The sequence below is a fragment of the Labeo rohita genome, chromosome 9 (assembly GCF_022985175.1).
Source record: "Labeo rohita strain BAU-BD-2019 chromosome 9, IGBB_LRoh.1.0, whole genome shotgun sequence".
In the NCBI taxonomy this organism is placed as follows: domain Eukaryota; kingdom Metazoa; phylum Chordata; class Actinopteri; order Cypriniformes; family Cyprinidae; genus Labeo; species Labeo rohita.
This window is the reverse complement of record NC_066877.1, coordinates 9,193,888-9,265,976: the sequence shown is the minus strand read 5'-3', so window position 1 is coordinate 9,265,976 and position 72,089 is coordinate 9,193,888. Positions and strand designations below refer to the sequence as shown.

General features: G+C 36.0%; 3 protein-coding genes across 4 annotated transcripts in view; 2 read left to right on the top strand and 1 right to left on the bottom strand.

Moving 5' to 3' along the window:
* Nucleotides 1–4,510, top strand: part of si:ch73-390b10.2 (Golgi pH regulator) — a 14,175-nt gene extending 9,665 nt beyond the window's left edge. Inside the window, exons 11-14 of the mRNA XM_051118893.1 lie at nucleotides 1–5; nucleotides 1,479–1,568; nucleotides 1,806–1,871; nucleotides 3,768–4,510. The exon at nucleotides 1–5 is cut by the window's left edge and continues 91 nt beyond it. Of these exons, the coding sequence (XP_050974850.1) occupies nucleotides 1–5; nucleotides 1,479–1,568; nucleotides 1,806–1,871; nucleotides 3,768–3,974 (368 nt within the window). The 3' untranslated portion in view covers nucleotides 3,975–4,510. The remainder of the gene's footprint in view (nucleotides 6–1,478; nucleotides 1,569–1,805; nucleotides 1,872–3,767) is intronic.
* An 8,876-nt stretch (nucleotides 4,511–13,386) lies between these two features.
* On the bottom strand, nucleotides 13,387–23,089 carry pdzk1 (PDZ domain containing 1). Its single transcript, XM_051118892.1, has 9 exons — nucleotides 22,946–23,089; nucleotides 20,982–21,193; nucleotides 20,667–20,889; nucleotides 19,078–19,214; nucleotides 18,570–18,765; nucleotides 17,017–17,213; nucleotides 15,936–16,148; nucleotides 14,501–14,827; nucleotides 13,387–14,131 (listed from the first exon to the last, which is right to left on the bottom strand). The coding sequence occupies exons 2-9, from the start codon at nucleotides 21,186–21,188 to the stop codon at nucleotides 14,063–14,065; spliced, it is 1,569 nt and encodes a 522-aa protein (XP_050974849.1). The 5' UTR covers nucleotides 21,189–21,193; nucleotides 22,946–23,089; the 3' UTR covers nucleotides 13,387–14,062.
* Nucleotides 23,090–27,755: 4,666 nt separating this feature from the next.
* Nucleotides 27,756–63,790, top strand: LOC127170709 (cholecystokinin receptor). 2 transcript variants are annotated; one of them, XM_051118894.1, is made up of 5 exons: nucleotides 27,756–28,230; nucleotides 45,473–45,721; nucleotides 51,508–51,769; nucleotides 54,308–54,435; nucleotides 57,069–63,790. In XM_051118894.1, the coding sequence occupies exons 1-5, from the start codon at nucleotides 28,068–28,070 to the stop codon at nucleotides 57,596–57,598; spliced, it is 1,332 nt and encodes a 443-aa protein (XP_050974851.1). In that variant the 5' UTR covers nucleotides 27,756–28,067; the 3' UTR covers nucleotides 57,599–63,790. The 2 variants fall into 2 exon arrangements, with proteins under 2 accessions (XP_050974851.1, XP_050974852.1); XM_051118895.1 differs by having other exon boundaries at nucleotides 28,225–28,310.
* Nucleotides 63,791–72,089: the final 8,299 nt, after the last annotated feature.

The following is a 72,089-nucleotide window of genomic DNA, read 5'->3' as shown; positions in this document are numbered from 1 at the left end:
TTGACGTACGTTATTAAGCTGCTTTATATTTTTCTGCTAACTAAATCTCTTTTAAAGTTCCTTATTTAAAATTCCTTATTTATTTTTTTCATCTCAGTAATGAGTATTAACGGTGAATTTCATGATTGTTCCAAAAGTTTGGGGTCGGTAAGATTTTTTTAAAAATGTTTTTGAGGTCATAAATAGTCTCTTATACTCACCCAGTCTAAATTCACAAAAAAATAGCGTAAACCAGTTATAATTTAAAATATAAAGATTATTAATATACATATTACTTGTTACAAGCAGTGTTAAAACTGATACAGTTTTTTTATTAATATCAGGAATATATGTGACCCTGGACCACAAAACCAGTCTTAAGTCGCTGGGGTATATTTGTAGCAATAGCCAAAAATACATTGAATGGGTCAAAATGATAGATTTTTCTTTTATGGCAAAAATCATTAGGAAATTAAGTAAAGATCACGTTCCATGAAGATGTTTTGTAAAATTCCTACTGTAAATGTATGAAAACGTAATTTTTGATTAGTAATATACAATGTTAAGAATATTATTTGGACAACTTTTCTCAATATTTAGATTTTTTGTTTTTGCACCCTCAGATTACAGATTTTTAAATAGTTGTATCTCAGCCAAATATTGTCCTATCCTAACAAATCATACATCAATGAAAAGCTTATTTATTCATTTATATAAATCTCAGTTTTGAAAAATGTACCCTAATGACTGGTTTTGTGATCCAGGGTCACATATTAGATTTCTAAATGAATAACATTTTGAAACATTGTATACATTATAATTTTGATAAATTGAATGCATCCTTGCTGGACAAAAAAAAAAAAAAATGTTTGAACAGGAGCATTTAAAGGAACAGTTCACTCCAATATTAAAGTTCTATCATCTAAATCTTACTCACTCTAAACTTTTGAATGGTAGTGTGTGATATGTTTTTTTTTTAAATGTTTAATGTCTCCTTATTTAATGGCTAAGTCTTCCTGTTTGTGTTTTGTGTTTCTATGCCCCCTATTGACCAATATATAAACTGTAGACAAATCGGATGTTAGCACTACATTGTCACAGCAGGACATATTATCATACCAGTTGTTTGTTTACTTATTTAATGATAGTAGCTTTTTTTAATGATTGCATTTGTTATTCCACACTCATGCACATAATTGTGTATCCACTCTGATAGACTTTACACTTCTGACTGTGGTTGTATATGCATGCTGTGATTGTATGTGCTGTGTCAGCTCACATTTACTGCTTTGGTTGGCAGTTAATTGTTCCCCAGCCTGTTAAATGATGGTTTAATCTTTCCCCACAAGGAGGTGATGATTCAGCCTCTTAAACATGTAATCTGTGTCCGACTTCACTCTTGCTCTCTACTGATAAGCGCAAATGCTGCTCATCCCTTTCTAATGGATAAAGCCTGGCAATTTGTGTGCAGAAGAACTTAAACCTTTGTTTTCCCACAGGTCAAGTTCTGGTCTCAGCACATTTCCTTTATCCTGGTGGGAATCATCATAGTCACGTCCATACGAGGCCTTTTAATCACACTCACCAAGGTAATGAAGGATGAACATGCTTTTTTCTCATTCAGTCTTATCACTTAAGGGGAAATGGTTGCATATTACTGTACGTGTGTGTGTAGGCGTGTTGGTTCAGCCGGCGTACAGGGAGAAGATTATTTCCCTGAGCAACTGCAACATGGTCTTGCCCAAATTCAGTTTCTTAGAAGCATTAATGATGTTAAAATCTCATAAAAAGCAGTTTGGATTAATCCCTTTACGTTTTGTTCACAGTTTTTCTATGCCATTTCCAGCAGCAAGTCCTCCAATGTCATTGTGCTTGTCCTGGCTCAGATCATGGTGAGACATAATATAAACAGCAGTTTTTAAATAACGAAAGAATATGTAAAAGTATGGTATTTGGGGTAAAAAGCACCTCTGCTATTGGGGCTAAAAGGCACAATAATTAACATGATAATTAATAATGAGATGGTAAATATCATATATTATGTTGGGTGTCCATCTTAGAGATGATCACTGTGTTTAGAATGAAATCATCAAATTTAAAAACATGCTATTAATCCTATCATATAATAAAATATAATTTGTTTTTACTACTGTAAATCTATATTAAATTACTATGGGATCTCCTTCAGTGCTTTCAGAGTCTTTACATTTTAAAATGATTTTGTTTCTGTATTTTAAAATAAATGTTTTATATTAACATATTTTAATGGCAGTATATTTATTGAACATAGTTCTTTTATTTAGCAAAATGAGCATAAAATAGTACAGACTTTCTTAATGTGATTGTTTTGAACAAATATTAACATTATTTAAAAAAATAAAAAACATTATTTTAGTATTTTACGTATTTGTATCAATACTGTGTGCCTTTTGCTCCATGGCACTTTTACTCCATTTATTTATTTATTTATTTATTTATTTAAGAAATTAATACTTTTATTCATCAAGGATGCATTAAATTGATTTTAAAAAAAAGACATTTATAATGTTGCAAAAGAGTTCTGTTTCAAATGAATGCTATTCTTTTTTTATCAAAGAATCCTAAAAAAAAACGTCTCATAGTCTGATGATAATAAGAAATGTTTTTGATCAGCTGATCAGCAAATCACCAAATTAGAATGATTTCTGAATGATCATGTGACCCCGAAGAATGAAGTAATGATGCTGATAACTGATTTGCCATGACAGGAATAAATTACAATTTGACTTATTTTCATATAGAAAACAGTTATTTTCGATTTTAAGAATATTATTCAATATTACTGTTTTTACTAACACAGACTTGGTGAGCATAAGATTTTTAGTCTAATATTATATTAGAATTAATATTATCTCATGAAATATATAACATAGTAATACAGTCTTCAATATATAGAGATACGAGTCAAGTGTGTTCACTGTTTCGTTTTTGGTTTATTTGATCTGGACCAAAAAGGAAAATGATGTGGTCCTGGTCCATTTAGTGTTCACACTGGCATTTTTGACAACGAACCTAAAGGCATAGAGATAGGTTCACAACCTGATTGGTTGGGTTGAATGACAGAACTCACTGAACACTCCAAACAAAAGGAAAAGGTGTGTTTGACTTAAAACAGCGCTGCGGGTGTATGATATCAAAGTACCCATTTACTGATCGTTCTGCTCAGTGCCGCTTTAAGGCCAATACACCTAATGTAACTCACAAAGAGCTCATAAAAGGCACTTTACCACCTTGTTGCTCCACATTTGCCCTCTGCTTTTTGTTATTTGATACACCACTTGATCCTTTCGTTAAATAATGCCACATAGCGTCGCATCTTGTCATTACTTCCTGTTTTTGGTTTCATTTAGAAGTATTTGGTCCGTGTTGCGTTCATATTTAATTCGAAATACACCAGAGTTCGTTTGGAAGCGGACCATGACCCATCATTTTAGCCGGCCTCGGTCTGCTTATCTGCGCACTCAAATGAACCGCACTAACAGAGCAATTGCACCAGAGTTCGTTTTAACTGAACCAAACATGACAAGTGTGAACACACCCATAAAGAAATGTTTTCAGCTCTAATTCTGCATTCATTTCACAATATACTGTAAAACCATTAACAGAATCAAATGTCATAAAAAATCCTTTGGTTCAAGTATTGTTTAAAAAAAACTATGGCCAATTCTGAATAATAACTGTTTTTGATTCCCAGTCCCACAAGCAAAATGGTTATGACATTTCTTTCTCTCTCTGCTGTCTGTTTGTAGGGCATGTATTTTGTGTCGTCTGTGCTTCTGATGCGGATGAGCATGCCTTTGGAGTACCGCACTATAGTGACGGAGGTACTGGGAGAACTGCAGTTTAACTTCTACCACCGGTGGTTTGACGTGATCTTCCTGGTCAGTGCTCTCTCCAGCATCCTCTTCCTCTACCTGGCTCATAAACAGGCACCTGAGAAGCACATGAACCTGTGACCTCACAAGTGACCTCATCAAAGAGAGAGACACAGGACTAAAGTGTCTCTTTTTGTTGTCTCTCCTTTAAGAAGGACTTTTATACCTCTGGGTCTGTATATCCTGAATCAGGAGGGGCCCAGAAATAGTGTTCATTTGACTTTGGGTTGTAAAAATGCTGATTTGTTGTATCATTTAAATAGGTTCATATTATCGGAGGGGAAAAATGGTATACAGTTTGGGTGTAATTATGGGTGTAAAGTATTTTTTATGAAGAGCATACAATTTCCCATACCACGTGTTATGTTTACCATGATAGATGAACAAACTAAATGCTCACTAATTTGTTTACCACAAAATCAATTACTCTTGAGCCTTCCTTTATCTACAGTAGACATCAGATCTATATCTCAGCAACACCCAGAGATGTTACAGTGGACTGTTGGACTTTTCTTTTTCTTTCAGGCCTGTTAATCGTTACTATCATTCCATGTCTCATCAAAAACTGTAATGATTCACATGTGGATACTGTATTGAGTCATAATCTTCTGCTGAAATCACATCAACTAGAAAAGGGTTAAAAATATATATACTTCAGGCTTTTGGATTATCTTTGTGTGAGTGTGTTAGACAGGTGCCTTTGATTTCCCGAAAAGGCAATGTCGACGATGTAACTGTATTGGATTTCTGTTCAAATGCAGGAAGCTCAGATTTCAATTAAAAGGCTTTTTAAAGCATTTCCGCTATTCAGTAGTTTGGTGCTGTTTTAAAAGGTTTTACAAAGAATAAACAATGTTTTGTGTCATTTCACTCACATGAGATGAACATTGTACTCATTATAGTATTTTTTTTTTTTCAAATAAAATAAACATTTTAGTTACATGTGGTTACAGCCCCTCAGTGCATTTCAAAACTTTAAAGTGTCATGACCTGCGAAGAGAATCCTTTGATTGGCTGCCCCTTTTTAGTAGTGCAATGTTTGGTGATGTAAAGAACAAAAACTTAAGCAATTAAAAATGTATTATTGCGCTTTACTAGTGGAAACAGCTGGAGAATCTGTATATGTAGGCCAAAGAACAAGGAAAGAGCTAAAGACAGAAAGACAAAGACAAAAATGGGCACAAGTTTTGGTGGGAATATTTGATGATGGAGAAAATCATGAGCTGTGATGCACAGGGTTTTTATTTATTTATTTATTTGTTTGTTGGACAGGTAAGATAATTTGTGTAGTCTGCTCACTAAAACTGACTACTGTCAATGTCAGTTACATACATCAAGTGTTATAACATTGTGTTACATACATAGAGTATATAAAAATATATAATAATATAAAGTTTAAAACGTAGATGACAAATGTAGGTGATCATCTGTTCTTCATTTGACTGGCATGCACCGCTTTTTGCATGGAGGTGGCTGATCAGCATCATTGTCCTGTTGAGGGAACAGACAAGTTCATTTAGTCTTCCATAGACAGTATATGAAGGCATATCGTTTTTACCATGAACTTTTTATGAACTGAAAAGTGTATGAGATTAAATTATGTAGAGAAACAATCCAAAGGATTTCAAACTGAGAAATCTAGAAAACATAGTCGCTTAGTTAAAGGCAGAGTTAAGACATCAGGGACTAACCAGTGCTTCTGTGCTCCATGGATATGGCCTCTTTCTAGTGAGCTGTGAATTCGGAGAGGCTTTGGGTTCTATTTCCACACGTCGTTTTTTTGGTGGAGGTGGCTGAAACACACCTTCACTGTCCTGTTGAAGGAACAGACAAGTTCATTAAGTCATAGACAGACAGTATATGAAGGCATATCGCTTTTACCATGAAGTGTCTATGAACTAAAAAGTGTATGAGATTAAATTATGTATAGAAACAATCCAAAGGATTTCAAACAGAAATTTAGAAAACATAGTCGCTTAGTTAAAGGCAGTGTTAATACATTTGAAAATAAAATGGGAGACAGCAGGAACTAACCGATGCTTCTGTGCTCCATGGATATGGCCTCTTTCGAGTAAGCTGTGAATTTGGAGAGGCTCTGGGCTCTATTTCCACATGTCGTTTTTTTAGTAGAGGTGGCTGAAACACACCTTCATTGTCCTGTTGAAGAAACAGACATTGTCATGTAATGATGGACAGATGAGTGCTTTGTAGATTGAATCTACAAAATCTAAATTGCTTGTGCCATTTTGAAATATACCAAGGATTTTAAAAAGAAAGTGGTGCATAAAACTATAGATAGCAGGGACTAACCAAATCTTTGGTGCTCCATGGGCGTGGCCTCTTTCGACTGCACTGGGAGCTTTTTTGCTGTGGTGCAGACGTAGGTGCTCTCTGGGGGAAAGAGGCAGGTAAAGTTGTCGCCTGTGGCAAAGAGGTAGGCACAGCTGCTCTTTGGAACACGGCAGGCTTGGGCCCTACCTCTGGGGACAAGGCAGCGTGGGGTGCTCCATGTTGGAAAAAGGTGTGTTTAGGTGCACCCTGTGGGTCCCCGACAGGCAGGGTTGCTCTTTGTGGGGAGCTGGCGGGCATGGGTGCTTCCTGTGGGAAAAGGTGTTTCAAGAGGGAATCTAAATACATATTGCTTGTACCCTTTCAACATGAAGGTCTATGAATTGAAAAGTGTGTATTGAAATATAATAGAAAGGATTTCACAAACAGGATTCAGAAAATATGGTAGCTCTGCTAATGGCAGTGTTTCATCTTTTGAAAAGTCAAAGACAAGATGGACTAACCAATGGTCCTGTGCTCCATGGGCATGACCTCTTTCGGGTAAGATGTGAATTTGGAGATGCTCTGGACTCTAATTCCACACGCCGTTTTTTAAGTGGAGGTGGCTGAAACAGACCTTCATCGTCCTGTTGAAGGAACAGACATTATCATCTAATACTGAACAAGTTTAATGAGTACTTGGACAGTTTTTAATTAACAAGATATAAGTGGGACTAACTGAATCTTCCATGTGCCATAGGCAAGGCCTCTTTCGACTAGACTGGGAGCTTTGTTCTTGCTGGAAAGAGGCAGGTGTGAGTGCTACTTGAGGTAGGAAGATGGGTTTGGGTGCTTCATGTAGGATAGAGGTCTGCACAAGTTCTCTTACTGGTTCTCTCCGATGAGTCCCAAAGGACGTTTGTGCTTTCTCTGAGGAAGTCGAGGGCACAGGTGCTCCTTGTGGGGACCCAACGGCCACGGGTTCTTTCTGAGGGGTCCTTGAGGTCATGGGTGCTCCCTGTGGGGACTCTCTCTTTACAGGTGCCAAGATTTCATGCTTTCTCTGAATCCGCACCACAATGGGTGCTCCTTGTGCAAAAAAGGATTGAGGTTTCTGCTGGTTCCATTTTCTTTTCTTGTGGGAACCAGCAGGCATGGGTGCTTTTTGTGCTTCCTGTGGATAAGAGGCTTGAGGCCTCGACTGCCTCAGCTCGACTGCCTCCACTTTACGTTGTGCCATGGCTTCTCTCTGTGTGGGTATAGTGACCTGAAGCTTCTGCTGGCTCCACTTTCTTTCCTGTTGGGAACCAGCAGGCATGGGTGCACCTTGTGGGAACTTGGCTCCCTGTGGAAAAGAGGTTTGAGGCTTCTGCTCCTTCCACTTTCTTTTCTTTTGGGAACCAGCAGGCATGGGTGCTTTTTGTTCTCCCTGTGGATACAAGGCTAGAGTCCTCGACTGCCTCAACTCGACTGCCTCTACTTTCCGTTTTGCCATGGCTTCTCCTTGTGGGGCCCTGGTGGGTACAGTGACCTTAAGCTTCTGCTGGTTCCACTTTCTTTCCTGTTGGGAACAGGCGGGCATGGGTGCTCCTTGAAGAAACCATGCTCCCTCTGGGAAAGAAGCTTGAGGGTTTTGCTGTCTCCACTTTCCTCTCTTCTGTTCCCCAACAGACACAAGTGTCCCTTGTTGGAACCTTGAGGACATGTGTGCTTCTTGTGAGTACCTGGCTCCCTGAGGCAAAAAGGTGTGATGAGGCTTCTGCCGCCTCCACTTTCCTCTCTTTGGGAGACTGGTGGGTACAGGTACTCCTCGTACAAAAGAGGCGTGAGGTTTTTCCTGCCTCATTGTCACGATGGAAAAGGCTCTTAGATGGCCGTAAGACAGATGATCCAAAAAAATGAATGATGCCAAGGTTGGGCAAGATTGCTTGTGTATGCAACAAATGCTATCTAGATCTGTGAAACCTTGTGAGGGAAAAAGAGAAAGGAGAGATGACTTGAGTAAGCACACTTAGGATCACCCATATGCTTAGAAAGGGATCTGAATATTACGTGTTGTGTTGGTGATTAGAGAGATAACATTACATCAATTATGAACACTATTTTAAGATATTGGCGGATATCATCTGTGTATGGGAGCAAATTTGTATCATTTTATTGTTCCGATTAATCAGTATTGATTAATTATCTGCTTCCCCTAAACATTTCAATCAATCTACTAATCCACTAATCTTAAGACCAGTGCATACTGTGCAATTTTGGCCACAATTTCATCATCAATCTAAGATCGTTCAGTGTGAGTCGCTTAGTGTGACGTTTACTGATAGCAAATTAATGGTTTTTGCAATGAATCTTAGTCTCTGATGAACTGTGGCAATGTAAAAAAAGGGCCGAACTACAGTGTGACAGGTCTTAATGCTTGCATGCACTGAAGAACCTGAATGTTGAATTAATCATGGACTAATAAATTCAGATTTATTTGTGACTGTAAACACATTCAAAATCCTGCTGCGCCACAGGGTATACTTGCACATACTATGTACATAATGACATCATCCTATGCTAGAATAATGCATATATTCATATATATATATATATATATATATATATATATATATACTCATACATGAGTATATATAGTTAGTATGTGAGTATGTATTACATATATACAACTTACATGACATTACACCATCTGAAAAAACAAGTTGAATTTATATATATTCATATAAATTAGAATTTTGCTCAATTTGATGAGTTAGTAATGCAATGTAAAAGCATAAATTACCATGATTTAACTACTGATAGTACCATTTGTTACATTGCGTATACTTAAATATCAAAACATAGATATTTCAATAACACGTTTTCTTTCAGTTTTCACTATTGTTTTAAAATACTTAACTTAAAAGTCATCAAAGCCACTTGTTGAACACAGAATGTACAGAAAAGACACACCAGTGTGAATCTTTCAGTTAATTCTTTTTTAATTTATTTATAGCGGGCTTTAGTGTAAATACAAGCACTTAGACAAATTCGTTGTCCTGTCTAAACAGAGCTTTTCTGAGAGTCATAAAAGGATTAATCAAAAGATCCCCAAACCCTGCAGAGGAGGATACTCACTATCACTCGCCGACTCGCTACAAAATGCAGTTTTGTCAGCACTCAGATTATACTCACCGAACGTTCTATCTTGGAATGTTCGTCACGCGTTCCTTAGCAACGACACACCGCGCTCAATATGTTATATAGCAGTAGTGACTATATATTTAGTGATGGCGGATGGCGGTTATATCCGCGGGTCGGGTGGGTCGGGTAATAAAAAATGCATTCTGATTATTCGCGGGTGGATGAGATAAATCAATAATGACGCAAATATTAACTGATTTTTCCAAAATATGAACCCTTTTTTCATCAGGCAAACGATTTAATATTGGTGTGTGTGTTCGCCTGTTCGAGAAGTTTGAAGGGAGTTGCGCCTGTGTTAATGCTATTGAGTAGGGCAATATGCAGTGTGGTGCTATACCTGCGTATGCCCACTTCTTTATCAGTCGGCTTCGCATAGCCTATACCCACTTCTAAATCCCCTCTGATGCGCATCGTTCAGTAGTGTTCTGCCTTAGCCAAAATCATGACAGGCCACCATTTCTAATTCAGTCGTATGTGAATAAATGCAAATATTCACTCAAACACACACACAATCAGGGTATCTTCCGTCCGTTCGTTTTTTGATTTAATATTGAAAGAAGAAACATGAGAAAACGGCTCCTTTTTCGTTTTTTCATTCTTTCCAGAAAAACGAAAAACAAGAATTCAGCTTGATTTTTCGTTCAGGGGTGGAAAAATGAATCAATACTCAATCAAGCTTAAATACTCGATTTCTACAAGTGGGCGAAACGAAACGCCCCTTTCTACCGATTGGTCAGCCGAAGATCAAACCGTGCCCCCGTCAGTTCTTCCGCAGTTTCGCGCAGAATAATAATCCTCCGCTGCTGCAGTTGTATGGATAATTAACGCGTTTATTGTAACATTTAATCTTTTTCTCACGAAACAACTACCCGTACCGGGGCAGAGCCTGGACTGGGCTTTCTTCTATGCAGACATAAATTTACTTACGCTTTGCATTAGTTGGCAGGGTTTGATGGCTGTCCTTTTGATGGCAGCCTACCCTGGTCGCCAAATAAGTAAAAAAAAAATAAGATACAAATAATTAGATTAGTTGTACATTAAATATTTTAAACACTAATACAAAAAGGAAAGAATAGGCATTGACTCTGGTGTAAGCCTATAACGTTCACACAAGAACTGTCATTCTGACTATTTGACAACCCGAGCAAGTCGTTGTGCACATAAACACTATTAACATTTACTTCACCTCACTTCACTTCAAATCCTTAAATGAATGGTATTCAGAAAACAAACAAGAACAAAAAAATATAAGTAGCCATGTAAAATAAAAATATGCTAGCCTTTTAAAAATAGTGCCGTTATAAACAACATTTATTTTAAACGCAGAAAGGCATTTATTTAATTCCAAAGTTTCCATAGCCTCTTTGCGATTTACCTGCTAAAATATTTTTGTAAAGAAGGCTTCTTCAATCGGGTCCCAATATGCAAGCAAAATAACAGTCAGCAACTATACAGGTTATATTTTGCCTATAGGCTATTGTACAACAGACACATTTAATTAAGCGTAATAACTTCTTATATGTTTGGTTGACGGTGCCTTTACTTCGATAATGAACAGTGCATTGGTACGTTGTGTGAGCGCGCGAGACGCCAGCGCCATCATTGGAATTTCTTTCCTCAGCAGCGGAAACAACTTAATACTCTGTCATTTACAGTCATACAGATAAGAGCAGGACATCATTCGAAAGTTACTTTGGAATAAATCACAGCATGTTTCATGATAAAAAAGGTGGCACTTTGAGAATAGCACACAGAAGAAAGCCCTGTCTAGGCTCTGCCCCGGTAGGAGTTGTGTCGAGCCATTCGTCAGTGTGGTTGTGTCGTGAGCAAAAAAGATTAAATGTATTTGCAATAAACGCGTTAATTATCCGTTCAACTGCAGCAGCTGGAGGATTATTCAGTGCGAAACTCTGCAGAAGAACTGATGGGGGCACTGTTTGATCTTCGGCTGACCAATCGGTAGAAAGGGGCGTTTCGTTTCGCCCACTTGTAGAAATCGAGTATTTAAAGGAACCGTATGTAAGAAATTTATTTCAGTTAATCATAAAATGGCCCTGACATGTCACTAGACATTAAGAAATCATGTTCATTTCAAATACTTATATCACTGACAACAGTGGTCCGGCCAGGATATTGTCATTTAAAAGTGAAAGTTGCAGCCCTCAACTGACGTTGATGTTGTCATGTTGTGTTTTGGTCTGAGGCGCCACCCTCCAGCTATCTACCAATCACGAAGTCAGTAGAGTTCCGTCATCCGGGTTGGCAGCTCTGCTCTAGTTACAGCTGCAGCTACGAACGTGTCGGGTAAAACATGTATAAAGTTACGAAACCTAAAAGACCTTGTTATGAATCCGAAGTACGTCGTGACAAAGTCCGAAATAAAACAAGGATTTGTATAGGAGATGCCTTTGACAGATGGAAACGGCTGAAAACGGAGAAGAATTTTGTTGGTATAGGCTAAAAGCCCCGTGCTTCCGTACACAGTGGATTTTCCACGGTCGCGTGCTAAATGCGTTCATAAAAAGCTTTATATCGCACCGCTAGCACGGTATGAAAACAATCTATGTTCCGACTGAAATGTGGTATTACAGTACATCTTTATGAAATATTTGGCTAATCGCCTTTAATAAATTTTTGCGACACATAATTACTTTGCAAAACATCTCTCGTGAAGCATAAACATAAGTAACAGAAGAAAAAAAAACTTATTGTGTAGGACTCGTCACTTGCCATTGGAAGCTCCTTGTAGCAGCCTACGTTCCTGCGGAATCCTGCAGCTTAGCTGGCAACCTCGAGTCAGGGGGGAGGGGGAGGGGATACGCCGTTCTACAGTATTTTGAAAGTGATTGCAGTACCAGTTTTGGCCACAATCCTACATACGGTTCCTTTAAGCTGTTTATTCATTTTTCCACCCCTGAACGAAAAACGAAAAATCAAGCTGAATTCTTGTTTTTCGTTTTTCTGGAAAGAATGAAAAAACGAAAAAGGAGCCGTTTTCTCATGTTTCTTCTTTCAATATTAAATAAAAAAACGAATGGACGGACGGTAACCGTGTGTTTCCACTACAGCGTAGCGAGTCGAGCGAAGCGAGCGTTTTCCATTCATTCTTATGGAATATGTTTGATGATTGCGCACCAGATTTGTTGTCTGTTCATAGCGAGAGTATGTCAAGGCAGGCACGCCGAGTATTAAAATAATAATAATTACTAATTTACTAATGTAAATCAGTACATTAAAATGAAAACAATACATTATAAATGAATAGAATTAGATTTTTACTATCAGAAATTTCTTAAATTGGGTGAACCCCTGTAAACTTTTGTCCAAGCATTCAGTAGGCGTTCAAACACCCAACCGATTTCATCAGAGATCGCGGAGAGTCACGTCCAGATGTCAGTTAACGTTATTCTTTGGCACGAGTGATTAAGCTTATACGATGTGCAGATCAGCTGAATCAATCTGCTGTTAAAAATGAACCATCCATTCATCATATCATCATGCAAAACTAAGAATTATAATAATTGTAAATGACGATCGGGTGCGGTTATCTAAATCAGAGAAAAATATAGGTGCGGGTGGGTGGCGTGTAGATAATTTATTTGAAGCTGCGGATTCGGGTGAGGTTTGAGCTCATCCGCGCATCTCTAATATATATATATATATATATATATATATATATATATATATATATATATAATAGATCAATGGTTCTCAACTCCCGTCCTCGAGGCCCACTGCCTGTCTCCCTCATTTAACTCACCTGATTCAGATCATCAGCTCATTAGGAAAAAGATCCATGAACTAAACAGAGTGTGTCAGATTCAGAAACATACAAAATGTGTAGAACAGTGGGCCCCGAGGACCGAGTTGAGAACCACTGTAATAGATAGATAGATAGATCGATAGATAGATAGCAAAACAGAGCTCAGTGTTCAATAAATTAACGGATTTGTTAGTGACGGGAGTCCTTGGCTGTTTCGTTCGATTAAAGCTGGAGCTGCAAATATAGAAAGTGAGTATTAATTTTTAATTCATGACGTAAATGCTTTGAATGATATTTATTTTTGTTTATGTGTAAAACATTTCATCATTTTCATTATAATACATGATGCAGACGTACAAAGTAAATCTGTCATTAAATGTTAAAAGTGCAAATCACCTGGTTTTATCGTTATCAGTGGATCAGTATAGTAGCATATAGTATTTTTCCACTTTGGTTATAGGTACCATTACATTGGTGCTAACACTTGCAGTAGAACTACTGAATGCACCTTTAAAATAATAAGAATAGTTTTCACAGAGTTAGATTTACCGTCACACCAAATAAAGAGGTTTTATTCAATTGGCATCCATGAGAAAAAGACAAATATTCTGTAGAATAAATTATACACCAAGTATGCATTGCCTGAAAGACCATAAGTACTTGTTATTTTTATATTTCATGTATCACAAGCATAATAAAAACAAGACAGATCATTGTTGTTGTAAATCCCAGTGAAAGCAGTACAGAAACAATCTGTTGCATTTGATATCATGACTAATAGCTATATAAATTCACATTGAAAATATTCTTTAATCAGTGGTCTTACAGGATCTTGTTTAAAGGGGCATATTCGCCTCTTAATAGATTGTACAGGAGTTGATCAGGTAAGTGCATCAACCTGTCACTAAATCACAGTATTGGAGGTATCTGTTGGTACAGAAGTGTGGTGTGCTCAGAGTCTGTCGTCCTCAGCTGATGCTGAAGATGATGATGATGATGAAGAGGATGAAGAAGAAGAAGACTAGGGTGAAAAAAATTAAGTTAGTAGCTCTTTTAGGAAATCACAATATATACTACCATTCAAAACTTTAGGGTTGGTACGATTTTTTTTTATGTTGTTGAAAGAACTCTGCATTTATTTGATCAAAATTACTGTAAAACTGTTGAATATTATTACAATTTAAAAAAATTCTTTACTATTAGAATATACTTTAAAATGCAATTTATTACTGTGATGCAAAGCTGAATTTTCATTACTCCTGTTCTGATTTGCTACTCAGTACTCTACTTGGAATGACATAAGTGTGAGTAAGTGATGACAGAATGAAAAACGTAGTATTATGAGGTATATTGTGAACATTGAAAACATTTTGAAATGCCGAATACTGACCCTTGACCGAGTTTGAGCAGGTGGAGTGGCTGGTCTTTCGTTGTCACTTTCTGTATCTTTCTTCTCATCCTCCTCTGCATAAGCTGGTGCGGGGTCATCAGTGGAGGGCTCGTTATTAATCAGCTGAAGGGAGATGGGGATCCCTCGTGCTTTTAGGTACTCATAGGCCGTCCTGTCAGCAACTAGGAGGAACAGCGTGTTCCCGCTCTTGCGGATGAGGTCAACAACCTCCTCATGCATGATCTTTTCCACGTTCACTCCATTCACCTCCACAACAATGTCATCATCCTTTAGTCCGGCTTTGTCTGCTGCTCCACCTTTCACCACCTGAGAGAAAACAACACAATAACGGGTTAATCCACCCCCAAATTTTTTCAGAATTGCATAATATAAACTCACAATTCAGATTTTTTCTCAAAATTGTGACATATAAACTCACAATTCTGACTTTTTTTCTCAGAATTGCACAGAGATGGCAAACGTACACACATTCTTCACTCAAGTAGAAGCACAGATACTCATTTTTAAAAATACTCTGGTAAACATAGAAGTATTGACTACACTTGTTTTTACTTAAGTTAAAGTAAAGAAGTATGGGCTGTAGTGTTACGCTGGTAACTGGACCTCATGTCATATTGACACATTAATACAAAATAACTTATAACTTATAGTAATTTTAATAATAATATATAAAATTTGAATGTATGAAGGCTAAACAACCACCATGTAGAACAGGGCCAGATTGGGACAAAATCTCAGGCCGGGAAAATCTCACACTCATCCAGGCCATCCCATACACCCACAAAAAATTCTGAAACCATGGACAACCCTATTTTTTTTTGTATGGCCATCACATTTAAATAAATGTATAAAACTTTAGGCTGGGGCCGTGCAAAATAAGAAAAATGTCTCTCTCTTGAACTGCACCTTCACATCCATTTTCCTTTACAGTCTCTTCATTTTCCATGATATCTTTCTGCATCTCAGTTTTGCTTTTTTCACTGATTTACTGTTATGAGCAGAACTGTCTCTACCTTGTTGCAAAACAATGACCTCAGTATATTTATTTGCAGTAACAATTTAAATGTAAAGTATCACATTATGACCAGGTGTTGTTGTTTTATCTTAAAATACTATAGATTTAACAAAACAATATTTTCTAAATTGCCTAGATGTCAAAATTAGTACAATAATGATTACATCATGACAGTATCTTTACAGAAAAATCCTAATACTGAACATGTTATTGCATTATCAAGAGTACTTTCTTCAGATGAAGAAAGAAAGTCATACAGGTTTGGAATGTCATGAGGATGAGTAAATAATGACAGACTTTTTAAGTGAACTCCTTTGAAGCTATTCAAAAACCAAACCTATAGAGATATCTACCAAAGCTTTCTAGAAATGTCAGCACAGATCATTACTCAGAGCCCACCTCTTTGATGTACTGTCCATAAGTTCCCTGGATGCCATTGAGATGGAAACCAAATCCAGCAGCGGTCTTCTCCAGCCGGCACAGTCTGGGTTTGTGCTCCAAATCTGCTGGGGCAGGTACCGCCAGAGCAGGTATGGCTTCAGCTTCATGCTCAGGATAGCCTGGTGGGGCTCCTCTCATTTCCTCCCAGTACAGAAGTGGAGAAACATCACCCTATACAACAAAGCATTAAACAGTTTAAAAAAAGAAGGGGAATCTTATTGTAATACTACCGCCCACTAATCTGCACGTTGCCACTCACGGCGCTGCAATTCTGTTTTTTTGCAAGCGACAAAATTCAAGCAAAGCATGCTAACTCTTCTGTCTTTGAACGCACAGATGAGCACAGAACACTATTCTATATATAGACAAGAGAGCAGTGGATTTATTGATTTATTTACTGTATAACAGACTACTGCCACACAGATCTAATATAAACATGTGATTTCTTACCTTCACAGACATGACTGACTGTTTTTGTAACTCATGTGTGTTTTTAACATAAACTTTGACAGTTTAAGTCCAATAAGAAAGAGAACTTAGTTTAGTACTCACATGCCGTGTGACATTCGCTTTCTGTGCGTATGTTTCGGATGTGTGCACTCAGAAAACCGTATATCAGTTTAAACTAATATGGCTTTAAAGTGCATGATATGAGCACGATAGACATGATAATCAAAACCAAAAAGACGTTTTTGGCAAAGTATCTGAGGAACGAGCTGTAAAGGCACAGCTCTATTCTGGAAAAGTGGGCTGGGAGCAGCAGCTCATTTGCATTTAAAGAGACATGCACAAAAACAGCGTGTTTCTGCTTCCACTCAAAATGGGCATTTTCAAAATGATATAATAAATGCTCTGTGGGGTATTTTGAGCTGAAACTTCACAGACACATCCTGGGGACATCTGAGACTTAAATTACATATTGTAAAAAGGGGCATAATAGTTCTCCTTTAACTGCACAGTAACTATACTTTTCAGTATCATTGTAAATGTCTTAAATCAATGTTTACTGCAGTAATCTTAGTGAATGAAAAGGACTCACCAATTTGTACATTTTATCTGTTTCTGGATCCAGCACCAGGAGGGAGCACTTGTTTCCTTGTTGAGATATTTTTTCCACCACCTGCTCATGCCTGCAGTGATCTACTTCCTGTCCATTTACAGCCGCTAGTCTGTCCTTACTCTTCAGTCCCGCTTGCTCTGCAGGGCTTCCTTTGTCTATTTCTCCAAGGTAATGACCTTCGACAGAAAACAAAATATGACATGAATCAAATATTAAAACATAAAACAAACCTTTTTCTCAATTTATCTAGGGTGACCATACGTCCTTGATTTACATAATCAAACTAGCTTGGCATGCAAGAAGATGGGATCTACAGAGAACATCCAAAACGATGGAAATACGTGTACATGAAGAGTTCAGATGCTAAAGTCTCAAAGTCCATCTGCCATTTTTCATTAAAATGAGGCTGGAATTTAGCGAGTTTGAAGTAAAAGTATTTGATGGATGTATAGTATGTGTCGAGAACATTCACTCTGTATGATTAATTTTTGACCAAAGTGGCTTTTAGAGGGTTCTGCATCTGAACTCTTCACATATACTGTATAAGCACGGCAATAGAAAAACAAAGCCAAAACAGTGAAATTTTACGCAATTTTGAAATCCTGGCCAGGATGTCTTTTCAGTATAATTTATCTTTTCATCAGTATGTTAATAGTATTGGGATTTATTTATTGATTGTAATTAGGAATATTAATTTAACCAACTTAATTATTAATATATTAGTAATCATTTTATTTAATTTATTATTTTTTTTTTAATGTAAAAGCCAATTTTTAATTATATTGTTAAAATTCCCTTCTTTTGCACCCTACAATATTTACTGTAAGAACATCTTGTGATATTAAATCACATTAAATGCTAATCTGTTTTTTATAGCATGTTAGAGGCATTTCAGTACATAACCTTTGCATATCATTTTACATTGTCATCAAAATTCCTCTGAATCACAGTTAAACAATGTCAATTACCCAGCATGAACACGTTGCCCTAACACTGCAATAAACTTTAGTAAGTTCACTTAGCACCACCATGCTGGAAAGAAATGTAAACAGTAGAACTAATACGGGTAACAATGGTATGCAATGGTAATGCAAAGAGAATATGGGCTGCTAACAGCAAATTTGCAAGACCCAGGATATTACAGTCATGCTGTATTTCCCCCGAGTTCATATCTGTGAGCAGTGCGCTTAACCTCAGGTTACTCCATAGAGATGTCTATGCAATTAGTATACTGTAAAACACTTTGGATTAAAAAAATAAATAAAGTCTGAAATTCTTAAAACTTACAAAAGAATGAATAAATTTAAGATTATTATCAGCAACACTTTTACATTTATTGGCTGGTCAGATACAGATGCACTGCTATAACATTTCCCTCAGAAGGAACCAAAATATAAGCCACCAAGAATAATCCAACAAAAATATAATACTCAGAATGGAGCAAGGTTTTGAACAACTGAAGCAGAAGTAATTTAGACTGCAGTTAGGCTAAATTTGTATTTCATGTTGACTTCCACACCATGGACACTTACCTGGGTGTTTAGGATCTTCCCTCAGCATAAAGCCATAACCATCTGGTTTCTTGGTCATGTCTGCAATGCGTGGTTTATGTTGGAGGTGCTTGACCGTGGCATGAGCCACACTTGGTCGAATGCCTTTGCTCCTGAAGAATTTGTCAGTGTCCTCATCCACCAACAGAAACATCACTTTGTCTCCGGCTGCTTTTATCTACAATAATAATAGGACTACATTATTATAATGTTTTCCTCAAACACTGATACTGTGGCTAATGTAGTACAGTCAAGGTCTTCAGCAGCATCTATTCAGTTTGCAAACAAAAGAAGATATTTTAAAGAATGTGTGTGTTCTGCAAAAGAAAGAAAGTCATATGGGTTTGTAATGACATGGGTAAATGATGACAGAATTTTCATTTTTGGTTGGATCTCGTTAAAGCTGTTCTAGCATGCTAAAATTGGTGATAAAGAGGTAATGTTAAACAGGAGTTATTGCAGGTAGAATAAAAGCAGAATTTTAATTTACCTTTTGCACAGTCTGATCATGTGAGAGACTCTCAACATTCTCACTGTTTATCTCCACTATACGATCACCCGTCTTCACACCAGCCTTATCAGCTACTCCTCCAGACAGCACTTCTGTCATGAATATGCCACGAGAATCTAAGAGAAAACAGGGTTAGATAAAAATGACTCCAGTTAGCACCTCATCTCACATGTCATCTGAAATAATTCTAACAATGATCATCGTATTGGTTGATTTATCCAAAACAGGCCTAAGAAAATTAAAGTTGAACTTTCTCAGCCTCAGATGACCATTCGCTGACTGTTGGCAGCAATAAAAAAAAAAAAAAATGAGTTGGCAAGCTCTAATCTGACAAGCTGGCCATGATAACTTATGAAAATGAGTTAACGACTGGATTTAACAATGTTTGGCAGATCAGAGGCAAATCTTTAAAACATATTCAGATTGAGGGACAACTTTAACACAATTTCACCATTTTTGTCATGACAACTCTTTTAGCACGGCAGTGGATATGGCAATGTTACTATTTGGTCTTGGCGGAATAGGTCTGCTATGCTGCTGAATTGCTGCTGCTGGTTACTGCTGTTGTTGTAGATTATTGCTGCTGCAAAGCAAGTATAGGTAGAAAGGGTAAAGTTTTTTTTTTCCCAATAAGTAAACAATGTTAAAATCATGCTCTGAAAACCATGCTCAAATGGAGTTAACAAGGTTTTCAAAGAGTGATTTATGGAGAACTGTGTTTTGTCCTAATGACTGCATCTGCAGCATTGAATTAATTGTATTACATTTAATTTGAGTTTATATGTTACAGTATAAAGTTTATTGTAGCTATATGCCCGCTCAGGTTTTCCTTGTTGTGGGCAAATGCTAAGACTCTTCTGTGCTCTTCCAACACACAAAAACATTAGCTTTTATAGAAAGTGTGTTTCTTGAGTAAAGAAAACGCTGTATTTTTTCAAACATCAGTTCTTTATTTACCCTTACATTGCAAAGAAGTAGACGCCTTTCTTCAAAAAGTGCGTCGTGGTACTTTATTCTGAATGGAGGCGTGTTATGAGGTTCGACTGACAATTTGAGGATACAATGGCATTACGAGGTTTAGTCACAAGCTCTTTTGAAAGCTTTATATTGGTTAAATATTTGTAAAACCCACAAACTAACATAACAATGACCAAATAGCACTAAATTAAAATAGTAATAATGAAGAGATAGGAGGTTTCTCATAATTTTCCACGGCACACCTGACAACATGCCATAGTGGCACAGTGGCTGGGAAACATTGCTGTAGCACATCTATACAGGTGGAGTTGGGGAGGTGGAGGGTTTCAACTCTGAAAGCGTGCTGTAAATGTGAATGCTGTAGTGAATGCTAAACAGTCATTCAAATGTAATGCAGCAAGCTCATTGGCTGTGTATGCAACATAAATCAATCAGCTTGTGCCAAGCTGTTTAACGCTGTGATTATCATCAGTTTGCATTAATGACCCATCAACCTGCACCATCTAGAGTTTCATGACAGAACTTGGTAATTATTTGAGTTTATATTTTGAGATAATCCTGTCTCAAACTCTGTGAGTTTACTTGCTTACCTTTGGTGGACTTTAAGGAGAAACCAAACCCACTGCTGGATTTTTGCAGATAGCAAAGTTTGGCTTTAGTGGCTGGTGCAGAGACTCCATTCATGGTGGGATGGCTTTGACCTAACTGAGGGTCAGCAAGATTCACACCTTTGGCTTTGGCCGACTTATACGCCTCTTCTCCAAGGATGTGCAATGTGACGGTCATGCCACTCTTTTTCACCAAATCTGCAACCTGATCCGTGGGAAAAACATGTGTAAGGTTTATCACTAAACTATTAAAATAAAACACTGTTTACCTTTTTTTAGTAGCCAATTGCATCAAACCTGATTGTGCTCCTTATTGTCCACAAAAGTTCCATTGACTCTGATTATACGGTCTCCGTCCTTGAGACCGGCCATTTCAGCCACGCCTCTCATCTCCAGGTCTCGGATCAGGTGACCCTCCTCGCCGTGCTCCACGCGGAGGAAGAAGCCGTAGCCCTGTCCATCTCGCTTAGACAGAGTAATGACACGTGGTTTTGGACCAGCCATTTTTCCTGTTAGGAAACACCTATCGATCAGTGTTGCTTTTCACGCTGAGGTCATCTAACATGATAACATGCTCTTCTTGGTACATCTGTTGTTATCTTATCATATATCAGTGTTTCTCAACCCTAGTTCTGGGTTCCCCCCAACACTGTACATTTTGTATGTCTCCCTTATCTGACACACCCATTTCAGGTCCTGGAGTTTCTTCCAATAAGCTCATGAGTCGAATCAGGTGCGTTTGATTAGGAGAGGAGCGATGCACAAAATGCGCAGTGTTGGGGGGCGCCCAGGACCAGGGTTGAGAAACACTGTCATAGATAGACATAATTCATTATATACCAGTCATTTGGTGATAACATTGGTAATTACAATCCAGCAATGTACCTGTGAAGTGGGTGAAAACCGATTTTATTCCTCACAACATGTAGCAGTGTTATAATGACGAAATATGGAATTAAATCACAAATGTTAATAAGAAATGGCAGCAGTTCAGTGCAGAATAGACACAGAGGGGAACACGATTATGTAATCTTATGTTTTTGAAATGCAGGTGATAACTAGGGTAATTTAGAATTATCAAAGGCCATATAATCACGCCCTGTGTTAAGGTGCATCTGAACTAAATCACTGAAGCTTTAAAGTTGATGTAAAAAGACATTTGTAAAACAATTTACTGTGCAAAATAGATAACAGCGAAACAGAGGAAGTATATATTCTCAATTAAATTTGAATTTTAAAAAACTGTAATTAGTTTTATTTTTTTATTTTTTAATATCCCCATATTAATTATGCTAAATAAGACCTGGAATGTGTATTCACAAATAAAGCATTCTGATTTCATTCTGAATTTAAATAAAAACTAAATCAATCAATCAATAAATAAAATTTTAAAATGACAGTGAGCGCTCCGATTCGACAATTGTTAAATGTTAACAAGGCTCCTGAATGTGTTTATGTCAAAGTACTGTACATTTTGCTTTTAAACGGTTGTACTTTGTCTCTTTAATTATATGTAGCAACTAACTAACTAACTAAATAAGAGTGAGCACAATTCTGAGTGACTCCACAATTGTTTTCCCTAAAGCGTACCTTGTACCTTATCTCAGTAATTACGAATGCCAATCATGAAATCTTTACAAAACAGCAGGCATAAATGGGAGGCGGTGTCATCAAGGGTTTTAATGCTTCAGAAAGATTGCCTATAGCCGTGGCTCGTTTTGATAAATGTTTTACCAGAGGAAAATTTGCAAGCATCTAGCTTTAGGTTCAAGCACAACAGATGCCATATCAATTACACAACACCTCACACATCAGCTGAGAGCTGAAGTACACTTCTCACACTTGAGTGCTTCGTGAACTGCACTATGAGCTGCTAATGTTTTCACATCATCACATTATGCCTAAAACTACATTCTTGCTGCTGTTTAATAATTAATGCAACTTGCGACTTGCATAAAGTTTCTCGTACAAATAATTTGAAAGCAAGAGCTTCACTTAAGCCATCAACCTGCATTAAAATTTCTCAACACGATTCCCAGGAAGTCATTGGTTAAATTCAGGTGGCTTGGAACAACATTTCTATTTTATTCTATTCTATTGTGATAAAAGAAAAGAAAATCTATTCAAATGATATCACTCTGAATATATATATATATATATTTAAATAGTAAGGTACACATGAAAGCACATATTTCTTTCGAAAGCACATGACATTTCTACACATACATCTATGTTTGTTAAGATAAGTGTGTGTCACTCACCAGCTGCAGTCTCCTCAGTGTCCCAGTCTAAAGGAGGTAGCTGCCTGCTTCTGCTCAGGTATTATCTAGCACTGTATAAGCGTGTGTGAAGGACTTTGACAGGCCAAAGGTTGATCTAAAAGGTGAGTTATTTAACCATGTCCCGTGGCTGGAGGTTTATTCTCTGTTGCTTTGAGGGACTATATTCTAACCTAAAGAAATTTAAAACAAAAAGAGATATTTTTTAAAAAAGACATCATCATTTGTAAATGTGAAGACAGCAAGGATGTTTCTTATTCACTGTATTTACTATTCACAACATGCTGAAGCATTAAAACCACCTCAATTTTTATTTTATTTTTTTTTTAATAATTAAGACTTTTGGTGACACTTCACAATAAGGTTCATTAGTTAACATTAGCTAACTACATTAGTTAACATGAACTAAGAATGAACAATACTTCTACAGCAATTCTTAATCTTAGTTAATGTTAATTGTAGGATTTACTAATGCATTATTAAAATCACAAGTTGTGTTTGTTAACATTGGTTAATGCACTAACATGAACAAACAATGAACCACTTTATTTTTAATAATCAATATTAACAAAGATTAGGAAATAGTGTAATAAATGTACTGTTCGTTGTTCATTCATGTCCGTTCATACATTAACTAATGTTAACAAATACCACCTTAGTGTAAAGCGTTACCAGATTTATTGATGTTTTTAAAATCAAGGCTGCATTTATTCAATCAAAATACAAAATAAAATGACAGTAATATTGTAAAATATTATTACAACTTAAAATAACAGTTTTCTATTTTAATGTATTCTCAAATGTAATTTCAAATTAATTTATTCTTGTAAATGTAATGCAGAATTTTCAGCATCATTACAGTGTCACATGATCCTTTGGAAAACATTTTTATGTACTGTTTTGGTGCTCATGAAACATTTATTATTAGTAACAATGTTGACAGCTTTTGTTGCTTAATATTTTGTGTAAACCATTATACTATTCAAAAGTTTTAGGTAAGTAAAAAAAAAAACACAGGGCTCACAGTTCGATACAATTTCGGTAGGGAAAAAAAAAATCTACTATGCTCTACTATACTATTCTTTTGATTTATTTTGAACAGACAGTACAAATTACATTTTTCCCCCACCTAGATGTGAAAATACTAAATATTATATCAAATTATAATGTTATAATATAATTATTATATATAACCTGCAGTACATATATACATACAGGGAATACATACTTGAAATATATTTGATGTAGTTAACACAGATAAACAAGGGAAGAAAAACAGTGCGACATGTAATGTAGCCTACATGTGACACTGGACCACAAAACCAGTCGTAAGTGTAAATTTCTTGAAATTGAGATTTATACACCATCTGAAAGCTGAATAAAGCTTTGTTATGATAGGGTAATCTTTGGCTTATAGCAATGCATATTACTAATCAAAAATTAAGTTATGATATATTTGCGGTATGAAATTTACAAAACATCTTCATGGAACATGATCTTTACTTGATATCCTAATGATTTCTGGCATAAAAGAAAAATCGATAAATTTGACCTGTGCAACATAAGACTGGTTTTGTGGTCCAGGGTCACATATATGCTGAGTTTCAGTTCATTTTTGTGACAGAAAGGAAACTCAAATGGCATCCTATGTGTTGTCTTTAATTTACAAAAGACCGTTTACAGTAATGCATTATTAATAAGACAGTGACAGTGTTACTTATTAATAAGTAACTTATTACGTATTAATAAGTAATGACAGTGTTTTAAGTTGATTTTGCTGGTATAAGGAAAGGCATCGACACACATACACACACAAAACATATTAGTTCCAGGCTTCTAGCACTGCTAAATTGACAGCGCAGTTGGTACTTTATCAAAATAAAATACAGTGAACCAAACGCGCCCGCCTAATCGTTTTAACATTAGAACACGACTGAAGTACAAAGCCTACATAATGGTTTAGCATTTGGATACATCGCAAATATGGAAATATTATGGAATATTTGGATTTGTGCCAAATGAGATAGGTAGGATACAAGAGCACAAAGCTCCATTTTGCAAACAGTTAGATACGCAAGCCTTTAAAGTAACATTATTGTATTCCTTTGTCAGTGAGAGACGCGTTCAGAATCAGAACATGGTCACTGTCTAGTAGGCTTTGTTTAGTAGTCTTCTGCTGGTGGCTATTAAACAGCGTTGCATTACTTCCCCCTTCTGGATTGAGGGTGAATTGCGTGTAATCGTTGTAAGGCCTCATGTACCGAACTGAGATGTCCGTACTGTGACGGTTCGATACGAATACATGTATCGCTATTGTAATATTATGTGTGTGTGTGTGTGTGTGTACTTGTTTTTGCTACATTGTGGGGACCAAATGTCCCCACAAGGATAGTAAAACCTGAAATTTTTGACATTGTGGGGACCAGCCTGTGGTCCCCATGGGTACAAAAGCTTATAAATCATACAGAATGAGATTTTTTGAGAAAGTAAAAATGCAGAAAGTTTACTGTAAGGGTTAGGTTTAGGGGTAGGGTTAGGGTAAGGGGATAGAAAATACAGTGTGGAGAGTATAAAAACCATTGCGCCTATGGAGAGTCCCCACAAGGATAATAAACCAGACTGTGTGCGTGTGTGCGTGTGTTTCTGTATTCTAAAAATACAGATATCTATAAAACATCCATAAAGGTTTAATGCCATGCTATACTGCTTCATGACAATTACAATAACAAAGACAAGCAGGTGCCACAATGTTTATTACTCTCTCTGTTCCAATAAAGAACAGATGCTTGTGCAAATAACCGGGATCATGGCACTGATTCACAGGTCAGTCTTCTGGTAAACCCTCTTAACGTAATTGGTATTTCAGGAGGCCACTCAAATGATCTGAGTATTAGCAAACTCATTAAATCTAAATCCTAAATCCTGCGATAGAGTAAAGTTAGGAAACTATTAGTGAGTCTATGAGTGTGTATACTCACAAATTTGTTTGGATTGCCACTGCAAATGTGCACATAGACTCACTCACTTCATTTAGACAAGAAACCTGTGCTCATCAGCTATACAAGATAGCCAGAGAAAATACCTGACCAAACAAATCTACGAAGCCATTTTTATAGACAAGCAAATGATGATTTTACTATTATACAATGTGTTATCACAATACTGAATCAAATGATCGTAAACTCTTCACTCTAAAAGTTGGACTCTGGAATATATTTATCTAGACATTCATATTCGTGTTAAATAACTATCTGTATAACTTTAAAATGTAAACTAAAAGTTACATGCATCTTTACAAATTCATATTTAAAAGTATAAATGATGGGTAATTAAATGTCACCCTTACCATGAAAAAATAAAGTTTTTACCTAAGGTTTTTACTATACTGATGTCACAGTACAGCACAGATGTCAACATTTGGTGGTTCAAATACCCATGTGAGGTCTCTTAAAGTTTTTAAACCTTTCTTTTTTGAATGATTTTCCAAAATCTGGTAAGTGGTATTTTCAGGCTTGTCACATCCATAACAGTACATATTCCTCATAAATAGACACATCAAAATTAAAATAAAGTAACAATTATATGTTCTGTGAAGAGCCATTGCTTCTCTATTTGTTGGGTGTTATTGTGCCTGGTTTGTGCATTTTAATTCACAGAAATCCTACAAAGTATGTAATCTTTTTTGGCACATCCATGATAGACTGATATTTTCTGATGTTTAGACTCTCTCAACAAGGGTTTCCCTGCTGAAAAAAAAACAGCTAAAACCAGCCTAAGCTGGTTGGCTGGTTTTATCTGGTCATCCAGGCTGGTCTTAGCTGGTCATTAGGCTGGTTTTAGAGTAGTTTTGGTCACTTCCTTAGCTGGTCAGGCTGGTTTTAGCTAAGACCAGCCTGACCATCCTAGCCAGGTTGGGAGACCAGCTAAAACCAGCTACTTCCAGCTTAAACCAGCCTGTTTTTTTTTTTTTTTCAGCAGGGTTATTAAAATATAAACACATGGTTCAGTATATTGGTAACACATACATTCTATAAGCATTTATATGTCACATCCACAACGCTGGATTTGCCCTGATTCAAATATTCACATATTTCCAAAATTTTAATATTTTCATATTTACAATTTGTCACTGCATTACCTATTTGTTATGATCTGTATCTACCTTCGGCCTGCTCGTCAACGCGGAAGTAAGCCTATGGGTGAGACTTCTGGTTCATTGGCCACTATTACAAGAAGAATATCAACATGCAGTAAACGGTACAACTGTTAACACTACAAACCAGTGTGTTCATAATTAAAACAATACATTAAAATAATACTGTAAGACACACCAAATTGCAACATCAAGCAGCAAAACGAGAAGCCAGACCCATAAAATTTACTTACGGTATAGAAATAAGGTGGCTATTCTTCAGTTGTTCTGTAGTCAAGTACTTTAATACCATAGAAATATATGAGTAAAACTAAACCTACCATGAAAAATGTTCACTAGTCTGTGCTATGAATATTTATTACTTTAGAACGGAGCCGCGTAAATTTATTAACACTAACACTAAAGTCTGCTATAATGTTTAAATGTACTTCTTAAAATGGACGAGGAAAAAAATCTAGGCAACCTGTTCTCCTTTCACAAGAGGGCGCTGATGCTTCACTTCACCTACCACATCATTCATAACTTTCCCCACACCTCCATGTGCACGTACTCCACAAACTCCTTTCAATGTCTCCTCCTCTCCAGGATGCTCAAATCCCTGAATCCCACCGACTCACCCCCAAACTCCCACCCCTGCTGTTTAAGAGCTCATCAATACCCTCAGCTCAGTCCACGCGTGAGAAGAGACTCAGTGGCGCTCCGCGCTTCATCACATTCTCATACAAAGCAACTGTGCCTTCAACACACTGCTGAGCAACAACGACTCAAACGTTGTATTTCAGCATGAGCTAATCTTATTTCTCCCTACTTACCTTTTTATTGATTCTTAATTTATCCCCTATACATTTCTGCTCTCTAAGTCACTCACTGTTTGCGCTCTCATCAGACACTTATTGTTGACGGATGACTGCGAGGAACTACTAAAATAAAATAGTTGTGGTTAGGTCCGAAATGGATTTACAAACGCTAAATGATACATCTGGGATTTGGGCATGCCTTCAGCTGCAGAACAGCTCGCTTCTGAACGGGACCTTAAACGGGAGTCTGGAGATTCCCAACGGCACCTGCGGAGACGCGCTTCTGCTGCCCAAGACGGAACCGGCGCGACCCAAAGGTGAGGACCCCCTGACACACATTCAGCACCAGAACGCTGTTTCAGGCTCGTTCAAGACAGTCGTTCGCCTTCTCTATGAGGTACCAAAGCCTATCATGACCATGTTTTGACATTATGTAGAGGTTGAAGCACACTCCCATGGTTTGAAGTAAAATCAGAAAGAGGTTGAGGGTGTTAAAAGTAGGCTATATAGAACATTTCAGTAAGCACAAAAGTTAGATTGCAAGTTTTAGTTAGAACGATCTAAATAGAACGCGTTCGCCTGAGGAGGTAACCATGGTAACAGTACTCTACAATTTCTGTACGGTTAATCAAAAATCACTTTCGGATATATTCATGTATCACAAGTATATCAAAAAAGTTGACTTCAAGAAGTCTAGTAGATATTCGACATTTCGTTGTGGGAGCGCCAAATACAATTCGGTTGTGCAAGACAAACCTAAAGAGGTTGCTTCCAGAAAATCAGGTTAGTGAGACAAATTTCCACCCCCACAGAAGTCACTGAATATTTAGCATACTAGGCATAAATGGCATATCATAGTAATGCAATATTTTTGCCCTGTAACCTTGCAATCCTTACCTTTGAGTATACGAGATGGTAAATCTTCAGCATCTTTGGAATGTCCTAAATTTCCAAAGTATTGTCATGTAGTATAATCACTGTACCATGAGGAGTAAGGGGACGAACAATGTTTGTTACATCTTGAAAAATTGTAAATTAATTTCTGCCAGCATCGCTACAGCTTTATTTGTCACTGCAGGGGTAACTGAGATGTGAATATAATCCTATATGGTTTATTAGTTTCTGATGCCTTATTTGCAGTCAGCCCACGAGAGATGCTACAACAAAAGGATAATGAAGTATGAGGAAACCTGATTTAATCAGACACCTGTGACCAACATTTGAATGAAGGGTCTAAGAAGAATTGTAAATGTATTAGTGTCAACTGTAGTCAAATCATATTCAAACATATATACAAAAAAAAAAACATTGATTGCATTTAAACAATTTTAAATGGCGGCTTTAGATAAGAACATGACAAGAGTTTTTTTTTTTTTTTTTAATTAAAATCTCGGTCATGCTCCATATAACATGCCATATTTGGGACAGATAATATTTAGCTCTGAATATGCCCTGTTTTATATAAATCATAATTCAGTTGTAAACACATCAGTGCTCATATTCATGAACAGTTGGGAAACACAGAACCTGATTTTAAATAAATGTTGGTTTAAATGATAAAAGTTGTAGATTTAAAATGATATTAAATGAGACAAAGGAAAAGTAAAATAAAACTTGCATTTTATAGCTTTATAAAATATGGTAAAGGACAATTTCTAGCATTGATTGTAAAATAAATAAATAAATAAATACATAAATAACGTTACTTAATTTTGTGCAACATTCTGTTCAGGAGCAATTTTTGATGCTGTAATTTCCCACTATTAAAACTGGAAAATATAGAGCAAAACACTTTTACTAACCCTTATAAAGGCATGCAGTTATTTCATTAGGCTGTCCAAGAAGTAATGCATATTCACACTGCTAAGACAAAAAAAAAAAAAAAAAAAAAAAAAAAAAAAAAATTATATATATATATATATATATATATATATATATATATAAGTAATTTATTTCATTTTTCGTAAAAACAAAAAACAAAATAAAATAAAATAAAAAATTATAAATGAAGCCGGAGGTGACTATTCAAGAAAAAGAGTTTGCAGCCTTTCCACTGCTATTAGAATCACTGCCAAAGCAAGTAAATAATTCAGAGCAGAGCTCACTGCATCACCCCTCTGGGCATTATGACGCAAGGGACTGTTGTACAACGTGAAGAGATTATTTATCTTGTGCAAAAATTGTGACAAATTCTACATATCCACATTAAATGTTAACTTCAAAACACGAAACAGTAAAATATTAAAGCATAAAATATTCCAATAGAGAGGAGAATCAATATTAGCAATAAAGTTAGCTTTTTCCACTAATCTAATTTTTCCTTAGAAACTCCTTCATTAGATTAGTGATGGACATTACATGACAGGCTCCAACTGCCACTTGCAACATATCAAGTCATAACCACAGTTTCCCAAAGGCTTCACGCTGTTTGTGCGCTTTAACAGGATTGTGGACTTCATGGTTCTGACTGGATTTTTTAAAATATGAATCTAAATGTTAAATGAGATCATTTTTAGAGCCGTTTTAGCCAAATTTCACTAGAAGTAACAGAACTAAAACAACACATGCAGCAGAAAACAAAACAACATAATTAGAAAAAAATGTCTAAAAGGCAAAAAAAAAAAAAAAAAATAAATAAAAAAAATAAATAAAATAAAATAAAATAAAAAAATAATAATAAATCAAGTAATTGTTCATAAAATGCTTTGGGAAAGTGACTTTGGAAATTACAGATTGTAATTACAGATTACAAGTAGTGTAACTAGTGTAACTATTTCAATTACTTTATTAATGTAATTACATTTGATTACCTTTTGATTACTTTTCCAATTTTTAACAAATGTTTTCAACTGTTAATCATTTTGAAACATTTACAGCAAGCAGGGTTAACCTTACAGTAGTACTTAACACTGATTACGTTCAGACTTTCAAAATCCTTCATCACTTGAATTAAGATTATAATTAATTATAATCAGTAATTTAATTTTAAATCTCATCTACCACAAAACCAGACTTTAGCTCCTCATTTTACTTTGAGATTTTTAAATACAGATTTAAAAATATAAGATATAGTTTATTTAATAGCTATGATACTGTTTTTGAAATCAAATCTTTGCATAGCTATGACAGGAAACGCTGGCTTCTAACAATGCCTTGGAAAAAACAGTTTATCTTAAAAAAATAAAGCATATGCATAAACTTTAATAGAAAATAGGTATGGAATAAGCTTGTGTTTTCTTCTGTGTCCTAAACTCCATCAAAAGAACTCAATTAAATCCATTAAAGAAATCCATTAAATCTGTTTCTGTATTTGTGTAAAAATATTCAGATGTAACCCTCTTTTTAATCATTAAAATATTTTTAAGTACACACTTTTCTCAGTAAGTAATGGATTACAGTTACATTTATTTTGTAATTAAATCACATAATGCTATTACATGTAACTGGTTACTCTACAACACTGTTTGTTATATTACATAAATTGGGAAAATGCAATTGTTTTAACATCTAAAGGAAGTGGTTTTATTTATTATGAATATTCACTCAGTCAACCTGACTTCTTCATTACACCAGTAAAAAGACAGCTGAGGTGGAAACAGCTGTTTAATACACACTACTACTACACATGTTCATATTTTACAGCAAAAACGAGTGCTTTCTCCTCATTCTCTCTGGGTGCTTTGATGAAAGCATTCAGCATACCTCCGGGCGCAGGCTAAATTTAGTGCATTGCCACCGAGGAGCCTAATCAGAGACTGCTCGACAATAACGTATTTGCTGTCCATTTCCTCCATCAGCAGAGGCTGTTGGGCTCTCTGTTCTTGTGTTCAGTATAAACCCTGATCATTAAACACACGTCTGTCATTATCGCCATCACACTGCACTCCAGCAGCGCTCTTCAAATCCACAGATTCTGGATTTTTAGCATACAGTGCACATTGATTCATTCTTCATTATGATGACTCCAGTATGGCGTGCAGATGCTTCAGGCAATCAGTGTCATCTCAGTGATTTTCTGTGAATCTTAATAAATCTCTTCACTGTAGCACTGTAGTATTTATTTTGTATGGAAGTATATTTCTGCAACTGAACAAAAATGAATACAAATAAAGATTCAAATAAAATACATATGGTAATTGCAACTTTTTGTCTTACAATTCTAACTTTTTTTTTTGTCCCATGATTCGGACTTCTCCGAATTCTGATGTTATAATCTCACAATTCTTTCTTTTTTTTCTTGCAATTTCAAGTTTATATCCCGCAATTCAGATTTTTCCCCCCTAAACTGCAAGTTTATGTCAATTTTAACTTTTCTTATCAGAATTGTGTGTTCATATCTCACAATTTTGAGCTAACATCTTACAATTAAGATTCTTAGAAGACAATTCATTTTTTCCTTTTTTCCCCCTTTTTTCTCTTTTTTTTTTACTCAAATTTCTGACTTTTCAGACATGACAATTTAACATCCCAGTTCTGATTTTTTTTTTTTTTTTTTTTTTTTTTTTTTATATATCAGTTTATATCTCACAAGTTTACCTTATTTTTTTATGGAAGTCTGTTTCTGCCACTGAATAAAAAATAAAAAAGTTAACTGTGATACAAATTCACAATTCATTTTTTTTCTCAGAATTGTGATCTAAACTTGCAATTCTGACTTTTTTCTCAGAATTACAAGATATAAACTCAAAATTGTTTTTTTTTTCTCAGAATTGTGAGTCTATGTCGCAATTATGACGTTATATCTTGCAGTTGAGTTCCTATCTCACAATTCTGACCTTATTTCTTAGAATTGCAAGTTTATATCTCACAGTTTTGACTTCATAACATGCAGTTGCGGATTAATATTTCCCAATTCTGAGAAAAAAGTCAGAATTATGTGATAGGAAGTCACAATTATCTTTTTTTTTGTAAAAAAAAATTATTCAGTGGCGGAAACAAGCTTCCATATTTTCTTCTCAGAATTGTGAGTTTACTGTATGTCTTGCAATTCTGATAATTATTCTTATTTTTATCCGTTTATATCCCCCCCCCAAAAAAAAAGAAACAAATGAACTGTGAGATATAAACAAACTGTTAAGGAAAAAAATCACAACTATGAGATAAAAAGTCACAATTACGTTTATATATTTATTGAACATTTCACAGAAGAAGTAAGCTTTAATAGTTTTGCTATACTACCTATGCATAATTACATGGTAATTTGAATTATATCATTTGATTTAGCGTATTTTTCTCTACTGACCCCATCAGAACAAACCTGTGACCCACCAGTTAGTAAGCACTGCTGTATATGATCAAACGCATGCTGTGCTAACATGACGAGACAGGCAGTAGAAGTCATTTGCTCTGAAACGATGCAACCTCTGATCTCAGGTGAGATGCCTGGTGAGTTCGCTCAGGATGAGGTTTTCAGTCATGAGCTCTTAACATTTAGATGAGTCCAGTGATGAAGCTGCATCAGGGTAATTTGAGAGGACACAGAGGTTAGCAGAACGTCATGCTTTGGCTTAATATAGCAGCATTTGTGACCAACAAGTGATTAATAAACTTCCTTGACAGGTCTTGATGATGACTGACACTAATGATTAAATCCAATCATTAGATAATTTACTGCTTTAAACTTCTCTTCATAGTGGGTTATCATGAATCTTATGGATGCTGTATGGCTTCATACAGATTCGAAGAATCAGCAGTCACCAATGCAGAACTGATCTTTCACACTGTTCACAGAAAAAAAGAAAGAACAAGATATTGTGCTGTGGTATACGATGTGCCTGAGTAGCTGAAATTGTCTTAATTGACAAATTGGTTGTTTGGTTGTCCTCAGCACATCAGACAGTGATCCAAATCCAAATTATGGCATTACCTTTGTTTTTGGCTCTAATGTAGAAGCAAATAACCCACAAACATTGCTACCCAATAATTTAAGAGCCCATTTATTATAAATTTGTGTCCACACTGCATTACTTGTGCTTTTTAAAATTTTCATTTATTTGTGTTCAGAAAAAGACCAGCAAAGTAGTGTCTAAAAATAACTGTTTTTAAAGGGCAATATTTCCTCCCTGAAATTGACTTACAGGGGTATTTAGCCTGCATAATGGGTTTTTTTATCCATATAATAACATGCAGCATGCCATTGATTGAAGTTTTCCGTTAACTAAAAAGCATTCAGTTAACTAAAAAGAAACTCAACCCAAAACTCATGAAATAAAATGAAATATGTTACATGAAACAAGCTAAATGAATGAATGAATGAATACATTTGAAAAAGAAATTAAAGCTGAAGTACTAAAATTACTAAAACTGAAATAAAATTAAATGAAACTGAAAAATTTAAATTAAAGATACTTCAAACAAACAAAAAAAATACTGTAATAGAATTTGAAGAATACTAAAAAAAAAAAAAAATAGAATAGAATAGAATAGAATATAATGAAATAGTGATGTATGCCACTTGTTATAGTAACTAAAATTGAGGAAATCACTATAGGGATTTTTTTGCTCCCAAAGTTTAATTATTTGGGGTAATTTGGTCAGGTTCGGTGACATTTTTATTCTTACATTGCACTTATTTCACTTAATTGAATAAACAAGTTTACAGTTCCAGTTAGTCCTGTTTTCAGTACGTTCCTTATAACTTCAGTGTTTTCTGAATGTTTATAAAATTGTTGCTGTTGATAATGACTTCACCTAACACTTGAGGCTGTTGAGTTGTAAACTTGTGTGGGCTCTTCCTCTCATACACAGCCTGTCCTGATGCAATCTCATCCTCTGACACTTTTATGGTTACTAACATCTGCAAAGCTCCCAGACTCCCTGCAGATTGATGTCATGACTTTGGCGTGAAAATTATGGGTTTCTGTTGTGTTTTGCTCACAGATTGTGAGTACTGGGACCTCGAATGAATACACCAGAACATATACAACAGTTTACACTATACAGTAGGCCAGAATAAACCAGGAGATGAGCACACTGAGTCACTGAAGGTCATCAGTTTGCAGGAATGAGCTAAAGCCATGAATTTCTCTGAGGACTCTGCTGTATAGAGGAAAGCTGGGCATTCAGTGACGCTAAGATTGAATGGCACACAATCTACATTGTGCACTGCCTACTGTTCTTTAAAAATAGTAAGTGAACAATAGACATTTTTTCTTTTGGAGGTCTGATCAGATAATGAGTCAGAATAGGTGGGTTGAGAAAAGAAATAGTTCATTCATTACACTGAAAAAGGAAGGTTAAATCGTGCTGATTGCATTGTGGGATCAAGTACGCAGCATAGTATGCTCTGAACTGATCATCTGGGTACAGAAAAATCATATATTGTGCACAAAATGCACATAGACTAAAAGATATATCTCAGTACATGGCTAACAAATACAAGCTGCAGGTGAATGTTTTTCCTGATGTTTCTTGTGTGCTTTGTCCTGCGGATTTTAATTAGCGAACAGCTGATTATTTCAATTACAGACCGGCACTTGGGCTCTCTGTAGACACCAATTGCAAACAGCATTCAGGAAACAGCATGGATTGCTTCACTGGTTTGGGAATACTGATTACAGCCTAAATGGACTATTAACCTCTGACTTTCCCTGACAGTCAAGCTTTCTCCCAAAATCCATGATTAGACATCCATCTATTTTAGAATCAATCACTTGTTGGTGCAACAGTGTTGCAACTCTTTGTAACTCACGGCTTAACCAATGTTGGTGAATTACTACTTTAAAACTATAGCATGTAAAACTGAATAACTCAGGATGTTTACAAAGCGAACGTGCAAAGAAAGTCAAGCACCCTTTACAAAAAAAGGTAAAACTACAATGTGGACCTAGACTACCTTTTTGACCCAGAGTACACAGAAGAAGGACAAACAATGCGTGACCTTTCCAACGTAATTACATTATACGTGAAGACGTATAGACTATAGACTAGGGCCTTATGAAATCCATTTTATTTTTTCCCAAATTCCGTTTTATATATTTCCAAATTCCATTTTTTATCATTTTTATTTTTTCTGGATTCCATTTGAATTTTTCTCGACTCCTTTGTCTAATTAATTAAAATCATGAAACTTATACAATTTCACATCAATTTATTATTAAAATCTTAACAAAAATGACATGTTTATGAAATGTTTTATTTTTTCTCACCATGTTTTATTGTTATCAAATTCTGTGTTTTAGCATGGCCAATTATTTGAATGCATACTTAATTTATTTAAATGTATTCTTACCATAGCCTTATGAAATGTTTTTTTTTCCCCTCAGAAATTCTGTGTTGTGTATTTAAAATTTTCTGGTTATCAAATGAACGCATACACATTTAATTTATCATTTAATTATTGAAAATTAAGCAAATTTAATTTTTTGGCAAATAAAAGGGGATTTACTATTAAAATTAAACATGGAAGAAATGTTGTGTGATTACACCCTAAAAAATAATGTTTGTTTCATTTTATTAGTAGTAGTAGGCTATATAAATTCTACTGAACAATAGTAATATATTTCTGGCACAATGTCTTTTATTTTGACGGGTTGTCGTGACTACCTTTACAGTTCTGTGTGTATATGATATGGCGATCAAATGCTCATGAAGTGACTCACAGAGCAGTTCTGGAGATATTGTTCATGTATTTATGTCCTCATTTACTGACACGACAGACGCTGAAGTCACCGCGTGCGTCACACGCGCTTCAGTATGTGTGTAGTAAACAAATCCGCACATATGCGCCATTAATTAACACAAAGACAAGCAGAACATGCAGAATTCATATTTAAATGGTATTTTTGCGGCTTAATATTTACAAATACTAGTCCGTATCGTGGTTTGATTTAAATGTTATGACCTACTTTCAATTAATTCATCCAAACTTTGAAAAATTCCGTGACATTCCATGCTATTCACTAAATTATGTTTTTATGACTGGATTATGACGCGATTCCATCCACGTTTTCCGCATTGTGAAATCATCCAAGATAGCACACGCACATCTGCAAGATGTCTGTTAAAGATCTCTTGATCTGGAAAGCATCTGCTGTGTACAAACGTCTGGCAGATGTATGTAAGATGTCAGTTACATTCTAAATCATAAACATCTTAAACACATCTAATAGACGTCTATTTGACATCTGATAGGAAACGTCCAACAGACGTATTGCAGATGAGCAAACTACGTCTCGCAGATGTAAATGCAGATGTCAAATAGACGTCTCCGAGATGTACGTGTGCTATCAGGGATAGGGCCCTATAAGACCTTTATTCTCCAGATGGGATTGTGTAGAGCCCTTTGAAGCTGCATTGAAACTGCAATTTGGACCTTCAGCCTGTTGATTCCCATTGAAATCTACTATATGGAGAAAAATCCTGGCATGTTTTCCTCAAAAACCTTAATTTTTCTACTGAAGAAAGAAAGTCTTGAACATCGTGGATGACAAGGGGATGAGTAAATTATCAGGAAATTTTTATTCTGTAAGTGAACTAATCCTTTAAGGCAACAGGTACACTGTAAAAAATGCCTTTTTTTTTTTTTAATTAATGCATTTATTTATTTTTTGCGCCATCGGTACCATCGGTAATTTAGCTAGTTATTCCCCTTTAGTTAGTTATAGCACTGGTTATAACAATGACTTGTGAAATGCTGTTGATATGTGAGGAAAAACAATTTACACAAATCTAAAATGTTTATGCACTCTCCTCTCATTTGGCCTCAGATTCATAATTCATGCAACGAACTTTCGTGATATCTTGATTCCTCTTGATTGTAATTTATTCATGCATTCCTTCTCTGGTTTGAGACCTGTATTCACAACCCAGTTCAATCTTCTCATGAATTGATCATGAGGCCAAAAGCATTGATGAAAAAGTAAATGGTAGAGTTTTTGGTTCAACAGCTGAAACAGTAGCTGTGCGGTTCTAGAGGTGATGCATTGGGAGATGAAAATGGACGAGGGATGATGAGAAATCATTGTGATGTTTTGTTTACCTGACACACAGCCAAGACATTTTATGACATGAGCTGCAGTTTATCCCATCCTGGAACAAATATTCAGTTCACTTTTAAACAATATCCATCTGTTTTAATGATCTGTATATCTTGCATACACATTTTAGATAAAGTTAAGTATGGTAGACATCAAGCTATAAGTTCTGTTTTTGGGGTTTGTCATAAAAACACACCAGAGGCATATGACAGCAGAACGCATGTGCGAATGGATTATTAACCCTGTGATGCATGAATAATTAGCAGTGTTATAAGAATGATTTTGAGTTTCAGAAAGAACCTTTCAGTGAAAGTTTTTTCAGTTTTTTTATTATAGTGTGAATAACGATTTTAAGAACTTTTTTTTTTTTCACTTTAAAAAACTTTTAGTGAAATGGAAAGGTTCCGTGGATGTTTATTTTTTTAAGAGTGTGTGGTCTTTTAAATTAATGGTTCCAAATGTCTTTTTAAAAATGCCAGACTCATAGGGTTAAATGATCAGTGACCCACAGTGTTTCGTTTTATAATGACCTCATTCTGGATTGTCAGTCCCTCATGTGCAGCGAGTTATTGGCAGTTTTATACACCATGCTGTCTTAGACGGTTTGAATAGCGATGTGACTTGCAAAAGATGACAGTGCAGGTTTGTGCAAGATAGGACGTGTTGAGAGATCATCCTAAAACAAACATCTGTCACGGACGCCATAATTGCATGGTGAAATATGCTGAGGGAGACATTCATCCACAGGGAGAAGAGCACAGAGGAAAGAGTAATTGAATTCGATTAGACAGCCCCTTTGTAACATTTCAACTGGCAAGGGAGAACAAGTGTTTCATTCTTTGTAATCTAATTTAATGTCTCTTTCCCCTAAATCTTTTCTTCTAACTGAGCTGTTTGCATTCACAAGCGTGTGTTTCTGATTTTTTTTTTATGTGTTTCTAGTTTGTCTCAGCCTGTTTTGTCTTTGTGGGCGGTTGGGTCTAAGAGGGTGTTCAGGCTACATGACATTGTTTTCAACTAAAAATGTTTTTTTTTTTTTTTTAATGCTTTTTGGCCATTCATTTACACAACAACATTTTGGGGGCCTGAAAAAGCTAATTTTTGGTTTCAAAGTTCATGTTTTTCAAAATTATACCATTATTATATTCATAAAAACTATGAAAAATGTAAATTTGTGAAAATGGTGACATAATGTGCATGTGTATCATGTAGGTACACGACCAGTCAAAAGTTTTTGAACAGTAATATTTAAAAAAAAAAATTTTCTGCTCACGAAACCTGCATTTATTTGATCCGAAGTACACCAAAAGCAGTAAAACTCTGAAATATTTTTACTATTTAAAATAACTGTTTTCTATTTGAATATATTTTAAAATATAATTTATTCATGTGATTTTGAAGCTGAATTTTTAGCATTATTACTCCAGTCACATGATCCTTTAGAAATCATTTTAACAGAGTAGAATTTTTTTCAGGTTTTTTTGATGAATAGAAAGTTTGGAAGAACAGCATTTGTCTGAAATAGAAATTTTTGTGACATTACAAATGTCTTTGTCATCACTTGTGATCAATTTAAAGCATCCTTACTAAATATAAGTGTCAATTTCTATACTTTGAATTTCTATACTCAACTTCTATACTTTACAAAATGACATTGCTAACTAGTAGCCTGGCATACAGTGTTTTTTAGTCGTTTTCACAGATCTGTGTAAACTTTTTAACAACGCAAAGTAAAAACCTTTCTGTTTTTAGTGCATCGTTGTTGTGTAAACATATACCCTAAGATTGCTCAACAACCCTTAAAGGGGTCATCGGATGCCCATTTTCCACAAGTTGATATGATTCTTTAGGGTCTTAATGAAAAGTCTATAATATACTTTGGTTAAAAATTCTCAATGATAGTGTAAAACAACACCCTTTTTACCTTGTCAAAATCGCCCCGCCCCTCTCTTCTCCCTGTGGAGAGACGAGCCTGTTTACTTTAGCCGCATTTAGCCACGTTTAGCCACTAAACTTGCTAACTCTCTACATTTATCTACTATGAAGCATAATATAAGAGAATTCAGAAGAGTAAATTAATCCAATTACCAGCAATGATGACACATGCTGTTTTAACCCTAAATCAAGTCAATCCCATCCCAAGGCAACACACCATGGTTATGTGACACTTTTTAGTATTTGCCAAGGCCTGTGAAACCCACAACTATGACAGAATCCACAGCAATCCTCAAACAGTTTAGTTCACGCTTCTCCCACATAGTGAGGCTAATGCGTCCCACAGAAAGTAGTGCCATGTGGAGGATACTTGATAAACACATCCTTCTTTTTACTTCGCAACTGCGACAGCGAAAGTGAGAGATCGATTTTAGTCGAGCCACTCATGTGGACCACATCTCTCATGAGATCAAAGTCCTGAGGATGTCAGCAGCATTTTGGCGGCTCTAATCCTTTAAGACCAGTGGCTACAGGCGATCAGTAATGGAGCGCACACAGAACCCCTGCGCTGTAGTCAAACGTAGCCTCGATTGATTGCTTTAGCCTGACTAAGCCACAAACAGGATATCACTGTTCACATCCCATAATCCTCCCTGCTCATGCTGGCTCACATTGACTGCTCTCTGCAGAGGCAGTAATGGAAAGCAGCTGAAATATACCACACTTTGCCAAAAAAATGGCTTCTATTCAATGTTTGATAGTTGGGCCCAACAAATAAGGTTTAGTATTCAATACTCTAGGGAAGGATTGTTTATGATGTGGAGCTTTTCTATGTCGAAAATCATTAGAGCAGGAACAAATGAAGACTAAAAGGGACAATTCACCCTTTAAGACTTTTTGAAAAATGCCTTGCACAAAGTAGGTCCAGTTTTATTTTAGACCCTATTAATTGAAGTTTAACATTAACAAAAAGAGCTAAAAACACCTTTTTGTGTTCCACAGAAGAAAAGCCCACTAAAACTACCAAATTAATCAAAAATTATGTGACGCTGAACTACAAAACCAGTCATAAGTAGAATGGGTATATTTGTAGCAGTAGCCAGCAATTCATTGTATGGGTCAAAATGATCGATTTTTCTTTTTCGATTTTCTCCCAAAAATCATTAGGGTATTAAGTAAAGATCATGCTCAATGAAGATATTTTATAAATTTCCTACTGTAAATGTAGCAGAAAGTAATTTTTGTTTAGCAATATGCATTGTTAAGACCTTCATTTGGACAAATTTAAAAGCAATTTTCTCAGTAGTTTGATTTTTTTTGCACCCTCAGATTCCAGACTTTCAAATAGTTGTATCTCGGCCAAATATTGTGCTATTTTAACAAACCACACATCAATGGAAAGTGTTATTTAGCTTTCAGATAATGTCTAAATCTCAATTTTAAAAAAACCCTTGTGACTGGTTTTGTGGTCCAGGATCACATATTAATTATCAGAAGAAGTTTAATTAAAAGTTCACATATATGTCAGGCCTTAACCACTGTAGACATTAAAGGATCGTATTCAGAATAGTAGTCGACATGGGTTTTTCACTGATTGATTCTTTTACATTTGGTATCCTGAATTTTTGGCTACATCATTGTCTAACTAAACTAATAATTATTTTAAAATGTCATATAAAACATAATAACTTTTCAGTAATTTAATAGCTGTTTTCTTTTTATTTGTTTATTTTGTGGCATTATCTTGTCTAGTATGAAATGGCATGTCTCCACTAAACTAAGCAGAAATTCAACTCATGTCAGCTCTGTAGGAACCACACAAGTTCTAATAAGATGACCAGTGTATTTCTGTTAAATGTAGGTGTTTGCTTATATATACAGTTTTATGCAAAAGTTCAGGAACACCTTGCAGAATCTGTGAAAAAGTGAATAATTTTAATAAAATAAAAGAGATTTTTTATTTAGTACTGTCCTGAGTAAGAAATTTTACATAAAAAGTTTACATAAAAGTTTATGTATAGTCCACAAGACCAAACAAAACAAAACAAAACAAAACAAAAACTAACAAACAAAAAAATACCTGAAATGATTAAAATAACCTCCTGAAAAATTTTGGCAACTCTTGGTTCTTCTTTTTTGTTTTGTTTTGTTTTGTGATGGTTGTTCATGAGTCACTTGTCTGAACAGTTAAACTGAGCACTGTTCTTTAGAACAATCCTCCAGGTCCTGCAGATTGTTCAGTTTCCAACAGTGACTGTATGATTTTAAGATCCATCTTTTCACACAGGCAATTGAGGGACTCAAACACAAACACATTAAAAAGGTTCAAACATTCACTGATGCGCCAGAAGAAAAAACAATTCATTAAGAGTCGGGGGGGTGAAAACTTTTTGAAGTTGAAGATCAAGGTAAATTTTAGTTAATTTGTTTTCCGAGAAACATGCAAGTATCTTCTGTTGCTTCCGAAGGGCAGTACTAAATGAAAAAAAAAGAGATATTTCAACAAAAATTTGGACATCTTCATCCTGTTCAAAAGTTTTCACCCCCCGGCTCTTTTATGTAAAATGTACTACTCAGAACACCACTAAATAAATAAAAAAAAAAAAAAATAACATGCATTTTGTATGATCTCTCTTATTTTGTTAAAATTATTCACGTTTTCACAGATTCTGCAAGGGGTTCCCATACAGTATCTCACAAAAGTGAGTACACCCCTCACATTTCAGCAAATTTTTTAGTGTATCTTCTTAAGGAACAATACTATAGAAATGAAACTTGGATATATTTTAGAGTAGTCAATGTGCAGCTTGTAAAGCAGTGTATATTTACTGTCCCCTGAAAATAACTCAACATACAGCCATTTATGTCAAAACAGCTGGCACCAAAAGTGAGTACACCCTAAGTGATAACAGCACTATGTCATTTAACCATGCAAAGCCACATGTCCTATTCATCATGTTCATGTTTTTGTCTGCTTCACAGGACCATACAGGGTTGTGTATCTTGTATTAGAGCAGTTAAAATGTGGTACTTTGAGTACAGTTCTCTCATACTGACCACTGGATGTTCAACAAGGCACCTCATGGCAGAATTAGAATTGTTGCTCTCCACAAAGATGGTCTAGGCTATAAGAGATTCAGTAACAACCTGAAACTGAGTTACAGTACAGTGGCCAGGGTCATACAGAAGTTTTCCAAGACAGGTCCCATTGGGAATAGGCCTAGCAAAGGTCGATCAACAAAGTTGAGTGCTCGTTCTGTGCGTCAGGTGCATTACCCAGCTTCAAAAAATAGATGGATGAGGACTGCCAGCATTGCTTTAGAGGTTGCAGAAGTAGAAGGTCCGCTTGTCAGTGCTCAGACCATACGCTGCACACTGCAACAAGTCAGTTTGCAATGGCGTCATCCGAGAAGGAAGCATCTTCTGAAGCTGGCTTACAAGAAAGCCCACAAACAGTTTGCTGAAGACAACCTGTTCAAAAGCATGAATTACTGGAACCATGTCCTATGGTCTAGGATGAGACTATGGTAAACTTGTTTGGCTCAGATGGTGTCCAGCATGTGTGGCTGCTACAGTCAAGCATGGTGGTGGTAGCATCATGGTCTGGGTCTGCATGAGTGGTGCTGGTACTGACGGGCTGCGGATCATTGAGGGAAACATGGATTCCATTACAGTATGTACTGCACATTTCTGAAGCAGAACATGATGCCTTCCCTTCAGAAACTGGGTTGAACGGCAGTTTTCTAACATGATAATGACCCCAAACACACCACCAAGATGACAATTGCCTTGCTGAGGAAGGTGCAGGTGCAGGTGATCTGACCTGAACCCTATTGAGCACCTATGGGGCATCCTCAAGCGGAAGCACTATGTGTCTAACATCCAGCAGCTCCATGATGTCATTATAGAGGATTTGAAGAGGATCCCAGGAACAACCTGTGCAGCTCCATGTGCAGAATGATTAAAGGCAGTGCTAGATAACAATGGTGCTAACACAAAATATTGACACTTTGAACAGTTTTGACAAGTTCACTTAAGGTGTACTCACTTTTGTTTCCAGCTGTTTTTGATTGAATAATGGATGTATGTTGAGTTATTTTTAGGGAACAGTAAATATACACTGCTATACAAGCTGCACATTGACTACTCTAAAATATATCCACGTTTCATGTCTATAGTATTGTCCCTTCAGAAGATATACTAAAATGATTGCTGAAATGTGAGGGGTGTACTCATTTTTGTGAGATACTGTATATATATATTATTTGTAACTGGAATATCCTGAAGCTTTCTGTTTCAACTATAAATTCGAAGTGGCTAAAGAAGGGCTCCACATTTATGATGCTATTAAATGAATTCATTGTAAGTTTGTGACATTCCTGAGGAGTTACGATTAATAGTCTAGTATTGTTTTGCAGTAATCCTCCAATTTTTCTCAATTAGTCACGGTAGTTCCCTCTGATTGATCAACAATCAGACAACTTTCCAATTACACATTAGCATTTCAGTTACAGTTATCAAGTTTCCAACTCACTGCTTAAACGAAGTGAAGGGCTGTGTCAGAAAGAATTATTTCCCGTGTAAAAATTCAGATTCATGGCCACAGAGATCAACTAGAAAAACACAATCCATCAGCCGCGTCTGAAGAAACCACACAGCTTTAAGTGCTTGAGTGAGCTGTTACATTCTGAGGATGTTATTTGATGATGGCTGGATTTTTTTTTTCCATTACCAGCACAAGGATGCATTGAGGACCATTAGAAGCACTCATCACTTCTAAATATTCTGCAAGTCAGCAAGAAAACCTGACAGCACATAGGACATTTATAGATTAACTTGCTAAAACAATGTATGTTATCTGAGGGTTTTAGATCCAGTCGCTGTGGAGTACAAAAAAGCACATTTCATAATTAAGTTCATTGTAATAATAATAAAAAAAAAGATGAAAAAATGCAGTGGCAGGAATCATGCAGTCTAATCTTAGGCAGTCCAGTACATTTCTTTTGCTTTATTATCTGAATTCAAATTCCAGTCCTGTTGCTTGTTATTTAAACAAGTCACAATGATATTCATTAAATTGACAAAGTGTTTTGTTTTCTTTGGTCGTGTCTTACCTCTCTTCAAGGAGGAACATTTCACAGTTTTGGCAGCATAAAGTGTACAAAATACCACATGCTAGCAATTATATATAATTCACCATTAGGAAGTTGCTGACTGTGTGAAAAATGAACTCAAAAAGTAATCAAGGGAGAGTGGAGAGTTTCATTAACTGAGGCCTTTTGAACATTACAGTAATTAAATATATATGCAATGATCTGGCATATTTAAAAGTGATTAGTGATTTTAAACTGAACAGTTAAATGCCTCTTAAACGGTTCTCCCACATCTTCACTGTCAATGCTTTGTGCATAAACGGTATGTTTGTAGATTCATAACAATAAAGTTGAACCACTGATGTCACATGGACTATTTTATCAATGTCTTTACTATACTACTGACTGTATTCTAAAGATGAACGAAGGTCTTACATGTTTGGAATGACAGAAGGATGACAGAATATTCATTTCTGGGTGAACTATCCCTTTAACACTGTAAAGGTTTATAAGCCCTTAATATGTTAATCTGTTATTTTATTTTTGTCTTTCAGAAATGGATTCGCTACGCATACTGCTATACTCTCTCATATTTCTGCTGAGTGTGTTTGGTAACCTGCTCATCATTGTGGTTTTGGTGGTGAATAAGCGAATGCGGACGGTGACCAACTCATTCCTGCTCTCCCTGGCCATTAGTGATCTGATGATGGCTGTTTTCTGCATGCCCTTCACTCTTATTCCCAACCTACTGGAGGATTTCATCTTTGGAGCTGCCATGTGCAAGATCGTGGTCTATCTTATGGGTGAGATAGACTTTCTTTTCTCCTAACCTTAAATGAGGCATGCTATTAATGTAACCTGTTAAATCACAAAGAACAGAACAGCTTCTTTGCACTGAATATACTGTTGGCATGTGGTCTCCAAAGAGAGTCTGTTTATTGACCATCTTTACAAGCTTCAAGGACTTTTGCCTCGAACTTTACGTGACTTTAAATCTTTTAAAAAATAGGCATTGAAATAGTACTGCCTTGAATATTTAAATTATGTCATTCTTTTCTGTGTAAACACAGATGTTTCAATATATCTTCTCTTTCTCGTGGCAGCAGTAATTCATCATATGATGATCTAATAATGGAGAAAAGCCATAAAACCAGGTAGTAAAATGCACGGTATAGTAAAGAGCACTTTTTAAGAGATGATTCCAGTGTCTGGATCTCAGTGATGGGCTAATGCTGTCCAGACGCAGGGAAGAAGAATTATTGCTTGGATTATTATTTTAGACATTTAGACATGTTTTTCCATTACCATTATTTTGTACTGTTCTCTGAGGTCCACTTCTAATGTTATAAAGAGTTTTACACCAAATAACATAATTTAGCAGTAATAGGCTATTTTCTGGCCTGTTTTGATCCCTGTCATCAAAACGTTCAGTTTGAACAGGAATGGCAGATTGTAGACTCTGAAGTAAACGTCCACTGCTATGATTGGCTATCACATGTGTATGCAAGGGTTGCAAAATTCTGTGAAACTTCCCATAGGAATTAACGGGAATATATGGAAAATAACAGGAATTAATGGGAATAAACTGGGAATTTGCAAAATTGCTGGAACTGGGAACTTAAATGTAGTTGAGAAAAAAATATTGCAACCAGATTTAATGCGATTTCAATTGAATTTCTACCCTGCATATTGCTCAATCACATGCACACAGCACACTTCTTACTGCAGGGCTGTTGAGGCCACACATCCTACATGCACTGTGCATTCCTCCATAACATCCACAGATCATTTCTTGAATCCTGCACACAAAATGTAAAAATGTCCATCTTGGCGAGTATTCATGTATGTTATATAAATATTACAAAAATGTATGTTTAAAACTTAACATACTAAGTTAATCCACTGTAAAAACAAATACACTGACTGAGCAAACATTTTAGGTGAGATAGTAATAATTAAAAAAACTGTCTAAAAATGACCCTCCCCCACACACAATCCCCATAGTAGTCACCCATGCTACAACTTTTTTTCTATTACTTAGGCAAATATATTAGATCTGTGGTATTCAAGTTTAACTAGCAAATACCAAAAAGTATTTATACAGTAGCTAGCTAGCCAGTAAATCAGATATGAAAAATCTAAGCTAGTTAGCGCTCTTCCAGTGACAATTTATGAGGCTAGGTATCATGTGCTAGCTACTAGTTCAAGCTGCGATGCTCTTTCTTCTATCTTCTTAAAGCCAGTTTTCTGTTATCATACAGGAGTACAATACTGGTCAAAAGTTTGGACACATTAGTATTTTTAATGTTTTTGAACACTGCATCTCCTATGCGCATCAAACATTTATTTATTTGATCAAAAATACAGAACAAAACAGTAATATTATGAAGTATTTTTCATTGAAAATTTCTTTTTTTTAATATTCTTTAAAATATAATGTATTTCTATGATGCAAAGCTGAATTTTCAGCATCATTACTCCAGTATTCAGTGTCACATGATCCTTCAGAAATCATTCTAATTTGCTGATTTATTATCAATTTTGGAAACAGTTGTGCTGCTTAATTTTTTTTTTTATTACCAGATTCTTTGATGAATAAAAAGTAAAAAAAAAAGCATTTATTTAAAATAGAAATCCTTTTATTTCCTTTCTTCAAAATAAATTAATACTTTTATTCAACAAGGATGTATTAAATTAAGGTAATAGTAAATACGATAAATAAGATTTCAATTTTGAATAAACGCTGTTTATTATCCCCCAGTTTCACAGAGAAGTCTGAGCTTTTTCAGCTGAAAGAAACTTGCACTGTGTGATCTTGAAATATATCAGTGCCATTGTTTTCTCTAGACACACACCAGCAATGTTTTTTTTCTAAGGCATGTTTAAAAAAAATGTCCTAATTGAACTATGGCCAAATCCTGTCTTAGTCTAAGCCTAGTCTGTAAAACCAGCCCTTCAAGTTTTTATTTATCAGTGTATCCTGAAAAAAGCATCACAGATTTCCAAAAATTTTCCGCCCCTTTGTAACCTTATTAAAAATGCATAAATACTCAGTACATATTAAACGATCTGTAATAACAGACAAAGCAATAGTGAACATCTAATGAAAACAGTTACTCACACTTGTGTGGTGCCACATTACTGTTGGATCCAATATAGTCAGCACAGCATCATCTTTTAGTTTTAGTCTTTCTGAAAATCCTGCACTGAACTGTGCCTTGCTTGTAAACAAATCCACTGTAAAATGAAGGACCAAGTTCTTAGTGACACGTTCTGGAGCTTCATTAAAAATAAAGTTCATCCACTTTTTCCTAATGTTGGGATCAAAAGGAAGGCAATGCAAAGACTGTGTTTTTCCACAACTTGGCACTGCACAGCATCTTGTTGTATTCGGAGCCATCTTTATGGTTTGATATTTGCATAGACCTGCGTTCGCCTCTCATTATTTACCCTACATGCGTGAATCAGCGGAGGCAGTGTTTAGCCACACTATTACATCATAAAGTGGCACATTCCAGAACCTGTCATTTTGGCAGATTGGCTTCAATATAAGCCATTTTTAGACTAACAAAAAAGTTTTGAGTTCTGAAACTTATAGGATGTTTTTGTAGTACAATGACCTCTCATGTGTCAAAAGACCAAGGAATTTTTGATTTCTCAGTTTATGACCCACTTAATTCAGTTGTGGATAGTGGTTTCGGTAGGGGGAAAATAACCATGAAATTACCATGTTAACTGAACTAAAACAGTTTCTGAGGCAGACACCTAACTGAACTGCGTAAGCCCAATAAAATGAAATGCATCAAAGTAAATTTTTAGGAAGAAGGAAAAATAATATCTTAATGTGCTATATGTAATTTTTAAACTACATATAAAGCATGCTGGGGTAAAGTGCAACAACATAAGATGCATTGGATTGATATTTACACTTGAATAAAGCAACATACAGTATAGCCTTAACACAGCTCTTAAGCATAATGGTATTCCCCCAAAATGCAATATAATACTCCATTGCAATATTTACTCTCCTCATCTAGTCTCACGCACAGCGTGCTGGAAAATGGAAATTCTCTGTCCAGTGCCAACAACAATTATTCATGTAGTGCCAACACAACTGTATTAAGTAACTTTATTTTACAAATGTGAAATTAAATTGAACAGTAATGTCCCTTGGCTTACTTTGCTCGGTTCTGAAAGACACTTAACTTTCAGTAAATAATAATCAATATGACCGCATTGACTGACACTATTGGATCAAAACAAAATTTGAACTAAATTGAGCTGGATGATGGTACTATTGTCTTCCGTACAGATGAATCACATCTTGCAAATCGACACTGGTATTGAATCAACATTGACCTGACTCAAACTGAATAACGACATTGCTGACCTTTGTAGAACTACTTATAGCTAAATTGAACTTGTTTTAAATTGATGAACTTCACACTGTTGTTGATCTGAACTGAACCAAACACTGAACTGACATGAGCTCAATAATGACACTAATGTCTTTTAAAGCTGCTTTATAGCAGATTCTGCACTGATTGTGATTTATTCTGTTATTTCCGTTTATCACCAGCGTGAACCCCGTAAACGGCATGCATTTTTTCTTCACACCAATTTTTATTTTTATTACGTATTTCAGATTTTGGCTCCTTAACACAACACTGTACTGTACAAAAATAAGCTGCAATATGAACCACACTATAAAACACAAGTCAAACTGGCTAGGTAAAACTACTGATCATTTGTAATGCAGTTACCAGGATGTCAGATTTTGGCACCAACCTTTGCTTTGAGAAATTGGCCACTGATATAGACATACAGTATGTGTGAATGCATCCAGCTTGATCTAAACTATTTCATGGATCACTACCTCCCTAAATGAAAGTCAAGACTCATCCAGAAATAGCCAATACAATGCCAAGGTCAGATCTGACACTCAAAGGCTGCTGGCAAATGGTCTGAAGGGGCAGAAAATCAAAAAACAGCTTTGTTCTAAACAGTAGTGGATCATATTGATTCACATTTGCATGAAAGTCACAGGCACAAGAAACGATTCAGTTACGGTGGCCTGAAAACAATTGCACTGTCATGTTCTCTTTTTTTTATATGCATACACGGGTGATCAGATAGCATTTCTAAAGGATGTTTTTCTCCTGCATTATGTTGACTGTCTGGTGGAGGCCCTGGAGATGACACAGTTCACAAGAGAGCAGATCTTATTTGCTTGTGTGTGTGCGAGTGGCCCGCGGCCCACATAGTGTCGGAGTGCAGGGCAGTGCATCCAACACGATGTGCCAGCAACAACCTCACTCCCGCTGTTTGTTTTTCGAGGGGGCGGAGAAGGAAAGGGATTTGTAAGGCAAAGAACAATTTCCTTGCAATGAGCTCTGGTGCGGAGGGTGAGATCAGATCAAAGCTCTCGGGCCATCGGGGCAGTAATTCCTCAAACATGAGGGGCTGTCGGAAATCTTGCTTTACAGCGCCTACCAACAAGAATAGCATTTTGCAATGTTTCTCACTAAGCTTTGTATTTTTAGAAGAACGTATTAAGGATTTTGCCGCATCAGGCATCAAGCTTTTGGGGGAAAAACAGATTTGCAGTGAATACAAGTAGCGATAAGAGCATCTGAACCAGAAAACTTGTTGGATAAACCATTTGGACAAGATCTTGACTCTTGCCTCTTGAGTCAACGTAAATGTGCCAGTTTCTTAAAAAAAAATCACTAAAGTTTATGATAAAAATGCCATGCAGAAAAAAAAATACGTAGCAACATTTTATTACGGTTTTAAAGTTAAATTTACAGGGTTAAAAATGGAAATTACTAATATATAAGATATATAGACAAAAAAGTACACTAAAATAATGCAATAAACATCAGCATAAAGCCCCTGCATAATAAATACAAATTAAAACTAATAAACTGTTATTTTAATGAAAAACTACAAAATATGAGCTGTTACACAGGGAATGCCAATTTAGGATTATCACTGTAAATGACTTTTTCACTTCCAAAAACTGTACATTTAACAATATTTTACTGTAAAACTGTATATTGCAACATTACTGCAAACTGTAAAATGTCTTGTTAGATTTATTGCAGTTTTTGGTCCCACTTTATATTAGGTGGCCCTAACTACTATGCTCCTACATAAAAAAATAAAATAAAAAATAAGTACAATTTACTTATTGTGCTCATATTGCATTGCAAAACACTTTTGCTACTATTAAGGTGGGATACAGTTAAGATTAGGGACAGGTTTGGTGGTATGGGTATGTTTAAGGGTGGGTTAAGGTGCAAACAATGGGTCAACATTGTAATGTAATTAGAGAAATTAATTACAGGTGTAATTACATGCAGGTTTTTTTTTTTTAATATAAGTACAATGTTAAAACATGTATATACACAATAACTGCATTGAATCAAATAATTAATTTACATGTAAGTACATTGTAGTTAAGGCCACCTAATATAAAGTGGAACCCAATTTTTTACCACATGACTTAGTAATCAACCACCATAGCATTTTTACAGTCTTTTAGAGTTACCATATTTTTAAGTGTGATTCTTTTGCTTTATCACAGGAATCTCCGTCTGCATATCCACCTTCAGTCTGGTGGCTATAGCCATTGAGAGGTACAGTGCCATTTGCAACCCGCTAAAGTCCCGGGCATGGCAGACCCGATCCCATGCCTACAAAGTCATCGCTTCCACCTGGGTCCTGTCCTTCCTCATTATGACACCTTATCCCATCTTCAGCACACTGGTGAAGTTCACCAAACCCAACAACATTACAGCTCACATGTGCCGCCATGACTGGCCAAAGAGCGAGGTGGAACAAGCATGGTAAGTGCTCAAGTACAGTTGTCTTATTTTTTTAGGACAGTTAAGAGGAAAAGGGACATGACCCAGGTCAGACTCAAATCTGGTTACTCTAAAGCCAGCAGTGCTTATACATGTCCTGAGCAAATGCACAAACCACTACACCACAGCTTAGACAGTTTACATCAGTATGTGCAAGCCTGGGCTGGGATGCACAAACTAACAATATTTTGAAGCAATTTTTAATAGGGTCATAGAATTTACACCATCCAAGTTTAAAAGAATCCTACATACAGCTGAGGCCAAAAGTTTACATCCTCCTTTCAGAATCATTAAAAATGTGAATTATTTTACGAATATAAGAGGGACCATACAAAATGATGTTATTGTTTTAGTATCGACCTGAATAAGATGTTTGACATAAAAGACGTTTACATATAGTCCACAAGAGAAAATAACAGTTGAATTTATAAAAATGACCTGGTTCAAAAGTTTACATGCCCTTGATTTTTAATACTGTGTTGTTACCTAATTGATCTACAGCTGTGTTTTTTGTTTAGTGATAGTTGTTCATGAGTCCCTTATTTTTTCTGACCAGTTAAACTGCCCGCTGTTCTTCAGAAAAATCCTTCAAGGTCCCACAAATTCTTTGGTTTTCCAGCATTTTTGTGTATTTGAACCTTTTCCAACAATGACTGTATAATTTTGTGATCATTTGTGACTCATATGCAACTATTACAGAAGGTTCAAACGCTCACTGATGCTCCAGAAGGAAGCACAATGGACAAAGAGCTGGGGGGTGAAAACTTTTTGAATTTGAAGATCAGGGTAAATTTTACTTATTTTGTCTTCTGGGAAACATATCTTCTGTAGCCTTTAAAAAGCAGTGCTAAATGAAAAAAAATATGGCTCTTAATGCATTGTTTTTCTTTCTGAAGCATTAGTGAGCGTTTGAACCTGCTGTAATAGTTGCATATGAGTCTCTCAATTGTCCTCATTGTGAATAGATGGATCTCAAAATCATACAGTCATTGTTGGAAAGGGTTCAAATACACAAAAATGCTGAAAAACCAAAGAATTAGGTTAGTGCACCCAAAAATGAAAATTTTGTCATTAATTACTCACCCTCATGTGACTGCAAACTCGTAAGACATTTGTGCATTTTCAGAACACAAATTACAATATTTTTGTTGAAATCTGAGAGCTTTCTGACCCTGCATAGACAGCAATGCAGCTGACACATTCAACTATTTTTTTTCTTCCGTGTCAGTCTTCGCCACGCGTTAATGAGTGCATTCCTCGCATCCAGGTTGTATGTCAGAATGCCTGCTCCTGCGTCAGCAGCACCACAGGCTGTCATGAACGCCAGTCGATGACAGGGAAGAGAAACAAATTGTTGAACAAAGTCAGTTTTTTTGTTGTCCTTTGTGCCTCCAGAATGCCTCATAGACTTCTATTGTAAGTGCGTACCTGTAAACACGTTTATTTGTATAATATCGTATTTAAAATGATTGTCTGTGGTAATGAAGAGCATGCCACAGACGCTGTCCTGAGAGCTTAAGTTGTTTTGAACTCAGAAAATTTCTTTAATGGGAAAAGCATCCTGTTATTACTCACACTGTAACATCATTGACTGTCTGCGTCTGTCTCAGTATGAGAGACTAAGACAGAGAAACAGAGACAGAGTCACTCTGCAGCGCTCTGATAAGGAGCCGGGGTCTTAAACATCAGCTGGGTGCCTCCTGCGGCACATTCATGTTTTATGACAGCTGTTGCTAGGTAGACAGCAAGGGACGACACCAGTACTCTCTCTCCATATTCCTCTGAGTTTGCTTGTACACTTTTCTTATTCTTTCTGCATATTCTGTTAATAATATGCCACAGGAGGCTGGGCATTACAGGGGTTTTACTACAAGGAAGTGGTGTTGTTAGGCACATCACAAATGTGTTCCCTTCAAGCTGTGCGAATGCATGACTACACACTTCTGAGAATAATTATTAACTAAATTATTTAAATTAATTCAGAATATAATAAGTATTTCGTAGAATAAACAATGCTTTCATTAAATCAGACCTACTCTAGGAAAAATATATGAGTGAGTGGGTGTATTTATATTTTAATTTTCACCAAAAATGAAAATTTGCTGAAAATGTACTCACCCTCAGGCCATCCAAGATGTGGATGAGTTTGTTTCTTCATCAGAAAAGATTTAGCATTATGTCTTTTGCTCATCAATGGATCATCTGTAGTGAATGGGTGCCGTCAGAATGAGAGTCTAAAACTTCACAGTAATCCACAAGTAATCCACACAACTCTAGTCCATTAATTAACCTAGCCCTTTTAAGTGAAAAGCTGGATTCTCATGCTGACGGCACCCATTCACTTCAGAGGATCCACTGGTGAGTAAGTGATGTAATGCTAAATTTCTCCAGATCTTTTCTGATTAAGAAACAAACTCATCTACATCTTGGATGGCCTGAGGGTGACAAAATTTAAAGCAAATTTTCACTTTCAGTTAAACTATTCCTTAAAATACAGTTTAATGTTATCCTGTGTTTCAGGTGCATCTTGTTGCTATTTGTTTTGTTCTTCATTCCTGGAGTGGTGATGATCATCGCTTATGGGCTCATTTCTCGAGAACTCTATCGTGGAATACAGTTTGAATTGGAGCAGAAGAAGGGACAATGTGGTAAGTTTTAGGAAGCCCCAGACCATGCCGTAGGGCATTAACCGCGCTAGTCGCTGTGTATGTATTTGATGACATACCCTGAGGATTTAATTGTTTGTGTTTACAGTCATGGCCATCTGTTTGTGAGTGAGAATCAATTTCCTAAGTAATGAAATGTGACCTATTGGATTTTTGAAAATATAATTGCAGCTGAAGAAAAAAGCAGGAAATGTAAACTTGAATATTACCCTTAAATTGCTCATTGATGGAGCTCTTACAAGTTAATATCTGCTGGATTGCTTTGATTATGTCCCATCCTGAATTCCGCTGTTCTGTGCTAAATCACATTCTATTATTGTTATAAATATGCCCCCATTTCCCCTGGGCTGCAGTGATCTAGCATTCAAACACTCCAGCGCTGAGTCACCACTCTACCCATTAAGATGTTTTCATTTGAATTAGTGAAATGTCATTTCCTTTTCCATTTTATTAGTAACAATTTGTGCAAAAGAAGGAAACTCAGGATTTTCAAAATACAACCTACTGTGGGGTCTTATGGAGGTTATTGTTTAGTGAAAGACTCAAGGGTTGAGAATCACAAATAATGTAATGATTCTGCTTCCACTTTATGATTTCAGTTCCTTATTGATTCATTTAATAGAATCATTAAAGAATTAGTCCTATTTATTGTATAAGAATACCTAATTTTTTCGTAGAGAATCACTCATACAATTTTTTTTCTGAACTTTTTTTTCCAAATGTCTAACTACTCCTACATACTATCAGTATTCTGTATTTAAAGGGGTGGTTCCCAAAAATGTCATTAATTATATTGTTCAAACCTTTTAAGACCTTTGTTCATCTTCAGAACACAAATTAAGATATTTTTGATGAAATCCGAGAGAGAGTCACATGGACGATTTTAACGCTGTCCTTACTACCTTTCTGGGCCTCAAATGAGGCAGTTGCGTTGCTGTCTATGCAGGGTTAGAAAGCTATCGGATTTGATAAAAAAAATACCTTAATTTGTGTTCTAAGGAACGAAGGTCTTACAGGTTTGGAACGACATGAATTTTCATTTTGGAACTATTCCTTTAAGCCCTTTAAGCCTTCATTATACACACTACAGAAACAGTTCTTGAATTATTTCCAATAGGATATAATGAAAGTAATGATTCAGCCAAGAACTGTACTGATTGAATGAGTCATTAAAGCAATTCAGACTCATAACTTATGAGTTTTAGGCTGAGTTGTGAGTCATTTTGATTAATGTATTAAAATGAATCTGAATGTAGAGTACTTTGTTTGTGACTGAACTGATTTATTATTACAGGACTTAAAAGAGTATTTGTATTCTTTCTTTTCTCTAAAAATTTCAACAGTTATCCCTCTATTCGTCAATTAATTATTAATATTATTAATTATTATATGTATTTTGTTTCAATAACAATATTTTTTAATAGGATTTTATAATATTATACAAACTCTGCTTAAAGAGAACCCTGGGTATTAAGACTTCCATGGCGTATGACGTCTCTTACTGAAATATGTAGCAGAAAACCCATGAAAGATTTACTTTATTTGAAAAATCCACATCATTTTATACATATTTTGAACTACTGGGAGGTGCCATAATTTCAATGACGTGAAATGGCTGCACTCTGTGAGCTTCTGTAGCTACCTGTTGCTATTTTTACCAAAACACAACTTAAAAAATAAAGAAAATAAAACACAGCTACTGAAAGAGCTTACAGGTGGTGATGGATATAAGCATACGTTTAAACCAAATGCTGTACCCTTGATTTTTCCCTATAAGGAGTCTAAACACCCTGGATATTGAATGGAATCTGTGCTGGGAAACTCCTTTAGTGGCTGCGGCATCATTACAAGTGTCAGCAAGTTTACGTCCTACCAGGATGGCATCTAGCGTTTCTTGTCTCTGCCGTTTGTAAGCTCTTTCAGTAGCTGTGGCCTACTAAGAGCCTCAAAGGCATCAGGGCTAAAGTGGAGAGAACAAAGACTGTCTTAGGAAGTTTTATTCATCCACAGGCATCTTCCCATTCTTTTCTCCTCTTCTTATCGCTAGGAAAGCAGTGAAGACTTACATCGCTTCTATGGTTACCCAAATAAAAATTACAACCAAAAGCCGTACAATTTGGCCTATTTTCAGTATTTTATTTTCAGAGTTGTGTTGTGGTAAAAATAGCAACAGGTAGCTTCAGTAGCTAATCGATAATGGCGCCCCCCATAGTCCAAAATATGTATAAAACAATATGGGTTTTTTAAATAACGTTCATGGGTTTTCTACTACGTATTTCAGTAAGAGACATAATTTATGTTACATAAGCCATACAAGTCTTAATACCCAGGGTTCCCTTTAACATACTGACTGACATTTTGTCAATAATTTGGTCTTCATAAATGTTATACTTTAAGAATAGTTCAGAATAAAGTTTGATAGTCTCCAAACTTAAAAATCTGCAGCCTACGATGATGACACTTGATATTTCCATATGAACGCTGTCTTGCAAGCACTAGTATTTTATTCAGGAAATGCAAATCTGGTTCAAAATGAAAGCTTCCCCATGATCTGTATTTATCTAAATACTCCCTCTGAGCTTCTTTTTGAGGAATGTGCACTGTTTCCTCTTTAGGAATAAAAAATGGTATCAGCTCCACTGTCTTATATAGCAGCGATGACGGAGACGGCTGCTACATCCAGGTGTCCAAGAGGCCCAACTCAATGGAGATGTCAGCCCTCACCCCAACGGGCTCCGCGAAGGTGGACCGACCCCGCAGTAACACGTCCGAGGCTAAGCTAATGGCGAAGAAGCGAGTGATCCGTATGCTCATTGTCATCGTGGCCATGTTCTTCATCTGCTGGATGCCCCTGTACTCTGTCAACACCTGGAAAGCGTTCGATCTTCCCTCGGCCCACAATGCTCTTTCTGGAGCCCCCATCTCGTTCATCCATCTGCTGTCCTACACGTCTGCCTGCGTCAACCCCATCATCTATTGCTTTATGAACAAGCGCTTTCGAAAGGCGCTTCTCACCACCTTCTCCTGCTGTTGCTGGCCCTGCCGCAGAAGAGGCTTCAAGGAAGGTGACGATGAGGTTACTGCCACTGGAGCGTCCATGTCTAAGTTCAACTACACCACTGTGAGCACAATGGGACCGTGCTGATTCTCAGAGGACCGAGGCTGGGAAAGATGGAGAAGAACCAGGGCTGATGTTGATGTATTGGAGGAAAGCAAACCACATACTACATCAACATCGTTCACTGTTTTGTGAGTCCTCATGTTGTTACATATACACTAGAGACTTGTATAAATGTATATATGGAAGACGGCGTCCACCAACTAGTTCTGTCAAAAGTCTATAACTCTCACTCATTAAGAACAAAAAAGAAACCAAACGACTGCCTGCGACATTTCTTTATGACTGAATTAGGATGTTGTTTTGGTGTAGAAGAACCCTAGAAAATAATAGTACCTACCATGAATGACAACAAGCGTAGGGTTTGCTGAGGAAAAGTTTGGATCAGATGCGAGCAGAACTACGGCTTTTCGTGAAGAGAAGAAGCTCATTGGTCGGCTTTATCGACTGAGTGATAATGTCGAAAATGCTAGATGTTGTCAGAGTCAGCAAGACCATCAACTCAGCAGGACAAAGAATTTCTGGAGCAGTTAGTGCTCACAGAGAGACGGCTACATTAACCGACTTGCTCAAACGACTATGTAAATTACTGTAAATGGCTAGTAGAATGCCAGCCTTACACTTTATGTTAAGTTATGCTTTTGTTATAGTTTTAAGTGCCTGCATAGTGTTTTTAAAATCTTTTCTGAGGTCAAGGTACAGAAGAGATTTCATTTATAACATCAGAACTCTAAAACACTGACGTATAGCAGCTTTCCAAAGTCTGAGACAACAGGCTTGTACTAAAAGTAAAATATTCTACCGTATTACAGGGTGGTTAATGATGATGGTTTGTTGCTAGACAGGACAATGCTTTTGGCAACTGGCTTCATTTTTCAGGCTTAAGAAGTTTTGTTCTGTTTTTGAAACTTGTCCTTCATGGCCTTCATGGTCTGTGGCTCTTGAGTGGTGGCAAATGTAGAACCTTAGACCCCTTGATTGGGGCCAATTTGTCACAATCTCACAGACTGATTTATGACTGCTTTTATATGCCCTTCTAAACTTATAGCTATAAGCTTATTAAGGTCCTCTCAGATAGTCCTCATCAAACACCAGCAATGAACACTTAAACCTGATTTGTGATTGTTCTGTCCTTCTTTTAGATAAGATGATTTTTTTTTAGGCAGGTTAGAAAGAGAGGCTTGATTAAGTGTCATATCTTTGAGTGCCGTGGGACCCATGGGAAGTCAGACTTGATTTAATGACTGTAAAATATTTTAAGCTACTAAAATTGAAGATGTCAATTTAATGGCTGACTTTAAGTAAAATTAAAGTGCTGCCAAAGTGACAATGTGGAGTGATGAGTCCATTGCACATTATCATCCACTTTAATTTTAAATACTGCTGAAAAAGTCAAGCTGAAACTCCAAAAACTTATAAAGTTAAGTAGGATGTAATGACACTTTGATTGGATGTATACAAATAGTATTTTTGTCATAATGATGGACACGTTTTCGAAGTGTATTTCCTCTACATTTAATTTTTCTAACAGCTTACTTGGAAAAAAATAATAATAAATAATCATTTACATGAACTCATTACTCAAGTAGCTAATTTAAGATTCAAATTCAAACATTATAATTCCTAATTCCTCAAATGGTCACAAATGATTGTCCCATGGGGTACTGTTTTCAGAAATAAGTTAGAATAACTAATCATGATTCATGTCATGATGTTATTCCAGTTCCTTTGTTAAGAAACAAACTTTAAGATATTTTGCATGAAAACCTGGAGGTTTGTCCCATTGACTGCCAAGTAAATACCACTGTCAAGACCCAGAGAAGTATGAAAGGCATCGTCAAAATAATCCATTATAATCTGCCATCAGTGGTTCAATCTGAATTTTATGAAGCGACAAGAATACATTTTGTAAGCAAAGAAAATAAAAATAACAACTTTATTCGACAATTTATCTCATCTGCGTCACCGCAGCACCATTCTGAAGAATATCCGCTGGACGCAAACTTTGAATGCTGTTCTGTGTCAGCTGCACCACACGGATACGTCTTCTACATTCTTTATGCTTTGATTTGAACGAAAACAGCATATCTGTGTGCTGCAGCTGACAGGGAACAGTGTACACAGTTTTTGTTCAGTGGATATTCTTCAAAATTGCGCTACGGTGACGCAGATGAGACAAATTTTATTTTATTTTTGTACAAAAAGTATTCTCATCACTTCATAAAAATCAGATTGAACCACTGATGACAGATCAATTATTTTGACGATGCCTTTCATATTTTTTCTGGGTCTTGACAGTGGTATTTAATTCAGTTAGTGGGACAGTCAGTGGGACAGTCACAAGCCTCCTGGTTTTCATCCAAAATATCTTAAATTGTGTTCTGAAGACGAACAAAGCTTTTACTGGTTTGGAACGAAAAGGGGGAAAGTGAAACTTTCATTTTGGGGTGGAGTAACCCTTTAACTACTATGCACTTACATTTAAGTTATTAATTTGATACACTGCATTTATTGTGCACATACATGTTTTTACATTGTACTTATATTTTTAAAAAAATCGCTGCCTATAACTACATCTGTAATTAATTTCTGTAATTACATTTATAGTTACACTGTTGACCCACCCCTTACACCTTAACCCATAAATCTACCCATACCACCAAATCTGTCCCTAACCTTACCCGTATCCCACCTCAAAAGCAGCAGAAGTGTTTTGCAATACAACATGAACACAATAAGTACGTTTTACTTATTTTTGATGTAAGTACATAGTAGTTATGGCCACCTAATATAACACCCATTAAAGTTATAAGACTTGTTTTATGTACCTTAAAGACTATGAAGAGATGTTTCAGCAAAATTTTGATTCACGTTTGGTGTTGATGAAGGGATGCTTGAGCTTTACAGATGGGGCTTTGGGTATACATAAGGCAAAAATAAAACCAGTGTAAATGCTTCCCAAACTATCCATATTACTCTTCTTTTCCCCAATACTCTGCCCCTTTTCCCCTGATTTCAATGCCCCACATTTTTTTCCACTGGCTAAACATGGCGTTCTAATCAATGTGCATTTGATCCCTGAACTTAGGTTGCAGTGAACAATGTCAACATTGCACTAATATCTTGTTAGCCACACTCTTCCCCGACCCTGCTGACCGTCCATCACACAGCAGGCCTTAAAACCTGCCAATTCCCCCATTAAATTTATGCCGCTTGGCCGTCCAAACTTTCCCCGATGTACCAGCCAGGGTTTTAATGGCCTCGCTCCCCTGCGCCACTCATGACTTGGATAATGGGTCGGTATTCAGGATCACACACAAAGATTAGTTTTATGGGATCGTCCAGACAAATGTTGTCGGATTTGCTCGTTTCTGACATTTTAAAACGGCATCCCATTCGTGCAGGGTGTTATTTTTGGATCGGAAAAGGTGATGAAAATGATCATTTAAGCTCTTCTTGATTGCGTGCTTTGAAATACTTTTATATGAGCCAGTCTTTAAATTGCACTAGGTCACTCAGTCTTAAAAAGTTTTGTTCGGCAGATGTTCTTGCTTTACTCTAATGGGAAGAGAAATGAGGTCAGCAGATGCATTTAGTTCTGACCTTTCCAAGCCCATCATGACTCCTTTTTCATGAGAATAATATATAGCCAGTGGTAGAGATCCTCCTGCGAAACAGACGTCTGACTTCCTCAGGTTTGGATCCATATTGAGAAAACATATGTTTCTTGTGAAAAGCAACTGCCGTACTACAACTTGTTTTCCTATAAATCATCTACGTTTATGAGGGAGTCCAAAAGAAAGACCCATAATTAGCACATGGCAAATCTGTGTTTGAATGCTTAGAGAACTTTGAATGCAACAGTAAAATAGATCATAGCCTGCTGTAGGCTGGACAGATGTCGACTGCAGAGGATAATATGGGTACGATCCTACTGTGAATTCAGTGTTTAACAGCCCATGATAGTCCACGATGGGGTTTTCTAGCACAAAAAAAACAATCTAGTTTCATTCAGGAAATGCTCTCACGAAGGAAACATCTGACATAATGGTTTTGAATTAGCGGAACGTGGAATCAATTAAACTCTAAACACTTAAATAAATACGACTGAACAGACAGCAACAACATCTGCTTGATAAATCCAGTAAAACAATAAGCACTTGGAGATCGCCTGTGCCTGTGGAAAATTCATTTCATAAATGAGCTGTTTCTCTATAATTAGTCGGACATCATAGCGCCTGCCTCCGTCTGGAGGCGTTTCACTGTTGTAATGCTCTCAGTTTGGGTGCTGCGGCTGAAAATGGAAGGGCTGTACAACAGTGATTTCCCCAAGGTGTGTTTGAGGAGTCTGCGAGAGCGCCGAACACATTGTGTTGTTGTGGCCCACAGCTCTCTTCTGATTAATAGGATATAATCTGAAGCCTAAACTAACCACATGCTTCATGTGTTTAACCAACAGTCAACTCAAGTGTTCTCATCAGATCACATACACAACCACTCAGCACTCCTTGTCTGTGCTGCATAGTCCATCCTCGAAATACTTCACCTTGTCACAGACAAAGTTTGCAGACAGTGTGATGAAAATTAAAAAGTTTATCAGCCTCATCACTCAAGATGACAAAAAACACTAAGGCTGCCAACTTCACACAGACAGAAGACAGATTTCTGGCATATTTGTCTAAAATCTGTTTAGTCAGAAGAGCTTTCGTAGTCAGAAAACACACATGGCATCTGATTTTTACAAACCTGATCCAAACCACATCCATATGTGGTTTTAAAATGTGAATTTTTTGGACTGTGATTGGATTTCAAGTGATTTTTTCTACACTCTAAAAATGCTGGGTTGCAAACAGCTCAATTTGGGCCATTCTGGCAACTCAGCCCTGGGTGAGAACGGGACAGACCTAGCGCCGTGTTGGGTTAAATGTTTGACCCAACATGCTGAGCTTTATTTAACTCAATTATTGTTCAAAAATTACTATACTCCTGGGTACAGACGAACCCAATATGGAAATGAACACAGAATGACTCCAGTAGCAATACCAGCAACATTGATAATCAAAAGCTGAAAAATTATTAAGCAAAAACACCCCAAAATTTACAAAAATATAGGCAAACATAAATCCTTACATGCATATGAGACTGCATGCAACCCAATAATTACAGTGCCTTGCGAAAGTATTCAAATCCTTTCATTTTTTCACCTTTTTTATGTTACTGCCTTGTGTTATACTGCTTTGAATGACTTTTCCCCCCACGTCAGTCTACACTCCATACACCATAATGACACAGCAAAAAACAGGTTTTTAACATCTTTGCAAAAGTATTAAAAATAAAAACTTAAATGATTCCATTGCATAAGTACTCATACCCTTATGCGGGACAGTTGAAATTTAGCTCAGGCGCATTCATGTTGGACTGAGGGACTCATCAGAGTAGAAAAAAAGCTCAATGCACCAAAATATAGAGATAGCCTTAATGAAAACCCAGTCCAGAGAATTCAGAACCTCAGAATGGGCAGAAGGTTCACCTTCCAACAGGATAATGACTCTAAGCACACAGCAAGTGTGGCTTATGGACAACTCTCTAAATGACCTTGAGTGGCCCAGCCACAGCCTGGGCTTGAGCCCAATCAAATATTTCTGGAGAAACCTGAAAATGTCTGCCAGCCACCATCCAAGCTGACAGAGCATAAGAGGTGTAGAGGTGAGGAGAAGAATGGCAGATAATTGCCAAATGCTGATATGCAAAATGTGTTGCATCATACCCAAAAAGACTTGAGGCTGTGACTTGAGTGCTTCAGCTAAGTACTGAGTTAAGGGTATGAATACTTACGCAATGCATAAGTATTTTATTTTTTTTTTTTAAATTTACAAAGTTGTGACAGTTCTGTTTTTGCTTTGTCATTATGACATATGGAGTGTAGATTGATGTGGGAAAAAAGTAATTTAAAGCATTTTAACACAAGGCAGCAACATAAAAACGTGAAAAAATTAAGGGGTATGAATACTTACGCAAGGCACTGTATACAGCTTATACAGTTAAACAAAACTGCTTGAATAACTTGCATTTAAGAACTGGTCAAGTTTGACCAGCTTTTTGTTTATTTTTCTCCTGCCAAATAACCCACTACTAAGATTACAGGCAAACCATCAGGCTGAGTGCCTCCAAGAAACACAGACTGAAAGCCTGTAATAAACACTGAAGGATGGGAATAAACTGTGTATTATAGTGAATCAACAGGATTGTACCCTCTCAGTTTAAAGTGTTTTTAATCACTCCTCTCAAGTGCCATTCTGTGTTGTTCAACCCAGCATCCTTACCCACCAGTAACCTAGCATTTGATGAATCATCTGTAACGCCATAAAAATGCAGTATTGTCTCAAGCTTTGTATGAATATTTCCTCCCATTATAAGCATGAATGTATAAAATGCCACTGATTTTCTCTCAAGTGCTATAGGAGTTCAAAATGATGGCATATATCATAATGGACATGAGCTGATAGATTTTTTTTTTTTTTTCAGTTTTCTGGACGCTTACATAATTCCTAAGATACACCGGATATGAACTAAACTATACAAACAGATCAAATTGCATTACTGACACAATGACAGTCAGTCTGAAAGATTGGATTTGAAGACAAATCGGATTTATGTGCAGTGTGCGCAGGTCAAGCCTAAAGGTATTTTATATCTTTTTTTAGATGATGTATTAAAACATTCATCTCTTTTGCAGGCAGCTTAACACAACCTTGTAACCAGGCTTAAGCAGCATCTGTTACTAAAGCAGTGGACAGATTTTACACAGAATGCGTCATGATCTATTACTGGCTCGTGCGAGCTGATGACAGATTGTGCTTTCTAAAACAAATAGCAAACCTATGCTCATCACATCAAAGAATTTGAGATTTAATTAAAGTGACATTCTCCGAAGAGCGAATCACCAAGAAGTGTAAATAAATACAGAAGGTACCATTTATAATACAATGATACAAATAATATTATCTTAATTTAATCTTTTGTAATCTGTTTAGTGGACTCGTATTTTCCTTGTGAAATGTGATTGTTAAATAATTTTTATGGAACAATTTGTACAACGGAGCTAGTCAAGAGATACATCACTGAAAAAGATTTCATAATGACAAATCTTATCTAACTTTCTGCTAATTTCTGTTTCTGGAAATGTATTTTTATATATAAAAAAAAAAAAAAATTTGTCTGTACATGTGCATTGACATTATATCCCAAGGCCAATTTAATAACTGAGCATGAGGCAGAACGTAAGAGTTAAAGAGATTCTATCATTAATTACTTACCCTCATGTAAGACCTTCGTTCATCTTAAGAACACAAATTAAAATGAATTTGATGAAATCTGAGAGCTTTCTGACCCTGCATAAACAGCAACGCAACTGACATGTTCAAGGTCTGGAAAGATAGTAAGAACATTGCTAAAAAAGTCCATGTGACATCAGTGGTTCAACCATAATATTATGAAACTATGAAGATGAATGTAGGTCTTACAGGTTTGGGACAACATGAGGGTGAGTAATTAATGACAGAATTTTCATTTTTGGGTCAACCATCTGTTTAATTAAACAAAAATAGTAAAATAAATATTATATACTTTCAACGTAAATATGTTTTCTAAAGGTGTTCTGTAGTTCAGAAAAGGCTTTGCAAAGCAGATGAGTGTTGTTCATGATTGCCTGGAGCTGTAAGCACTCTAGAGGCTTCAAACTGAAGCCAGACGTCTAGAGGAAGTTATTACATCTACTGACATCCGTTAACTGATATCTCCACCCCAGCAACTGTGGTGACACGTTTCATAGCACAAATCCTGAATGAAAGGATGGATGCTGCCACCAATTCATAGTAAAGTCCATAGCCGTATGCCCTACGGAAATGCATCTCCATGCCATCTAGAGTCCCAGGAGAAAACCTAGTGTTGCAACTGGTTGTTGCTGTTGGCTAGTCATAGAAAACTAAAATAAATGATGCATTGTACATCATGTCGTTTTTATTTTATTACCCTGCCGTAGAATTGAATTAAAGTTTTCTACGAGTTACCACTAAGCTCCAAAGGATTAGTGTTTTGATTAAGAAAAAAAAAAAAAAAAAAAAAAAAAAAAATCAAGCAAACTAATGAAAATGTTTGTCCTCCCCTCCTGCTGGATTTATGCTAGTCTGCATGTCTGATATTGTATATCTGATATTTCAGGTTGTATAGCACAAAGAAGATTATTATGTTTTATCTTTATTCATTTATTTATTTAATTTTTGAATACATATTAGTTATGCTATCAGCTTTGATAACATTTTATTACTTTCGTGCTGTAGGATTTTGAAAGGATTTTGAATTTAATCTGTGTATTGTGTAAACATAACTAGAAAAAAAAAAAAAGAATAAAAGAAAAAGTGGAACATTATAGACTTTAGGCCACCAATGCCTTAATACTATGTGTGTGTTCATAAATGTGTGTGTTTTACTAGCTAACTGACTTCAATGACTAGCTGATTGTCCTTAAGCACGGAAATTGAAACTTGAATATGAGTGTGTGTGTGTGTGTGTGTGGACTGAAGGTGAGCAAATCTTTTGTGCGCTCTGTTTTTTTCCCTTTGAGGGTTAAACATTGGTTAAAAAAACAAAAAAATCTGTGTTTACCACTGTTGTGAATTTGCTTTGTTGGATTTTAAAGGGTGTCATATTCAGGCTTGTGTTCATTGTGCTGGTATAACTTATAATCTATATTAATCTGTACTATGATTGTTGTGACAGACATTTGTGTTATTGCCTTAGTCGTTGAGAGACTGACTATCTCATTGCTCATTGCTTACCTTAAAAGAAGAGCTAAATTAGTAGTAATGTATGAACGCTATGATATACTGCAGGGCAGGTGAATTTATATATGACACTACATTATGGAGTTCAATAAAACTGCAGTATGTTATATTTGCTTATAATTTCAAATCTCAGAATCATCTTCTATTCTGTATTTCCACTGCAGTATAAATTGTGCTTGCAAGCCTAAGAGACTGACGCTTGTTGCTTTTACAGCGTGTAAATCTGTATGTAAACTAGTGAGTCCGTCTGGGGCCACTGATGCTGTGTAATTTGATGTTGTCTGGTAATCATATAATAAAGCTCATCAACTCTGTTGTGTCTGCCACAAACAATACCATAAACAAACACGCTTTCAACACAATAAATAACTTCAAGACACATTATATAGAAAGATGTTGTCCTTGGAGTTGTTGAAACTTCAGTATAGTTTCACTAAGGTTGCAAAACACTTTTTGTAGCTTATCAGTGATGCACTGTACCTTTGCCAAAATCTAAGATATGAATTTATGATAAATACCATAGCGGTATATGTTTGCAAGCTTTAATGGACGGGAGCAAGCGTATGTGATTTTAAATAGTACTTTCCATTGTGTCATATCGGAAAGATGTTTATGATGTTCTTCGCTTGGAGCAGCAAAACCTTTCAGAGAGGAACAGATGCAGAAGGATATTGATTCAGCTTTGAAACTAACAGCATCGCTGTACATTTATAGGTGATTACTTCCCTCCCTCTCACAGCAAAGATGACCCTAAAGTACTTGAAGGTTTTGATCTCTTGTTTAAAATGTCCCACGAGATTATAGAGGAAAATGCACACTCACAACAATTTTCTGCCATCTAAGCTATTTTGCCTCCCTAAATGTTCCGGATCAAACTTTTGATTGATGACTCTAAAGAACAAGTGGACAGAGTGTAATGCATCCATTTGAGAACAGAGAAAAATACCTTAAAGGGTTAGATCACCCAAAAATGAAAAATCTGTTGTAAATTATTGGCCCTCAACCATTAAGATCTTTGTTCATCTTCAGAACTCAAATTAAGATATTTTTGACCTTTCTGACCCTCTATAGACAGCAACGTAACTGGCACATTCAAGGCCCAGAAAGATAGTAGAAACGTTGTTAAAATAGTCCATGTCATGTGGTTCAACTGTAATTTCATGAAGCTGAAAGAATAGTTTTTTACAATTTCCTCTCTTCTGTGTCGGCCTCTGACGCGTAACGTTAACTACGACGCATGCATGTGGTGCTGTTGACACAGGAGATGGTGTTCTGATTTAAAACCGGGATGTGCTGTGGCTTGTTTACAAGCAGAGGAATGCGCACACATGCATCATAATACTGTCGTGAACATCCGTCCGGAAAGAGTAGTTGTTATTTTTGTTTTCTTTGTGCAGAAAAAGTATTCTTGTAGCTTCATAACATTACAGTTGAACCACTGATGTCACATGGACTATTTTAATGATGTCCTTACTACCTTTCTGGGCCTTTAACATGGTAGTTGCGTTTGATCAAAAAAATACTTTAATTTGTGTTATGAAGATGAATGATCTTCCAGATACCAGAGTTTATTCGTCAAGTTGATCTTATATCCATAATCACAAAATCAGTTTGAATGTCCACTGAGGAAAGCAATATCTTTGTCCTATTAACAGTTAAGGGGAATCCCCATGAAAGCACTAGTCAAAGCATTTGTCAGTTGTGTCCCTATGGTTGCATCTTATAAGACTGTTTAAAGTAATAATAGCTTTCTCGTTTCAGTCCTTTTCAATATAAAATCCTTGCAACTCACTCATAATAATGTAACTTTCTCTGGAGATAAATTCATAATCTCCAACGGACCCTTTCTCAATAACAAATATGGCATATTAGTTATATAAAGTATTATTTATTGATATAGTAAGGTTAAACTATACTTACACAAACCAAAGTCAAAAGTAGAAAAGCAGCACTTTAGTTAGTACTGGATTTAATTACATAAAAATAAAAAGATATGAAACTTAACTTTGCCCTTAAGCCAAATCGATTTGCTCTGGATTAAGTAATAGATTAATAAAACCAAATATTGCCCATTTAATATAACCAAAATGAATTATACCTCATGCAATACCATCTACTGTACATAAGAGCCAGCGGCAAATTCCCAAAGGACTGGCTAAGATAAAGCTGTTCTCGGTGGGTACACAAGCACTGAACAGCCACTGTCGGCCTGGAGCTCACATCTACAAAAACGTCTAAACAAATTGTCAAATAGCCACTCTCTGTATATATAAGATACTGGAATATCACACCACTGAAAAAGGCTCTCAGCCAATCAGATTCGAGAACCAGAATGACCTGTTGTGTGTTTATTTATTTGAATGAAAATCTATCCAATATTTGAGTACAACAATGAGCCTTTTTACAGTGTGTGTGTGTGTGTGTGTGTGTGTGAAATTAATTAAAATTAAAATTAATAAAATGATAACAAATCAGTGTCTCAGTAAGTTCAGTAAAAAACAAAAACCGGAATTGTGCATTAATAATAATGGATTTAATAAAATAAATAATGTGAGCTTATTAAAAAGACTAATTAAGAAATCTTATTTGGTACATCTAATTTGATTATATCTAAATTTAGGTCTTATTACCAACCTATCTCAACGACGATGAAAGATAAAAGATAACGACATCTGAAAACATATATGTTATTTTCCTCTTCAAGTGCTGGAGAAAACATACACATGCACACACACACAAACTTATCAAGAGAGCTTGGAGATTTAATGGCACTGAAGGGGATCAGATAGCATGAGTTCAATAGAAGAAAACACATCAAACACTTGTCTTTATCAAGCCATTACGAGTTCAGACACAGCACCGAAAACATTGGCAAAAGTGAAAATAAGAATGTCCTTTCCCTTTTTCCCCTGAACTTCTCTGGCTTGGAAGACTCGCACATCAAATGAGCAGTCTGGAGCCAAAACATCACAAACATCAAAGTTTCGGTGGATGTCACCTAACCACCTTGTTAGTGACCTGAAAAGATGAAGACTGACAGAATATGTGAAACACTGGATAGTGCACGGCGGCCTGGCATTTACGCTCCTACTTCCATCTGGACATCACAAGATAAAAGACAGCAGAGGAGGAAATAGTAAGGTGGATTAGCACTCTCCAGCTCTGACCAGGGGCCATACATTTTAAAGAGGCCATCTGCATTCACATAGGGGGGTCTCTAAGTCATATTGTACAAAATGGTAGTCTGCAAGAAAAGGAGCCAGTCATCTGAGACATTTTACCCTGGCCATCCATTGTTCAGAGACATAGTCAGTAACTAGAATGAAGATGTGTTCTAATTTTAACTCATCGACTGCCTGTAACAATCATGACTCAAAGACAGAGATGAAGTGCAGCACTTTAGAACAGGATGATCAGCATGATAACAGCAACTTAAATCAGCATTCCTTAGAGATTCAAGCTCAAATTCACCAGGGATATTCACAAGATAAATTCATTATCAGATAAATACTAAGCTAAAGCAGAGTTATACCATATACATATACAGTTGAGGTCAGTTGAGTTTACATACACCTTGCAGAATCTGCAAAATGTTAATTATTTTATTAAAATAAGAGGGATCATTCAAAATGCATGTTTTTATCGGGTATGCATGTTTTTTATTTGGCACTGACCTGATAAGATATTTCACATAAAAGACGTTTACAGTCCACAAGAGAAAAAATAACAACTGAAATTATAAAAATCACCCTGTTCAAAAGTTTACATACGTTTGATTCTTAAAACTGTGTTGTTATCTGAATGATCCTCAGCTGTGGGTTTTTTTTTTTTTTTTTTTTTTTTAGTTATAGTTGTTCATGAGTCCCTTGTTTGTCCTGAACAGTTAAACTGCCCGCTGATCTTCATAAAAATCCTTCAGGTCCCACAAATTTGTTTTTTCAGCATTTTTGTGTATTTGAACCCTTTCCAACAATGACTGTATGATTTTGAGATCCACACTGAGGAAAACTGAGAGACTCATATGCAACTATTACAGAAGGCTTAAACACTCACTGATGCTTCAGAAGGAAAAACTATGCATTGAGGGCCGGGGGTGTAAACTTTTGAACAGAATGAAGACGTGAACATTTTTTTAAATTTTATTTTGCCTAAATATCTTTTTTTTTTTTTCATTTAATATTGCCCTTCAGAAGTTACAAGTTACATAAGATAGTTACATGTTTTCCTGAAGACAAATAAGTTAAATTTACCCTAGATCTTTAAATTAAAAAGGTTTTTACCCCCGGCTCTGAATGGACTGCGTTTCCTTCTGGAGCATCAGTGAGCATTTGAACCTTTTGTAATAGTTGCATACGAGTCCTTCAGTTGTCCTCAGTGTGAAAAGATGGATCTCAAAATCATACTTCAAGAAAGAAACAGTTTCTTAACACACGTAAGTACACTTTCGTAATTTAAAGTATAATTTAAATTACATTTAAATCATTATGCTTTAATAATCCTTTGTTCTTGTTGTTTTTTTTTTAAGTACATTTATTTTGATGTGGCAACTAACATATGAAAGTACATGTACAGTACTTATATAATTTATAAATAATTTAGTGTATACTTTAGTGTGTTATTCACAATTACATATGATTAAATCTATTTTAAATGTACTAAACTGCAACTTCATTAAACGTGTAATTACAGATATAGTATTTAAAAACATGACATACAAGTTTTAATAGAAATGACATTTAAATATATTTTAATCATAAAAGTTTGTCAGTGCACTATAATAATATTTCATCTAAAAGTTCAGATAATTGCATTAAGCATCCATTTAAACTACAATACACTGTCATTTAATTGCAATTAACATGCAGTTAAGTTAAAATTTCCTGATAGTTTACTTAGCTCCATGTCATCGAAGATGTTCATGTCTTTCTTCTTCAGTTGAAAAGGAATTATGGTTTTTGAGGAAGTCATTTCAGGATGGACTCCAAAGAGGTAGGGTAGAACAAAAACTCCATCCCATTTTCTCCTCCAACTTCAAAATCATCCAACATCATTGTTTTACCTTTTTTTTGTAAAAGGCGTTTGATGTCTTTCCACATTCGCATTGTAAACACTGGGTCGGTACTTATGCCTTCGTCACACGTGACCTTTCTGTGACCTTTTCTCACTGAGTAATGTGTGAAGTCGAGCTAGTGCAAGATGAGCATTTATGGTTAAAAAGTATATAATTCCTTTGTCATCTTGGATGACATAAGGGTGAGTAAATTATTAGGAAATTTTAAATCTGGAGTGAACTAATTATAATACCTTTAAGTAATAATACCTTTCAGTTTATTCTTTTTTTGTAGAACAGTAGTTAAAAGTATGCTGGAGTGTAGGCCTACTTCTTTTAAAACACTAATTTGCAGATGACACAGTCTCAGTAGCAACTACTCTGAGCTCTAATTTCAACGGCTGAAGATATCCAAAACATCCTGTTGAAAAGAGCCTCCAGAAACATCTAGCACTACTAAAACATCTCACAGAATAAAAATAAATAATTGTGATTTAAATGTTTAAATGCCTGCATATGTATTTAATCAGAATTCACTACTTTAATTGCAGCATCTGCCAGCAAGAGCTAACAAGGCCATGCTAAACATAAGATTTTGAACTTCAAAATAAAAGCTCACAAGAGA

Bases quoted from the DNA above. Each gene is read 5' to 3' on its own strand.
- LOC127170709 (XM_051118894.1), top strand. From the start codon at position 28,068: ATGGATTTACAAACGCTAAATGATACATCTGGGATTTGGGCATGCCTT. The intron at 28,231-45,472 runs GTGAGGACCCCC...TTTGTCTTTCAG, and splicing joins GGAACCGGCGCGACCCAAAG to AAATGGATTCGCTACGCATA. The intron at 51,770-54,307 runs GTAAGTGCTCAA...CCTGTGTTTCAG, and splicing joins AGCGAGGTGGAACAAGCATG to GTGCATCTTGTTGCTATTTG.
- pdzk1 (XM_051118892.1), bottom strand. From the start codon at position 21,188: ATGGCTGGTCCAAAACCACGTGTCATTACTCTGTCTAAGCGAGATGGA. The intron at 20,890-20,981 runs GTTTGATGCAAT...CCCACGGATCAG, and splicing joins ACAATAAGGAGCACAATCAG to GTTGCAGATTTGGTGAAAAA. The intron at 18,766-19,077 runs GTAAATTAAAAT...TTATTATTGTAG, and splicing joins ATGATCAGACTGTGCAAAAG to ATAAAAGCAGCCGGAGACAA.